The 70,459-nt window shown below is 49.6% G+C and overlaps 2 protein-coding genes across 4 annotated transcripts; one reads left to right on the top strand and one right to left on the bottom strand.

Moving 5' to 3' along the window:
- The first annotated feature begins 23,140 nt into the window (after positions 1-23,140).
- Positions 23,141-38,131, top strand: CYS1 (cystin 1). The gene is made up of 3 exons (XM_049818499.1): positions 23,141-23,492; positions 32,202-32,254; positions 37,642-38,131. Exons 1-3 carry the CDS (start codon positions 23,253-23,255, stop codon positions 37,748-37,750), a joined length of 402 nt encoding a protein of 133 aa, XP_049674456.1. The 5' UTR covers positions 23,141-23,252; the 3' UTR covers positions 37,751-38,131.
- An 86-nt stretch (positions 38,132-38,217) lies between these two features.
- KLF11 (KLF transcription factor 11) lies at positions 38,218-55,620 on the bottom strand. Of its 3 annotated transcripts, XR_007508296.1 has the most exons (6): positions 55,178-55,620; positions 52,614-52,868; positions 50,274-51,267; positions 47,917-48,256; positions 42,165-44,062; positions 38,218-38,963 (listed from the first exon to the last, which is right to left on the bottom strand). XR_007508296.1 is itself a non-coding variant. In XM_049818497.1 (5 exons), exons 1-4 carry the CDS (start codon positions 55,217-55,219, stop codon positions 47,952-47,954), a joined length of 1,596 nt encoding a protein of 531 aa, XP_049674454.1. In that variant the 5' UTR covers positions 55,220-55,620; the 3' UTR covers positions 38,218-44,062; positions 47,917-47,951. The 3 variants fall into 3 exon arrangements, 2 of the variants coding, with proteins under 2 accessions (XP_049674454.1, XP_049674453.1); XM_049818497.1 differs by having other exon boundaries at positions 38,218-44,062; XM_049818496.1 differs by lacking the exons at positions 38,218-38,963; positions 42,165-44,062 and having other exon boundaries at positions 45,202-48,256; positions 55,178-55,619.
- Between the last annotated feature and the right edge of the window lie 14,839 nt (positions 55,621-70,459).

The following is a 70,459-nucleotide window of genomic DNA, read 5'->3' as shown; positions in this document are numbered from 1 at the left end:
GTAGATTCCTCAATTCCAGGTCGTGATTTCAAGACTTCACAGGACAGTTTTATTCAGTCACATTATGATTTGCTCAGCAGTTACTGGCAAGTTTTGCTGGGAGTAAAAGGATTAGGATAGATTATTTTATTAGTCCTTTTGTCTGGCATCCATCAAGATGCTCTTTCACTGCACAGCAAGGTTAAGGGCACACCAGGAGCTTAGTTCCCGCAGCTGTGCCTGTTGGCACAGCCAACTGAAGAAAGGAGGGGTGGGGGTGGGGGGTGGAAATCTTCAAGATAAAGTTTTAACAATGAAAAGGTCAATAAATCAATCACTGACATTCAGCAGAACAAGCTGGTCTCATGTAACTTCATCAGAAAAAAATATAAAACAGGAGAAAACTCTTAGTCAACAGAGACCCACTGTACCTGCTCCACCACATATTGCCACATCTCCCCTTCAGGGGTTCAGTGACCTCTAGCATTTTCAGTGAAGCTTAGACACAAATAATTCCTTTAAAGGATACAGCATTTCCCGTACTCCTTTCCTTCTAAAACCCTTAAACAGACCCATGCTCTCCTCCTTTCCCACACCAGTCCTTGGGGAAGAAGAGGGTTTATTTTGTTTTGTTAACAGATATGTTTCTGGAGCTGAATTACTACCGCTGTTTCCTTCCTAGCAGGAGTCGGGAAAGCTTGTGCTATGTAAGCATCCTAGATCAATCACAGATGGATACAGCAAGGCTTTATATGACCATTCTTTGCCTACACTGCATTACAGAATTGCATCTCCACAGTTTTCTGCAATAGTTGCCTTCCCTCTGGCTGTCCCCATCTCTTCTCTATTTTTTCTGGTATTTTTCAGTGTTAGTTTTAAGTTCCCATCTGTTCCCATTTCTCCAGTGCTACCATGTGAATTCCTCATGACAAGACAATTTGCATCCTCTTTCCCCTGGGATCCTGCCCCCTCCCCACGTTGGCCCTGGGGCTCACGTCTGAGCTGGCCCCACTGCGCACCAGGCTCCCTCAGCTGCTTCCAGCCTCATTTTCCACAATTGCTCCAAATCCGGGGCCCAGTGCCTCAGCTCCCAATCCCATCCCAGACCCCAGCTCAAAAGCAGTTTTGAAAAGCAGGATGTACCCTATGCATGACACATCCCTTCCCCAGCCATAGATCTGACATCCCAGGTACACATCCCTTATCATAAGACCTGATGTCTCCAGCTCCATGCAGTGAGGACACAGGTACATGACAGCCTGGGCTTGAAGTGGTTTCCTAAGGTCAAAGTAAAAAAAAGGGATGAGACTGCTCCACGACTACTAGCCTGTCTATCATCTCTTCTCTGCAGAGCTCAGAAATGTTCAGCTGCAAAGCTAATGAGCACAGGCACAGACCTCAGCAGCAAGGAAGAGAGGAGAGAGGGTGCAGAGGATCTGCGCTGTTCGGACTCCGTAATCCAGTCTAATCAAGCCATAATCCTTCTTGGCAATCTCTGGGCACTGCCTGGAGGGGGAACAAGACTTCATGTGTGTTAGCAGACTAGACACATGAGGTGGGGAGTGGGAGTAGAAGACACCAGAGCACAGGCATCAGACACTTTGCCGGAGTGCAGCAAGGACAGGCAGCGGTCACAGCCCCAGGTCTCAGCTCAGGGGTCGAAGGAGTCCAGGGTAACATTCCAGGGGATGCACAGATGAAGTCATTTTTGTCTTCCAGGTTGCAGACACCACGTGCAGTAACTGCTCTTTTAGCAAGCAAAACAACACAGAGATGTTTCTCCTGGTTCAGATCATCCATTTTTAAAGTCAGCCACCTGGACACAGTATAAAGAAACAGAAATAAAAGAGCAGCAATAAGACAGAGGGCTGGAACACCTCTCCTATTTAGTCAGGCTGAGAGACTTGGGGTTGCTAAGCCTGGAGAAGAGAAGGCTCTGGGGAGACCTTATTGTGGCCTTTCAATAATTAAATGGGGCTTATAAGAAAGATGGGGACAAACTTTTTAGTAGGGCTTGTAGCGATAGGACAAGGGCTAATGGTTTTAAACTAAAAGAGGGTAGATTTAGACCAGATGTAAGGAAGGAATTTTTTTACAATGAGGGTGGTGAGACACTGGAAGAGGTTGTGGATGCCCCATCCCTGGCAGTGTTCAAGGCCAGGTTGGATGGGGCTTTGAGCAACCTGGTCTAGTGGAAGGCATCCCTGCCCATGGCTGGGGGTTTGGAACTAGATGATCTTTAAAGTCCCCTCCAACCCAAACCATTCAGTGATTTTACAACAGAGACAAGTGTTCCCCAGGAGGTTTCCAGCACTTCTGCAGGAATGCATGTGTAGGAAGAGCATTTTACCAGTGCCTGTCCCCAGAGCAGGCACCCTCCGGGCAGGACGAGAAAGAGAGGTCGCAGGCCTCCAACTGCCTCTGCCACGGGGAAGGTGCCAGGGGAGGCTGTCACCCCTTGTCCCTCCACGGCACCCCGGTGTCTGGGACAGGGCTGCCCACACAGGAGGGGTGGGTGGGTCATGTATGGCCCTGGGAGGAGACGGATAAACACTCCCTGCCAGGTCCCCTGTATCCTAGGGGAGGGTGCTGCAGACCCCTCGGAGTCCCTGCAAACATCAGCAGTGCCAGCATCAGCATCAGGCTTGAATATCTCTGCTGGAGCCCCACTGCTGGGGACACAGAATGTCAAGAACCAGAGATGGTATTTATGCTTAGCATTCCAAGCACCTTATAGGCAGCACTCAGCCCAGAAAGCTCTCCAGAACTCAGTGTCAGTGGCTTTGCAGGCTGCTTGCAGCTGCCTCGGACCATCACTGGTCCATGCACACCCACAGACACCTCCAATGAAGATTTACACAGCCTATGGCAGGGTTTGCAAAGGCTGTGTCCAGTTACATAGCACAGAGAGCAAGGAAAAACAAAAAATTAAAAATCCTTCATCCCCTAGAGACAAAAAAAAAAAAAAAAAAAAGGTATTTTGCCCAGGGTTATAAAAGCTTCTCTCCTTCTTTCTTCTGGTCTCCCTGAAATTCAGGCACCCTGGTGCCTTTTTTTAAAAATGACATTAAAATGGCCCAAGCTCCTGCCAGCAGCTGCCCTGGCCCTGAGCAGAACGCAGTCTCCCCATCTCGTGCTGGCAATTATCAAAACACTTTGCAAAGGAAACACTCCAGATGGAGGTAAGCACTGGGTTAAATTCACACACCCCTACACTCAGGTTTCTGTTCTCCATATCACCTCGTCCCCTTTCCCCCACTGATGGGCCAAAGAGGTGCAAGCTGCAGCCTTGCTAGCCAAGTTGAGTTGACTTCAGCTGCACAAGCTGCAAACAGGCACTACACGGCTGCTCCTGTCACAGCCCTTCCCTTCCCTCGGGAACATCAGAATACTAATATTTATTAAAACATGGTGGTTTGGAATTTCTCAGCTGGTTCCTTCACAGGTGACATCATTTGCAGCTACTGGGGGAGAAGGAAATATTTCAGATCACAGTAAGATATCAAACAGAAGTCTCTGCTGATAGCTCTGCCTTGTCCACCTTCTGCAAGACCAGCCTGTCTCCAGTACTTTCCTGCAGTCCTAAACCTTATTTTCCTCAAGCAAATCATGGCCTGCAATACTGCAGTCGGGTGCTTGTCAGGGCACCTAGGAGAGCATCTGCCAGTGGGTTCTGGGAGAGGCTACAGGACAGGGTGACATGAGGGAGCAAGGCTGGGGATCAGTAGCTTTGTTCCCAGTCAATCCCCTGTTATCGCACTTATTACTATGTAGGAGATAATAAGACGGTGCAAGAAAGCAAGAAACTGGTAATACAGCTAAAATATCCTGGGAGCCAGAGCTCAGCTAGTTCCCTTGTGGGGTTGAACCACCAGGGAGAAGGGTCCCACATCATCGTTGCCGAAGCAAGGGTGGGGATGCACACCCTTCACAGCTCCTGGAGGTCGGACATGGGCATGGGACTGCTGAGGGGGAGGGTCCCTCCATCCCACTCCTGCCCTGGGCCTGCCATGATGCTGTACCTCAGCACAAGCACTCGCCACCCACCCTGAGCCTGGTTATATCTTGTTTATTCAAAGCCACTCGCTTGGCACACGTGGTGAACAAGGCACTGGTCGTGGCCCATGTGTCCCATCACACTGATTCAACAAAACACCTCTCGATACCCTGTAAATAATGTATAGCAATAACTTTAAAGCCCAGAGACAGATGTGCCATGGGAAGAAAGCAGAAGGAATTAGGGCCATCACCAGTTTCCCAGGTCCCTGCCATCACAAGGAATTAGTTAACCACCAAACAAATGCATATTCACACAGGCGTTTAAATGGCAAGAGGAGTGGTCCTCACCAGATGACAGCAAAGAGCAGGCCCTTGTTGTCTCCCACAGTAGTGCTAGTGATCAGGGAAAATACACATTAACTTCTGGCCGAGCATTTCCTGCTCCCACCGCTGCTGGGAGGAGAACGTGCCTTTTCCTAATGTGCTCACGCTGCTTTCATATGGAAGCACTAATAAAAGCACAAAGTCAGTCCAGTGTGTCCTTTCTTGCAGCACTAGAGGGGAATCAGCTTTTCTTGTCCAGCCATTTGGCAACTCAGACATCTGCGCTCTGCTCCTGGAAGCAGAGCTTGGGGTTGTGCCGGTGGCAGCAGCTCTCTGACGATATACGTCTGCACTGCAGCATGCACCAGTGGGCTTTCGGAAGTGGCTCACGTCAGCTGGCAGGAGTCTGCTGCCGAGTCTCTTCTCAGCCTCTATTTATCAATTGGCTCAACATTAAAAAAAGACATCTTCGATTTGCATCACTCAAAATGCATCAAGCCAGCATCTTCTCCAGCGCATTACCTCCAGGAGAAGTCAGGGATCATGAGGAATGCAGTTCATAACGTTGGGGGGCCCACAACGGCTTAATTTTTCAAGTCAGTCCAACTGACTGCAGCCACAAATCATGCAAAGTTTTGTTAAATCGGGAAGAAAGCTGGATTGAGCTTGCCTGGCAAGCACAGGAAGAGCAACCACGGTTCAGAAGTTTATTACCTCTCTCAGTGGTGCTAAGCTGGCCCTGCTCCCATTTACTGCAGAGAGGTGAACAGCTATCATCTGCTCTGATGAGGCAAAACAGAAATATATCAAACCCAGACCTATTTAGCAGCTGGGCATTTATACAAGTACCTGACGATGTAAAGAGTAACCACCACCCTGCTGTCACACCAGAAAAAGCATGTGGCTGCCTGCCTTGACTGTGGTCGAGGCCTGGAGGAGCACAGCGCAGCCATTGACATCTCCCTCCACCAGCTGTTACTCAGCCTCCAGAGTCAGCTGGGGCTTTTGATCCTAATTTCATGGAGTGAGCCCAGATTTCAGCAGGCGACTTGCAGTCCCCCTGCAAGCTACAGCTCGGCGAGTCGAGGTGAGAGCTGGGAACAAAGCATCGCTAACTTCCAGAGGCAATGCGGTGAATGTGGTCGTCTCTAGAAAATGCTGCAAAGCGTTTTCAGGGCTCTTTGAAAAGCTTCCACAATAGCAGAACCTCAAACCAACGGGGGAAAAAAAACCCTTGGTAAAGCACAGTGTCCAAAGGCAGGAGAGCAAAGAAACCTCCCCCATCAGGTATCCCTGCTACGTGGGGGTATTACACCCAGCCCAGCGGGATTCTGGAGAACCAACTTTTCCTAGCAGGTATCTGAGTCCCTTATTCCTCATTAGACCTCCTGCAGGCTCATCTATGTGCTTGCAGAGACGTGTGCGACATCACGCCCCTGCAAAAGCCAGGCAGGACCGGTGCCAGCGCTCGGCCAAACGCTGGTCTCCCACCTCTGGTTTCATGGAGATGGCTTTATTTAAACAAAGACCGCAGGACTCAGCTACAGCCTGCTGGCAACCCCTGGAAAGCCTTTCGCAGCTGTCGTGAGATGTGGGTGCATCACCCCCCCAGCTATTAATTACTCTAAGCTGGCTAAATTTAGGGCAGGGGCTAAAACCAGCCCTGGCTGTTGCTGGTGAGGCAGGAGGAGGCACGTCCCCGCTGCGTCAGGCGTCTGGCGATGCTCTGCTTGCATGCAGCATGTGTGTGCACACATTAAAACCCATGCTGGGAGCAGCTGGCAGGCTGCAAACCTCTGAGCTACTTCTGAAGTCTCAGGCAATGGCAAGTCCCATGAGCAGGGGATTTTGTACCCCACGCAGAAGCAGCAGCCAGCCCCTTGTGGTGCTCTGGAGCAGCCCTCCAGTTGGCAGGGCCTGCGAGGGGCCTTGCAAGCTGCTAGGCTGATCCTCCACCTCCTGCTGCTTCCCAGGCTGCAGCCACAGCATCCTCGAGGGGTTACAAGCACAGGAGGGGATAGAAGAAGCACAGAGGGGGACAGCCTTGAAAACTGGGTGGCCACAGCCAAACCACCCAGCAAAAGCAGTCAGCAGTGGTGTTAACTCCCAGGCAACCAGGACCTGGCAGGAGGGCAGAGTGATGGAAAAGGAGGTGCTGCTGAGCTGGGCATCCCTCTCCATCCCTTCTTTTGAGTTCCTGGGTCTGATCCAGGCTCTGTGTCAGGGACAGGGCTGGGCAACAACCACCCTGGGTAACACTGGTGACATGTCCTCGTGGTAAATATGGGGTTTCCCAGACACGAGCCACTGTTACCATTAGGTTTTCACCCTCCCTCGGTGCCTGACATTGGCTGAAGCAGTAGCCAATTTCCATGTAGGTCTGTGTTTCGAACTGTGTAGTGTCAGAAGTGAAAGCACTGATGGCTGCAGCCCTGGGGTCTACTTTGGACACCAAAAGGTAACACACTCCAGATGTTCACTGTTTGAGAGATGCTCATAAAAATCACCATATGCTGAGGTAACTGAAAACAGTGACTTCTGTCACCAAATTGGACAAACGTTTCCCTGTTCTGTGTTATCTCCTTTTCACAGGCTTCCAGCAGTGACATTCTATGAGCATATTTTTAGATAGCTTCTTTTCACTGTTTGCTCAGGCTGGTTCAATCTGTTATAACATTGTACAGCTGGTTATGGTTCATTTACATTTAGCATTGTAAAAAAAAAAAAAAAAAAGACTCCTGACAGTTTGGGTTTAGAGAGAGAAAAAACATGGTGAAGTTGGGGGTTTCTGTTGGGGTTTTTTGGACCTGAAGACAAATTAGCCTCTAGGCAGTGAGCTAGAAAAAACAAGTTTCTAATCCAGAAAAGCTCACTGTTCTCTATTAAGCATTAAATGGCTGTTTTATTCACCAGGGGGAGGGCGGAGGGTCTTCCACTCACAGTCCTTTCAAGATGATTATTATTCTACTTAAAATGCCTTCAAAAGTTTGCTTTTGAGTCTAATCCATGTTAAACAAGAGCTGGGGGAAAGCGTTGTCTGGTGAGCTAACAGAAGCCTCATTTCAAACTTAAATAACTTCTTTATGGGAAGTTCTTCTGGAAGCAGTGTAAAAACAAACTTTGGGGGGAAAAAAAAAAGAGAAGAAGAAATCATATCCTCCTCCTTCCCAAAGCAGACCTCTGCTGCTACGCTTACCCTCTGTGTTGTGAAGAGTCCTTCTTTGTACTCCCCCTTAGCTCGGGCCACGTGCAAATCCCAAGCCTACATGCATTTATTAGCAGACTCAGGTCTTTAAGGGTTAAAAGGCTCTTTTATGATAAAAGGAACGTTAAGTAAATTGAGACTCCAAGAGCAACAACTTTCTTAAAGATGCCTGTACCCAATATTCAAAACTAACAGGAGGAAGCCATCATACAACTATTTTAAAAGAACAGACTTTTCCTTTTGTTTTCCCATTTTTTTAATAAAGCTAGATGAAGAGCAGTAGAAATCCTCAGTAAGATGCCTGTTGATACCAGCTTGTGTTTGTAGCACGATATAGATTCCTCTGATTTTGTTTCAGTATGTTTAAAAGTGTTTAAAATAAAGCCTATGAAATAGCCATGTCTGACATTCATATAGAAATCTGAATACTACAAAAAAGCTAAAGAAAGCAATGTAGTTAAGTAACAAATCAAAGCACTGAGAAGTTCTCACGTCTCTCCAGATGACATACATTTATTTCTCCTTTATAAAAAGTTATTGAAACCAACTTTTAAACAGGCTTTGTTCCCCTGATGTCTTATAATGACAATTTAAGGATACAAATGTAACAGCAGTCATTGCATCATTCTTATAGCTAATAAAATCAAGTAACTTTGGTGCAATATTAAAGCAGTCAGTGTTAATGGATTACAGGATTTGTAAGCAATCCTGCTGCAGAGGCATCCAAAGCACTGCAGGAATGCGGTGGTGTTCCCCAGTGTGGACCTGCAGTCTTGGTCTAGGGCTTCTCCATCTCAGGAGGTGGTAGATTATTCAGATTATGGCCTCATTTGGTTTGCTCTTGCAATGAAGAGCTAGAAACACTGCAAAAAAGCAGGCAGAGACAGCGGCTGAGGCTGTAAGCATACGACTTAGCCCAAGCGTCCAGCTGCCGTGCTGGGGTAGGGCACTCCACACCAGTCACACCCCATAGTAACCCAGGGATGAGAAAGTTACTCTCAGGCGGGTAGACCACTTGGGCATGCAGGGATGGACGAGCACGCAGCAGGGTCCCTTGCTTGGCATAGTCTGCTTGTGCTTTGGGCAGCGTGGTCTAGCACATGTGCGTCCCCCAGGCATCAACATCAGGGTGTGGATGTTTCTCGGATCCCTGCGTGACCAAGAGCTGCACAGCTCAAACCGCATCTTCAGTGGGCACAGCAGGACCCACTCTGCCTGGTGCTGTACACGGAGCATGTAGCTGAAAGAAAGAAAGATAAATTGGCTTACAGAGGAGGTCAACAGCAGAATGAAGAATAAAACTCAATCTTCTCGCCCCAAGGCCAGAGACCCACCACCGGTACCTTCCACTGCATGTGTTCCATAGACCCCAAGAGTCTTTGTACTCTTTCAATAGGTTTTCAAAAGTCAACTAAATCTACTGCCACAACAGGCTGAGGCTCAAACCTCTAAGATAAACATCCTCCTCTGGGGACCCCTCAGATCAAAAGGGAGCATGAAGATATGCTGCATCCAACCAAACAGCTTCTGAATCGCTGCCAGCTGTTGAGCAAAGGCTTTTGCCAGTGCCATGGACTGACTCAGCTAAAAGCAGCATGGCATTAGACTGCCTTATGGGAAATGTGCCACTGTCAGCACAAAGTGAGTCCACACACAAGGTTTTATACAATTTATTATTTCCATCCTTATTACACTAAGGTGTCAAATGAGATCCTGAAGATGAAACAGCAACAGTTAGCATGCTAATAGCTGTACTCATTTTCAGCCCCGCACCCTGCACCACAGCATACAAACCACTCGGACTTGGAAAACAATTGCAGCCTGCCTCGGTGTTAGAACTTTGCAATTAAATCTTCACCTTTCCATCTCTTGCTTGGAGCACTGTGTTGCTAGAAATAGCGCAGCCCTGCCCTGGCTTCCCACTCTTCTCACATTTTTACTCTTCCAGCAGACTGAGACCACTTGGTTTGCAAGGGCCAGTGGTTAACAAATCCTTGCCTTGCTCTATGGGAAGCCATATCATGATAGCACAAAAACCACATTGACATTGCTCTGTTATACACAGGCTTTGAAAGCTTTTCAGTTAAATCCATTAACCATGTGCATTTAGAAGAGACACAATTACTCTGCCTGTAACTACACCTAAGTGAGGATACTGCAGAAATGTTATGGACATTCACTAACAACCACTGCTCCAGACCTCCATAAAGCAAGAACTTGCTGTCTAGTTGTTAAGTTGTACAGCACATTGCTAGCTAAGGGCAGTGAGGGCAGCCTCTTCTATGGCCTTTGTAACTGCAGTTTTAAAGGAAAAAACCACAAAACTTTAATTAAATAAGTCTATGCTTACTTCAAAACCAAAACCTACCCACATTATCAGGAGATTTAGCATTAAGTTCATCTGGGGATGTGGGAAGCATTTATAGCAGCCAATGAACCAGCTCTGCGCTCTCTGTTTTGCCCTTTGCAGAGCGGAGGTGACCACATCCACCCCAACATGGGCAGGGAAGCTTAATTAACTGACAGTTACACAACGCTTTCGCAGGGAAACCACGTGTTTACAGTTTCATTTTGTAATAAATAGCGTCGCATACTACAGCAGTGTCTCCAGGACTTTAATACCTAGTCTGTGTAAGGGGCACTTCACAAATCTCAGCAAAAAAATCTGTGTTATTAAGCAACCTATTATTCCCAATTAAGTATGCTCTGCTTTTATAGATGCCCTGACATGTCTCAGAAGAAACAGGTAGTAGGCAAAAGTTTGATTCACTCATGACTCAGTGACATTAAATCAACTTACTTTAACTGTCTCTGATGCAGTGAGCACTATTTACCCCACTATTAAAAAAAAGAAAAGAAAAAAGAAAAAAAAATACGTTCTACCTTCATTGAAAACAAGCCTGGTTCAGATGGCTATCTGAACACAGGAGTGGAGGAAAGACAAATTATTTGGTGCCTTCTGGGCTAAAACCAATACATTTTTCAGGACTGGTCAACAGAGAAGTCCAAAGCTGTGTTGTTCATTGTGAGACCTGAGTTATAACTGCAATTCTCTTTCATTGCAATGCTTCACTGACCCCAGGCATTGGTGTCTCTTGGGCTCAGGGCAACTGATCAAAAGAGCAGATGTGACAACAATCTGCCATATGGTCTGCTAATGAAGACCACTAAAGGTCTTCAGCAGATACAACTTTTGATATCTCCTGGGCAAAACCGTGTTTCCTTTTGATCACTGCCAGATGTCATTTGAGTACTAATTCCTAGAAATACCTGAGGCACTTGACGTCCTTCTACTGGGAACCTCTCCTCGTGTTTTGGAAACACAGACTTGACTGCCAGCACTGCTGAATTGTTGCTGACATTTCATACCATCCGGGAGCTGGCTAAACAGGGACCAAAAGCCCTAGAGCAAGAAAAGGAAGGATTTTTGCAGAGATGATGTCCAGGTGGTATTGTACACAGATTTTTAAAATCAAGGGCATAAAGGGTCATTTAAGGGGGTCATGCCTGGCATCATGGTAATAAACAGTTTGGGCCTATAGAAAAGCAGAGTAATGGCAGAAGAAAATCACATGAGTAAAGGTAATGAGTACATCATGTGACAGAACCCACAGTTTTGTCTGAAATTACTTTTCTATGCAGAGCATTTTTGCTCCCTGGGGTCTGCCCCCGTACAGTACCCCCATCTCCCCGATTCTTCTGCTCAGGTTTTCAATCTTCAGCCACACATAGGTGACAAATCCACTAAGATTATAATTTACACACATCTACATCTACCTCCAGCTTTCCATCGGCTCCAGAGAAGACTCAGAGAGTCCATCTGTGCTGGTAAATAAAGCTAGATGGGGCTTGTCCCTGACCAGAGGCCACTTGACACAGCCCGGCCACCTCTCTACAGCTCCAGTCTCTTCACGCTAGTCTCCAGGCGGAGAGGTGTGGGTGCAAAACTGATCTTCCCAGCACTGGTGGAGGCCAGGGGAAGGATGGAGCTGCAGGGAGTGTGGGTATGGGGCTGGCCTGAGCCGAGCAGTGGGGAAGGCGCAGATGGGAGGAAAGAGGGTGACCTGTATGGATGAATTCAGAGGAAACATTTCCCAGATTTTTCCCAAGTCCCAAGACCCATCCCAGAGTACACAGCAGCCTCCACAGCCCAACACCAGGGACACAAGCTTTGCCCAGACTCGGCAGGCACTGGTGGAGGGGACAGACAGGGATGACATTCAGACTCGCCCCCATGTGCTGAGACAGGCACAGGCTCCCAAAAACCAGCAGGGCTGTGGCAGAGTCATCTAAAGGACCCCTTCCCCAAAACCTCCTGGACCCTTTTCCCGGGCTGATGGACCTGCGTGGGGCTGGTCCAGGCCATGGGTGGGCACTCTGGGGGCCAGGGATGCACAGCAGTTGCCTCCTCTTCCTCCTCCCAGCAGGAAGATTTTTGCCACTAAGACCCAGCAGCTTTGTGTCCTACGGTTGATACAACACCCTGGCAAACCCAGTACCTGGTCACAGGAAAATTTAGGTGGAAAGAGCCTTGTGGTGTTTGCCTGCTCCAGGCCCACGGTTACCACTATGCAGGAAATCAGGCTTTGGTACTCTCCTCCAATTGCCCTTGCACTCCCACTCCAGCCAGTGGTTATTTGCCACCCTGATTTACTTGCCCAGTCTTAGATGCAGCTCAGACATCCCAGTGGGCAGCCTGGGAGCAGGGTCCTGTGCTCCTCAGGTACACACTGACCCAGCTGGCTTCAGGACTGGCGGTCACAACCTGCCCCTTGCCCTTCTTCAGCAACACTGCTAGATCATGGCTTCAGCGTGTCCATCAACATGTCACATGGACATTTTGAGAGAACTAATAACTGGTGGTCATGCCAGTGAGTGTTGGGAATAATCCTGAGCAAAGGACCTGAGAGTTTCAGTAGCCCACTTGTGGGAAAAGCAAAAAAGCAAGCATTATGTGGTGGGTTGACCCTGGCTGGATGCCAGGTGCCCACCAAAGCCGCTCTATCACTCCCCCTCCTCAGCTGGAACGGGGGAGAGAAAAATATAACGAAAGGCTCGTGGGTCAAGATAAGGGCAGTTTAATAAAATGATAGCAAAGGTTGCGCGCGAAAGCAAAGAAAAAACAAATGATGTTACTCTCTACTTCCCATCAGCAGGCGATGTCTGGCCACTTCCTGGGAAGCAGGGCTTCAGTACGCGTAGTGCTTGCTCCGGAAGACAAAAATGCCCCCCCCTCCGTCTCCCTTCACTTAGCTTTTATATCTGAGCTGACGTCATATGGTATGGAATATCTGTTTGGTTAGTTTAGGTCAGCTGTCCTGGTTATGTCCCGTCCCAAGATCTTGCCCTGCCCCAGCCTGCCATTGAGGGGAGAGCAAAAATGTTGGAGAGACAGCCTTGATGCTGTGCCAGCACTGCTCAGCAGTAGCCAAAACACTGGTGTGTTATCAACACCTTTCTAGCTACAGAGCTGCAGAGCACAGTGCTATGAGGGCTGCTATAGGGAGTACTAACTCCATCTCAGCCAGACCCAATACACCCTGGCAGGAGCAACACCCTGAGAGGGTCACAGCACCAGTATTTGGGAGGGGGTGTTGTGCCCGGTCTGTGTTGCTGTTCACCCCGGCGAGGCATGACAGGCAGCTGTGACACTACCAGTAGTTACTATGAGAGCATCAGAGAGCAAACGTATGAGGAGTTTCCTTGCTGGGTAAAATAACAGGCTCCCTCCAATACCATAATCAAAACAGAACCTGTGGAGCTCTGTTTTTTCAGGTTTTTGTTCCCACCAGAAATTTTCTAGGCTATTTGCAGTTAGTTCACTGAAGGAACTGATCTTGTAACAATAAATACCACACCACATGTGTTTAGGTTTTGTCTTCTTTCCTAATACTTGCTGTATTTTCAGCAAGTCTTCAACAGAGGTAGATATGGTCCCTCGGCGTAAGAGCTCTGGAAAGTGGTGAGGCTTTTTGTGGTCTTCTATACTAACCACAAAAAGGATTACAATTCAAAGTTAAAATCAATCATGTCAGAATGAATCTCTCCCTCTTGCTCACTGACTAAAAGGGTGGTTTCTCCTCTGCTGTCCAGACATCCCAAGGTCTCCCTGCAGGGCACCTGCTTCCCTGGGATGCCGCACGAAGAGATGCTGCGTCTTCCCGGCTGTCCCCTACCGCGGCACGGACGCTGGCCGACCACTGCCAGGACCTGGACTCTCCTGCCTTGCACCATGAGGACCCGCTGGCAAGTTTGGAGTGAGCCTGGAGATCTTGGTACAGATTTTTACTGTGGATTTATTAGAAGCAGCCCTGTGAATGTCCATTAGAAGTTGTTTAGATTTCAAACTAGCTTAGTCAGCTTTTGCTGTGCTCTAAGAAGAAAATAATAAGATTTGGTCTCCAAGGAGCAAGTGGGAAAACCTTCGTCTTTCCCAATGCAAACTGCTAGACTGGTGTTACCCTTCAGTGAACAGGTTTATTTATTAATCTGCCTTTCTAGCATTAATGTGTGTGTAGCAAAGGCAATGTGTACATTGCTCAAAGCAGAGCCAGCCTCTATCACCTGGCTTTCCAAACCTTTTCCCAGATAGCATCTTCACTTGTGTTTTTCTACAGTTCTGACCCAAAACCTCCTGCAAAAATTTATTTCTAATTTTGAGAGTTCTTCAGGCCTTTGCTTTGATGCAGAGACCTCACATCCTGTGAGTCTGAGCCACGTCCTGACCTGATGTGCTGTGAAATACAGCACGTGGAAAAAGCTGGGCTTGAGAACAGAGCACAGAGCCAGTGTTGTCTGCTTGGGGACCCAAAGGGGAGCAGGAGGAGGGAGTTGGCTTTGCTGCCACAAGCTGTCCAGAGAAAAATAACTGCAAGAGAGAGGCCAGTGAGACACAGAGAGGAAAAGTCCAAGAGGCTGAGTTGGAAGGTGATGGTTAGGAGTTAACGTTCCCGAGCCTGCTCCATCTCCATTGCTGCTCAAGGTGCTGCCGCATGCTGAGCGTCCCTTTCAGCGGCTGAGATGAGCTGGGAAGGTGGGTCCTCTGCAGCAGGGGAGACCGATTCCCTTGCTGAAGAGCCGTCCTACAGCAGAACAGGGCCAGGACACAGCGGGGAAACTGCAGCTAGAGGAGGGATGGAGGTTGCCCCTATGTAATTAATGGAGCTGGGCTTTGGCCCAGGGCTGGAGTTTGACTCATCTAATTTGCAAAAGAACTGCTGAGAACAGATGTTTAAATATAAAAGCATCTTTTTTAGGAGTGTCCTTTTAACACATCTTGGATTTTACAGCACCCTAAGCATTGTCAGTAGACACTTTTTTTCTCCCTGCTCCCCACATTTTAAGGAGAGGGCTCTGCTTTGTTCAAAAAAATGAGAACAAAGACCTGGCCCAGGGAAGAGCTACATTTCGTGTATCTCACCACTCTGTCTTCCTGTGGTCTTTCCATTGGGAGCGCAGAGGGCTCGCGCCGTGGGAGCGCTTCCGCCAGCAGCAGCTGCAGCTGGCTTCTACCCCAGCATCGCTGCGCGCCGGAGAGGCAGCTGTGACACAGCTGGAGTGTGACGGTATGTCCCGTACGAGCGGCTTGCGTGCTGACAAGACAAGCCCTTTCTGTCGAGTCCCTGTGTGAGGCTCAAACTACGGCCAGATGAGGAAAAAGGCCAAAATTCCACTGTCACCTGCGGTAGGGGAGGGATGCTCTCAGGTGTCCTGCAGGTGAGGCGCAGCACTGTGCGGATGAGTTAGTGTCCGCCTGGTAGTGCTGCGTTCCCTGCAGTGACTTACAACTCAAACTGTGACTTCAAGTCGGTGACCACAGTACGGATGTTGTTACCAAGGTGGGGGGATGGTTCAAGCTCTCTGTGTGGTGTTTGCACCTCATTGGTACCATAAATGCCCCCCACTCCAGCTCCACTCAGCTCCTTCAAGTTTGGTCCAGCTTCCTTGTTTCAAGCCTGGCTTCCTCCGGCCCTTCCCAGTGTGACTACCGACCTTGCCGTCTCTCCGAACAGGGATGCCCTGTGGACGTCACACCCCTGCCCCATCCCGGGTGGGCTGCTCTTCTGCAGAGCCTTGCTGGGCTTCCTGCTGCAGCTTCCCATCCGCGTCCATCTCCTCTCCTTGTCCTGGTACTCGAGGTAGGACTTTGTGGGTGACCTTTAGAGACAGCTGCTTCTAACTCTGTTGGATAAACACAAGGGTGCAGGGAAGCAGAAGAGCTCTGCAGAGACCTTGTGGGTGTATGAAGCTAATCGGCAAGAGGTGAACCTCCCCTTCCCAGCAGAAACTTTGTTCTTGTTCCAGTTTTGTGAGCTCGTTTCTCGTCCTCAGTGTGGACAAGGTCTGCGAAGTCTATGAAGACCAGATGACCTCAGAAAGCCTAACGTCCCCAGCGTCTGGCAGGCTACAGGATTTCAGCTAAGCAAGGCGCTATGTCCCAACTTCAGCAGGGTCAAATGTGCTGTAGGGTTGCTGGCTTGGACCTCGGCAGGCTTGCACAAGCCTGGGGTGACACCAGGCAGGGTGTAGGTGAGCAGGCAGGTGCCACCCAGCCTAGCTTCCTATGGCAGAAGCCGCTTTGCTGCCTGGGCAGCACCCAATTCTCCTGCGGCTTTTGCCCTGTGCCAGCCTGGGAGAAGGCAACCAACCGGCTGCAGGAGTGCTTCCCCGGCTGCCCGCTCAGCACAAACGGGCTGCAGCCTGGCGATGCTTTGTCCGGAGAGCAAAAGGCAGCGGTGACATCAGGGAGTCCTGTTGGTCCCCTTCACCAAGCTGAGCTATTGCAAATGTCTCTGACCAGGCACGTCTCTCCTCTCATACCTTCACCTCTGCTTTCTGTTCCAGCCTTATAGCCGGCAGCCCTGCAAATGAGGCGATGGGGGATCAAGGGCAAAGGTAAACTACTGCGACTTGAGAAACTGTTAGGTTTGTTGGCCTCCAGCCCTGCACCCTTTATCCCTCCAGCCCTGCACCCTTTATCACCACCAAACTGGGAGTCCTGTTATTGAATAAATATTCTGCTGTTCAGTTCTACGGAGCCAGGGCCAAACCCTGTTTGTGCAGGGAAGTCTGACAGAGGGAGACCACCAAATATAGATGCAATTGAATTGTTTTAACTTGCACGAAGGAAGAAAATGGCCGAGGTAAGTGCCTTACCATCAAGCAATAAAACTGACCTGGTATTCAGACATACATCTGAGTTATGGGAGCTGCCAGGGTTATCCCCTGGCAGCAGGGCCGTGCTAACTGTCCCTCTGTGCCCTTAGCCCACTTCAGGCTTGAGCTAAGCCCATGTCTGACAGATGAGCTGGGTTAAAAGCATGCACTTGGGTAATATCAGGTTTTATGGCTCAGGCCATGGAATAACTTGATGAGTGGCTGTAACGAGATCTTGCCTGGTCCCTTCATGGTATGCATGACCTATCCTGGTGCTAGCAAACCTGCGTCTCCTAATGAGCCCCAGAGAGGAGGTGGGTTTGTAACAAAGATCTCTGAAGCTGGCCTGTGATAGAGCATATCCATCTCCTGGGTGGGGTGGAGGGGGGACCACGAGCTCGGTGGCCTGAGGGAGAGGCAGGGTAGGACTTTCCAGGGCTTTATCTGCAAAGGGCAGTGTGAACGGGATCGGATCCCTTGTGTTGGCAGTAACAGTTGTGAAGAGACCTTCCTTTCATCTACCCTGGCTTTAGTGTGCAAAATCATGTGCTTTTACCTCGAGAGGAAGCCTTTGCATTCCTCTAGTTGAAAGAACTCGTACAATTTTTGGTATTTCACATGTGAAGAGACTAATGGCAGGGAAGTTTTTAAAAGCATTTCCCTTATAAAAAAGTCGACCCGTACAGCATGTAGCTAATGTACAATATACCTTTCAAAGTGTAGTTAATGATGTCAAGCTGTGCTATTCCAGAAGGCAGGTCTGAGGTTTGGGAGCACAGGGATTGGCGTTGCCTTCACCTCTGTGCTGCTGGGAAGTTACAAAAGCGAAGGAGGAGAGCCAGGATTGCTCCCTTGATCTCCCCCAAAATATGGGTCACATATCCAAGGGTTTGGCTCTTATAAACTCAGTGACTGCATCTTCTCTGAGAGGCAAATCTGGAAACACAGAGTAGTCTGACTGGGAACGGAGATGGGCAAATCAGTACTGCTGGCAAGGAAGATTTTTGCTTTTCCAGCTCACGGAGGAGCAGAGACTCCAGCAAACTATGGTTCAACTGAATCTCCACATGGGAACATAGAACCATTTTAGATGCCCTAGAGATGTCCCACCTGGAAGGGTCTCTAGTCCAACTCTCTGCTCAGTGCAGGGCCAGCTAGATCAGGCTGCTTGGGGTCTCGTCCAGTTTTGACTATCTCCAAAGATGGAGACCACATCTTCTTTGGGAAACTTGCTCCAGTGCTTGGCCACCTTCATGGTAAAAACTCATTTCCCTTGTTCCAATGTGAGGCTGTTGCTTCTTGTTCTGTTGGTGAGCTCCTCTGAGAACTCTCATGGATGTTATGACTGAGTAAAGCACCAATAGCAGCCTATGTTTGGGCAATCAAATTCTACCTCGGGAGGGATGGTGTATTTTTGCTAATGTGCATGCAGCCTGTCTACATGGCAAGGAAGAACAACACATGGCCCAGCTTCCGACCTGTGGAAACAACTGAACTAAATGATAATGTGTGATGGGTTAACCCTGGCTGAACACCAGGTGCCCACCAAAGCCGTTCTATCACTCCCCCATCCTCAGCTGGATAGGGGAGAGAAAATATAACAAAAGGCTTGCGGATCGAGATAAGGACAGGAGAGATCATTCACTATTACCGTCACGGGCAAAACAGACTCAATTTTGCAAAATTAACTCAATTTATTACAAATCAACCAGAGCAAGGTAATGAGAAGTAAAATGAAATCTCAGAACACCTTCCCACCACCCCTCCCTTCTTCCCGGGCACAAACTACCCTCCCGGATTTCACCACCAAGCCCCCCCAGCGGCACAGGGGGACAGGGATGGGGTTTATGGTCATCACACGTTATTTTCTGCCGCTTCACCTCCTCAGGACGAGGGCTGATCACACTCTTCCCCTGCTCCAGCGTGGGGTCCCACCCACGGGAGACAGTCCTCCACGAACTCCTCCAACGTGGGCCATTCCCACGGGCTGCAGTTCTTCACGAACTGCTCCAGCATGGGTCCATTCCACGGTGTGCAGTCCTTCAGGAGCACACTGCTCCAGCGCGGGTCCCCCACGGGGTCACAAGTCCTGCCAGAAAACCTGCTCCGTGGGCTCCTCTCTCCACAGATCCGCAGGTCCTGCCAGGAGCCTGCTCCAGCGCGGGGTTCCCATGGGGTCACAGCCTCCTTCGGGAACCCACCTGCTCCGGCATGGGGTCCTCCACGGGCTACAGGTGGAGATCTGCTCCCCCGTGGAGCTCCCTGGACTGCAGGGGGACAGCCTGCCTCACCGTGGTCTTCCCCACGGGCTGCAGGGGAATCTCTGCTCCGGTGCCTGGAGCATCTCCTCCCCTCCTTCTGCACTGACCTTGGTGTCCGCAGGCTTGTTTCTCTTACATGTTCTCACTCCTCACTCCGGCGGCAGTTTCTCCCCGTCCCAACTTTTTTTTCCTTCTTAAAAATGTTATCTCAGAGGCGTTACCACTATCACTGATTGCCTCGGCCTTGGCCGGCGGCGGGTCCGTCTCAGAGCCGGCTAATATGGGCTTGCTCTCTCTCGAACACAGGGGAAGCTTCCAGCAGTTTCTTACAGAAGCCACCCCTGTAACCCCCCCCCGCTACCAAAACCTTGCCAAACAAAACCAATACATAGGGGAACCTGTCTGTGGTGCATAGGGTGTGTTGGCACCTGTCTTTCTTCTATCCTCTCCATCCCCTCCTCACACTAATGCTGCCAAGCACGAGGGATGGGCTGTGCTGGTCCTTGCACTGGCTAAAGCCATGAAGATCTGTCCTGTGGCCAGGGGTTTCCTTCAGGGGTTGGAGCCAGAGAGCAAAGGCCTGAGGAAGCAAAAAGCTCAGGCTCTGGATCGCAGAGGAACAACAAGCCCTTGGCTTCAACAGAGAGAAAGCCTGGGACTATGGAGTCTACTCTGAGGTTGAGATGAGGTGTGGGATAGGTCTGAGACCACCCCACAGCGACCAGGGGCTGGGGACAAGGCAGGGAACAACCAGCTTGGCTGGAGCTGCCTGCAATTTTTCACATGCGCTGTTCCTTCACAGACGAAAGACTGTCAGGAGAGACAAGAGTGACAGTCCTACCTGTAGTCTGGGGATAAGATGAGATTCGGGATGAGACAGAGTCAGTCTGGTTTATTCTCATACTTGGGGAATGAGCAATCTGAAAATAAGATCTGAAAGTCACATTTTGTCCTGGCAATTGCATGTCTCAACTCCACTTTGGCCTTTGCTCTTGCAAGTCCAGTCAAATACTACAGCAGGACAGATCAGTGATAGTGGCTTCAATGGATAATAGCAATCTTAAAATAAACCCATGTTCCTCAAATAAACCTGATGGTTTGGGCAAGACTTGGGTGTTAATATGGGTAAGTATAGAGGTGTGTGTCTATGCATGCATATATACATATCTCCATAATTAATTCCTTTATTGGAAGAAATATTGCCAGGTTTGAAGAGTGCTAACAGAGGTAGGCAACCTTTCACATACAGCATACATCCTTTTCTTTCCCAGAGCAGAGGCTGAGGGTGCCAGCACAGCAGGAGTCAGAAGAGGCCACCTACCATCGAACTCCAGCATCATCCTTCAGAAGAGCTCCTGGGCTCCCACAGGACTCAGGAGGAGCCGGGAGCCAGTGCCGTTGGCTCTCTCAACACTGTGCTTCAGATACAAAGGCTCCTGGCTCCTTGCCGGCCTGGCTGGGTGCCATCCAAAATTGATTCACATGCCATACTTGGCACTTGCACTGCACACTTCCAACCCTTGTTCTTGAAGATGAGCCAAGACATTATCCACTGGCCCTTCTGGGAAATGGTGTTAAAAGCTACTGGTCCATCATAAAGAGGAATTTGATAGCCAATTTTCATTGATTTTCCTGAGAATTCATGGGCTTATCGGGCCTTTAGCTTTTGGAAAATCTTCTCTTTAATTCTCAGCAGTCTTCGCAGGATGGAAATATCATTGAAATGCCTCAGAGTCCTTCAGTGTCACTGCTAAACCATAGCAGTATTTGGGGTCACCACTGCTCAGACGCTTTCCTGGCTCCAGCAGCGAGCTGCTTCAAAACGCAAGGCATTTGGCTTGTTTTGACAGCAAGTTTATGGAGCCAGCAAGTCTTCCAAGTGAATCTGAGGACTGCCCTGGAATGAACTGTTTCCATGGGGGCAGCCATGAAACTTTCCAGGAGGCTCCAGTCCTTCAGAGACAGCCCACAGGGATGGAGGAGGAGGAATTTGCTCACTTCTTGTTGAGAATGCTCTTGCCTCTGATGCCTGCAGAGCCTTTCCCCTTGGGGAGGGATGTGCCACACACAGTGAATCTCAACCCACAGCCCCCCAGGAGCCCACGCTGGGAAGAGCTCAGAAACACTGCCTCTCGCCGACCGAGTAAACAGGCCAGGAAAAGGTGGCGGAGCCCCATGTCTCGATGAGCCCCAAGGAAGAGCCCTGCCACAGCCCATGGGAGCTAACAGCACCTCTGCTCCCCCCCAGCCCAAAGCCCCAGCTGCCTCCTCTGCTTTCAGAGATGCTTACACCTTATCCAAAAAGCAATATGACTACAGCAATGAAATGATGTAGGTTGGGTTAATTCAAGGAAGCAGCTTGAGTTAAAGATTGGGCCTGAACTGCCTCAGTGCAGCTAGCACGGCCAACGTCAAAAGTCCTCTCCTGTCCCTCCCTCTCCTCCAGCTGGAACAGCCCATCACACTAATGCATGTGAGATGTTCCAGCGCCTGCAGCCACGCGGTGCATGGGGAGAGACGGGGCTGCCTTTAACCGCTCAGTAAATACGACCACGTTGCTACTGAGAGTGCCTCAGCCTCCCTGCCAAGAGGAAGGTCTTCATAAAGTGTGTGCTGCCAGGTCAGAGCAGAAAGACGGCAGTTCCTCGCCTTGCATCCTTCAGCCATTTCATATGTTGAGCATTTTGTTTGGGGCTATTTAATTCAGCTCTGCCATCTCCTCCTCAACAAGCAGGCCCCATCGCTTCTCCTTTCCCCAACACCTGCCTCAGATCCAATGCATCTTATCTGTCACCTCCCCTGCCCCGGAGCCAGGCCCTGCATGTGATACCACATCCCCAGACTTCCCGCTGATCATCTTCGTGCAGAACATGCTTCATAGAATCATAGAATAGTTTGGGTTGGAAGGGACCTTTAAAGGTCATCTACTCCAACCCCCCCTGCAGTGAGCAGGGACAGGTTGCTCAGAGCCCTGTCCAGCCTGAGCTTGAATGTTTCCAGGGATGGGGCATTGACCACCTCTCTAGGCAACCTGTTCCAATGTTTCACCACCCTCATCATAAAAAATTACTTCCTCATATCTAGTCTGAATCTACTCTCCTTTAGTTTAAAACCATTACCCCTTGTCCTATCGCTCCGGGCCCTGCTAAAAAGTCTGTCCTCATCTTTCTTACAAGCCCCCCATTCTTATAAGCTCTTCCTCCTGGAAATGATCTGACTGCTCATTGCCTTCCCTCCTCTAGGCCTTCCATTACAAACTCCTGGGCTTTAGCTCGGTGGTTTAGGAAGAACTGGAAGAATGAATGACTGGTAGATGCAATCATTGCATTCGATGATGAGGAGCAGCAAAAGGAGTCACACCTCTGCCCCTCCTGCTTTTATCAGCCTCTAGTTTGGAAGGAGGGGAGCAGCAGCCCTGCGGGACCTGCACACTGCAGATAGGGGCTGGAAACCAAACAGCCACTTTACCCCCCTGCTCTCCCCCACAGGGAGCCTTGCCTTTAACAGGTGCTTTCTAATTTGAGCGATACCTTCCAGAGTGTCCAACAATTGGGCAAATGTTTTATTGATGAAAGGAGAGACAGAAAGAAGTAGTTGAGGATGGCTAGGGGATCTGCTCCACAGGCTTGACAAGCTGCTGGGAAGCAGAGAGCGATTCCATCCGTGGGGACGGGCTGAGGCGGTGCCCAGCTATCCCATCCTTTGCACGGGGGCTTCCCTGAAACTTGTCTCCTTTCACTAGTTAGTCCAAGGGCAGAAAATTTCCCGGGCCCAGCAACACTGCCCGAACTGCCACTCAGTGCCCAAAACCTGCCCCAAATGGCATCCTCCGGGCTACGTTATTCTCCAAAGGCCTGCAAGACCCGCCTGAGTGCGGTGTGCTTGAACTGAGCCCAGGCTTGCTGTTCCTGCTGCTCGGTGCCTTAAGGTGACAACGTTCCCCCCTCCGGCTCTAGGAGATGCGTGTAAGGAACGGGAGGCTTGAGATAACGGGCTGGTTTGGAAGGTTTTGGAAGGATTAAGTGGGGCGAGGCAGCGGGCCCACGCTCTGGGCTCAAAAAGGTCGTTAGGAACGTCCGTGCACCCCTCCCCTGCGTCACCAGTTCCTTCCCTTGGCCTTTGGGGCGCTTCTGGGTGGGATTCTCCTCTCCCCCCCCCCCCCCCCCCAAAAAAAAAAAAGACTCATAAAAGGTTTTGGGACACCCAGGCTCCGGGGGGAGCGGCCAAGAACCGCGTCCGCCTCGGCCGGGAGAGGCGGCGGGGCCCGGCAGCTCTCCCCGCCGCCCCCCCGCCGGCACAGCCCCTTGGCTCCGGGACCGGCGGCAGCCATGGGCAGCGGCAGCAGCCGGCGGCGGGCGGCGGCGGGGAGCGCGGCGGTGCCCGCGGGCAGAGCGGTGGCGGCGGAGAACCGGGAGCTGCTGGAGACGGTGCTGGCCGAGTGCGAGGAGGCGGTGGCGGCGGCTCTGCCCGCCCCCGGTCGCCGAGCCCCCGCCGCCGGCGGCATCCCCCCGCCCCGGGTCGCCGAGCGCTGCGGCGGGGGCGGCGGCGACGCCTCGCCCGAGCAGGCGGTAAGTGCGCGCCCCGGTCCCGGCCGGGACCCCGCGACCGGCCGGACCCTCCCCGGGACCCCCCATCTCCCCCTGCGGGCGGCCGGGGAGCGGGGGGGGGGGGGGGTGTCCCCCCGCCGGGCTGGGGAGCCCTGCCACAGCCGCCGGTGGCTGCTGCAGCCGTAGCTTCCTCAAAATACGAACGGCCCGAAACGGTTTTTCTCTTTGCTGGCAAACCGGGCTGGACGCCGTTTGTTGCGTTCGTCGCGTTTTCCGTCTCTGGTGCGAGGGAGACGTCGTCCCGGGAAGGGCCGGGAGTCCCGTCCTCCCGCTGCCCCTGGCGACGGGAAAGTTCCTTCTCCTGCCTTGTGGAAACAGCTCGACCCGATCGAGCGCGGCTCCTGCTTTTCCCTGGATCGGGCTTGTAAACAGGCGTTCACAAACGTGAACACAAAGTGCCGGTTTAGTGTTTGCCAATCCGCTGCAATTTGCAGTCTGGCTCTTTCCTGAAGAAGCGTTTCAGTCTCTTTCTCTTTAACAAATAATGGATTTGCCTCTGAGGAAGTTGAGATTTTTCTCTTCCCCCCACCCCCTACCCCCCCCCCCCCCCCATCCGAAAATCACAGCAGCATCTATATCATCTGGTGATGAGGTCAAAAATCACTGGCTTCTTTCATCTTAGCTTGGCTTTGGAAGATGTGTGTCGTTTGTTAGATAAACGCTGCTCTCTGCAGATGCACTAAAGTCGTCAGACTAAAGTACTAAATTTAAAAATAGAAACGAATCTTTAGGACTCAGGAACTTTCTGCCTTGCATGCCTCAGTTTTGCTCTTTAGAAGTGTATCGTTTCCATTGCTGAACTGCATGTCCATGGGGTAAGGATGACTTTAATACAAAATAATTTTGCCATTAGGAAACTTGGCAGCGTTCAGTATGAGAACCCTTTTCTTAAGACAAGTTTTAAAGAAAAACCTCAAAGAAAGTAAGATTTGGAAATGGAAAAAAACAGACGTTGTGTATTGTGGTATTTTTTCCTTGCTGTTTTAACTCCCAGCCCTCCTGCAGTATGAACTGGAGCTCAGTCCAGCACCGCTTTCTCCTCTGGGGGACTGTCATTTATGAGCAGTCCTCCTGACTTTTCCCCTTTATCTTTAATTATGGGAATAGAGGCTGCTGGTGTCCATTTCCCCTCTGTTTCCACACGTGAATATCATGGCTGGATCTTTAAAAGTAATAATTATATCAGTTGTGAATTGTCCTGTGCATAAAGACCTATTTTAGCTCTATTCTGAAGTGATGTATATTCTGGGTAATTACATATCAGAAAGGCAACAGAACTGCCCCCATCTTTCTTTACAAAAATCAGCAGAGAGACAGTATACCATGGCAGTAGATACTAGTGAACTAATGACAAGGAGCAAACCAGAAAGGCTGAAGAATTTAAGACGTGGCCCCTGGGGTGGTGTTGGGGTGTCACCGTGCCGAGGTCCCTGCTGCAGACCTCCTCCTTTGGCAGAAAGAATGGTGAGGAACCCACAGCATCACCTTGGCTGCTCCGGGTTGCAGTCACACCCGGTGCAACTGCAGGGCAGGGTGGAGACACCGCCAAGCCTTGCAGCACAGAGATGTCTGTGAGGCCCCTCAAAATTCAGCCTGAAGAAAGCACGCGGGGCTTCGGTCACCCAGTGTGTCCAAGTGGGTGCAGCACGCAGCTATGCCACCCGTGAGGCAATGGTGATGCCGAGCATCTTGTGTGTCTCCTCGTCCAGCTGCTGCTGCTGCCTCTTGTTTGGGAAGGAAGTTCACATCTCTGATTGCACCCAGACAGGTTGTTTGAAAGACAGGAAGGAATTACCAGTATTTTTCAAAGATAGAAGAGACATACAAGAGAAATCTTAGATACTTTCAGGGCAAACTTGAAGCTCTTCTTGGTAGCACTTTCTTTACCTGAACCCGAGGTGGCCATGGCACAGACAGCAATCATGGGCTTACCGTTCTGATTCCTCAAGGCCTAAAAAGTCACTAGCCTGAGAGAAGGAGGGAGGAAACTGTTTGAAGCACTAAGTTTTGGTTGTTTACTGGATGCAATTTAGCCTTTTAGGTCATTGTGCAAACTGCAGTCCCACCCTTCCCAAGAGGCTGGTGGAGGAGGTTTCTGGAAAGAGATACCAGCTTCATTGTGTCACTAGTTCCTTGCTAGGAATTTTGAGGGCAATTTCTCTTGGTCTTGCCAGCTTCTCAACCAGTCATTTGTAATGTCTGTCTTGTGGTGGGAACTTGCTTGCTTTGCTCTGTTCAGCTGTGCAAACTGGAGGGTAAGCAAAGAAATTTCAGAGAAGAAAGGATGAGTTGATTCAACAGAGCTAATGGGGAAAAGATGGAGGGGGGAGGAAAGGCAGCGAGGAGTTATTACAGTAGAAAACCCTGATGGGAAATAGCTGGTGGAGGAGCAGCAGGTTCTGGCCAGTGGGAGAAGTTTGCCACTGGCCAGAAGAGAGCAGTTGCCTGCAAGCAGGACCCAGGTCTCTGCTGTCATGGTTGGGTTTCTCCTGGGCATGATGTGCATCAATGTTGTGCTTCACACCTGAACCCTGATGGACTTGGTCATCCAGCAGCAAGCTGGCAGCGCCGACGGGCGGTCGTGCCAGGCGGCAAGGGATGGTGGAGAGGGATGTGGCTGCATTTAAAGGCTTGAGCCACCTCTATTGCATTCAAATAGTGCTTGGGAGTGAGAAGGGTGAAAGCATATCGCAGCAGTGGGCTGGGAACCAAATCCTGATGGGGAACCTGAACCCAGCTTGGAGCAGACCCCAATATCTCCTTAACAGCATCAAACGTCCATTTTCAGGTTTGGCCTCAATTCCAGATGGTTGTACGTGTTTTTTCCTTGTTTCTTTGTTCAAGACAGAAAAAATATTTGTGGTTTTGCAGGTGCTGCCACAGCACAGAGCAGGGTGGTAGCTCTTGGTGGAAACCAGGGGAGAGGCCACAGCCTCAGGCATTTCCCCACTGGTTTCCTGAAAGGGAAGAATCACGCAGACACGTTAGGGTCTTGCTTTTAACAGCTTTTTCCATGGTGCCATCACTCTTCCTGACTGGAGACGGGATGTGATTACAGTAAGCCGATCACCCCAGCCGCAGCGTGGGAATAACACAGGTAGCCGGTATATTAACCGACTTCTAGAGGGACTATCATATACTTTAAAAACACCCAGGTCTTCAAAGCTTTGCCTGATTTTTTTCAGCCAGATAAATGTTCTTTCTGCAGATTGATGTGGTGCAGCGTCACCTCATGGCTGGCTGGTGCCAGCTGCAAACACGTAGGGTCCTGTGGGGACATTTAATGTCATGCCCCATTAGTTTCTTACTCAGCTAGGTTTATTTTTCTCCTCTTGTTAAAATGTGCTTCTCCCAAACAGAAATTTGATCTTTCTAATTCAGTGCTGTTAGAAATTTATTTCAGCATTTTCTTCCTGGTTGTATTAATGGTCAAAAATGCCCTTGAGTCAAGATGTTCTCCTACAGTTGTGTAGGGAGCCATGCTCTGGCCAGGGTGCTTCAGAAAAGGTCTTTTCCAGCTGAATATCTGGGACTCCTTGAACTCAAAACTAGGGAAGAAACTAGGTGAAGAGTCCAAAGTCAGATTATTTTCAGATTCTGCAGTTAATGTCCAGGTATGGATCTGGTGGTTGCTGAGCAAAAGGTCTCCCTCTCTCTCACGTTATGTTCCTTGTCTTTTAAAAAGCACCTGAAACTTCACCATAGTCCAGCAAGCAGTGAGCTGTGCTGTCCCCTCAGCCAGTGTCACCCTCCCGGCACAGCTGTGTTGCAGCTGGACTCGGAAAACTGCTGACTATTTTTTTTTCCCCCCATATCACTTGGCAGAGCATGGGTCGCTTTTGCCCTGAAACCATTCCTGATCTAAAAACTAAGCACAGGGCGTGCGCAGAATAGCTGGGAGCTGGTGTTTTAGTTGGCAGGAGAAGAGAAGCGTGGGAACTCCCCGCATCCCTGCCCACTTCCCATCCACCGCCTGTTCCTAATTCCTTCGCTGGCCAGAGGATGTTGCTGCAGACTGCAGCAAGGCTGGGAGTGCTTGGCCTGGGATGCAGCTGGGGCTATACATCCTGTTTGGTACCTACTGACAGGTTAGGTAAGCTAGGGGGTTTTTTGCCAGCGATAACTCCAGCTGTGGGTTTGTGAGAGGCTATTTTTGCCAGTGATGACCGGCTCAGCCACCGACATCATTTGCTGGCGTCGCTGGAGGGTGCTGCCCTTCTGCTGTACCAGTTCAGCCATCTGCAGCTCTGCTGCAAACTGCATCTGCGATGTTCTCTGGCTGACATCACCTCCCTCCTCTCCAAGGGTGGGGGGATTTTAATTTCAGCTCACACCGGTCCCCTGGTCCGCTTCACAGGGTGTTTGTGAAGAGGGATTTGAGAGGAGCAGAGGCAGGGAAGGAGGTACTAGCTTATATCCTGCAGAAAAGCCACGCTATGAAACCGTAGCCCAGCGGATGAGCACTGGCAGGGGACCACACTGCTCCCCTGTAGAAGTTTTAGGTGGCTCAGCCACTCTTGAGGTTCCCCTGTATATGATGGGACCACTCAGGGTCTATACCTCTACTCCACGATATCTCAAGACTGTATCTGTACTGGTAAACTCTACCGTAGGAGCTGCCTGGCATTGGACCATGCTGGTCTGCCCGCTGAGCTGGCATGGTTTTGCCAGGACCAACTTGCAGCCTCCCAAATAATGCTTGGGCATAGTTCGGGGGCCAGCACAGGGACCGTCCCTAAAAGGCAGCTTGAATTGGGCCACCCAGTTGTGGAGACGAAGTGATTTTAATAGTCAAGACTGTAGCTGACTGGTTTCAACACAGCTCGGGGGCATCTCAGAGCCTCTGAAGGTGCATGGCTCCAGATTGCCCTGCAGGTCCCAGGGGATGGTGTTCTCACCCAACTCACCCGCAGCCACTAGAGCTGACGGTGGGAGAAGGGAGGGAGCAGGGTGGGTAAGGGCTGGCAGGACCGTGAGGAGCACCAGCCACAGCTTGCAGCGGGTTGGGGGTAGTGGGAAGCTGCACCCCAGGAGCGCTGGTTCATGCACATGGTAGAGAGAAATAGCTCCTGCTTCCAGCTCTCCGCTCTGCCTTGCTCCCAGGAGCCGCTGCCCTAACGCAAAGGATGGCTGAACTGTGTATGCAACAGCTGTCAAACCACTCTGCCTCACATCTCATTACATTAAATTAAACCCAAGCACATGCCGGGTAAAGCTTTATATCCACGCCTTTATGCTTGGACGAGGGGGCGATGTGGGGCTTTGCGGCACAACAGACCCCAGCATGAGATGCCTACGCTGGGAACAGGGTAGAAAACAAGGAGGCACACTGCGGTCTGGATAAGTAATAAAAAGGTGACTGCAAGCTGCAGAAAGGAGAAGCTGACTTCATTTATCTCTTAACAGGGCATAGGCCAACCAGGCCAGCAATTTCTTATTTAGCTGTAGGATAGGAACCCATAACATTAAAGTGTCGTGACGTACGCATCATCTTAACCCACATAAAGGGCTAATGCTAATTATCTGCTGAACTTGCAACATACGCATCAGAGCGATCCTGAGGGGTCTGGGTGGGGTCAGGTTTTGTTATGTCTCACTGCCTGTGACAGCCTGTGCTCCGTATCAGGCGCATGGTGTCACTCCGGCATCGTGGAGCCAGGCATCGTTTGCCCGGATGAATGAGAAGCAGCTCCCGAAGCACAGAGGCTTTGACGGCAGTGGAAAGGCAGAGGCTGGAGGTGCCTTTTGTTTTTACTTGCCACCGTTTTTATCTCACGTGCCGGATTAAATGTCGGCAGAGATCTACCTGTGCCAATGCTGAATTCTCTTGGGAAATAAGCGTTGCTGCTGACAGATCCCTTGGAGAAGGTGGGAGCTGATTTTGCACAGAGAAGCAGATTTTGCTAACCCGAGCTGCTCCGTCCTGATGACTAATTAATTCTGTCTTCCACCCACACAACACGTACAGCTCGTAATATGGAGGAGTCAGCCACAAGGGAAGAAAAAAAAGACAACCTACTGTACAATTCAAACCGCTCCCTACAATGATCCAAACCCATCCTTTGCCCAGAAGTGTTGGGAGCTGGGTTCTCGCTGTGGGAAGAGCAGCATCAAAGCACTCCTGGAGAACTGTGTTCTCCTTGGTGCTGAGGATGAATAAAGTTCTTCACCTGGTGGAATGAAACCAGGGTGGCAGCAGTAGCTCGGTGGGTGATGGTGATGATGAGGATGAGAGGCTGCGTTGTGGGATGCACTCCCGGGAGAAGTCAGCCTCGGAGCTCAGCACAGCATCCTCCTGGCACTGCCGCTTGCTCTTGTCGCTTGTGAGAGATTGCCAAGAAACAATGCAAAAAACCCAGGAGGGGACTCTCTTCCCTTACTGTCAGCTTTCTCACATAGCCTCATCTCCGCTTGGACCCAGAAGCTGTTTCTAGAACAGTTCAAGCTCTTCCAGAGAAAACAAAGTGTTGCCAAAGAGCGAGGGCTCTCCTGAAAGGAAGTGGAGTGCCTTTTGACAGGTATCAAAAGATGTTACAAGTCTTTCACAGAGGTTTAGTTTGTAATTTTCAGCAAGCAGCTAGGAGGTGAAAGGCTGTGGATAGCAGACACCTTTCCCAGCCCCAGAAATGGAATATGCTTAGGGCTTGCCTAAGGACAAGGTGTTGACCTAGTGCCATGAGAGTTGTCTTTGCTGCAGCCCCGTCTCACTTGCTCAAGCATGGAAGCCAAAGGTGACCACGGCAGCACAAAGCCCACCCAAGAAGCAGGGAAGAGCCGAACAGTTTGCTGCTGAGCACCTACCTGCCTAGCAGTGTCTGAGACGGCTGTGTTTAAACCTCAACTCCTGTCCGTCCGCATGTGAAGCAGCTAAGGAAGGAGTGCAGTGAAAACATCTCTGAAATGAAAATCATGTGCCATGCAATAACAGCAGTTAGACACCCAGGTGGACATTTCTATCCAGTGGACGGCACGATACCAACCTATTTAAATCAGTGCAAACCTGCATGAAGCCATCATTCCTTTACTGGCACTGCCTATAGAGGGGTATCTCCCCTCCATAGCTCCCACACTTACCAGCACCAGTCCCGTGCACTGCTGGACTTCGAGGCAGTGCAAGTTTCAGATATTTCAAGAGCAGATACATGATCTTACTGAGGGATTGCTTGATCCCATCCAGCCCTGTAAAAACACCACACAGCAGATGTATAGGCAATGGCTCTGAACTGCAAGCTTTTCCACGCAACTCCCTGGTTCCTTCACTTCCTTTTTTTCTTGTACAGAAAAATATTTTCCTTTTTTCCACGCTGATGGAACAACTTTTCATTTCTGTTTTCTGGAAGCCAAGTCCTCGCTTTTGTTCTGTGTGCTACCTGTTTAACATCTGTTAGTGTCATCATAAGATTCAGCATAACTTGCATGGAGGACGCCCACCAGCTTTAGGACTGCAGCTCAGAAAAAATAATGGCAAGCCAAAATGGGTCTAGTTTTGTGCAAATCCACAGCCCTTGTCCCTTTCCCCCTCCCTTTCCCTGTGAGAGTACAGTGAAGAAGTAGAAAAAGATGAAAGTCATATTCTTCACAGTAGCATGTGGCTGCAGAGGCGTCATTTTATTACTGGTCCAGCTGGGGGCTCAGACAAACACAGGGTCCCATCATCTTCCCATGTTAAATGCAGTTAGGTTTGGCTTTGGTTGCGCCCCTGGTGCCCCATTGGAAACCTGTGGGCTTCCAGCATAGGGAGGGTGGATGTTTCACTCCGGATGGATCAATTCAGGGAAACGGCTTTGTCAGGTGGAAAGAATTGGGTCCATGTTGCTGTAACTTCCTTCCTTAGCAGGTATGTTCATACTGCTACCTGTCAGCTGGCAGGGCAGTGCATATTCGTGGGAAAACTGGGAGGTTTAATGAGTTAATGTTCAGTGATTTTGATTTTGTAGCCTGCAGCCACCCAGCTGCCCTGAACAATGAAACAAAGCAAGCAGAATGGTGGTTAGTAAAGGGGATTCTCTTTTACCTGTATTGTCTCCACAGAGGTTTTTTGGGGGCTTAAACCAGCCCGCTGTAGACAGAGGTAGGTTTCATAGAAATAAATAATGGTTTGGGTTGGAAAAGACCTTAAAAATCATCTAGTTCCAACCCTCCTGCCATGGACAGGGACCCCTTCCACTAGACCAGGTTGCTCAAAGCCCCATCCAACCTGGCCTTGAACACTGCCAGGGATAGGGCGTCCACAGCATCTCTGGGCAACCTGTTCCAGTGCCTCACCACTATCATCATAAAGAATTTCTTCCTCACATCTAATCTGAACCTACGCTCTTTCAGTCTAAAACCATTGCCTTTTGTCCTGTCCTGGTAAAAAGTCTCTCTCCATCTTTTTATAAGCCCCCTTTGGGTACTGGAAGGCTGCAGTAAGGTCTCCCTGGAGCCTTCTCTTCTCCAGGCTGAACAACCCCAACTCTCCCAGCCTGTCTTCACAGGAGAGGCGTTCCATCCCTCTGATCATTTTGTGGCCCTCCTCTGGACCCACTCCAACAGGTCCCTGGCCTTCCTGTGCTGAGGACCCCAGAGCTGGATGCAGGACTCCAGGTGGGATCTCACCAGAGGGGGAGAATCACCTCCCTTGACTTTAAAGTGTTGTAACTGAAATACGTGACTTTTTTTCTTTCCCAGGCTTTTTCAACCAGAAGCCCACTAGGCCCAGAGAACAACAACGCTGACCATCAGTAAGTACCCTGTGCTTTCATTATGTCTTCAGGGGTAGAAAGCAGCTGGAACAAAGGGAGTATAAAGGGGAAAGTTATTCCTGCATGCTTCCTGCTCTGCCAAAGAGAGGTGGAAATTACGTGAAATGGTTTATAGCCCTAAATATTCTGTCCTTTACCTGCTTGCCAATTAAAAAAAAATCCAGGACCTGTGCTGCCTGAAAAGATTCACGCTCCAGCTCAAGTACAGTATAGACATTCATTCCTGGTCATGAGCAATGCAGAATTTAGGATGTCCACATGTCAGAGAGGCATCTTGAAGGAGCTTGTGAAAAGCTGGGGAAGATTGCTCCAATGAGTAGCTCAGGCCCTGGTTCACCCACAGGTCATCTGTGGGCTCTGCAGCATGTAGAAAAGGAGAATAGCATCTCTTTGCTCCCCAGGAATCATGAGAGAAATCCCAGGAGACACTCCCATGCTACACCAGTTAGAGACATGAGTGTCCCTCAGGGACAGGGGAATGGTGGGGACCTACTGTACTGCGTGCCAAACAGAAGAAATCTGAAATCTTCCACAAGAAAAAGCTACTGAGCAGTCTGCACCTCCCAGTCTGCCTGCACCAAGAGCAATGGGAACAGTTTGACACATGTGTTAAAAAAATACAGATGAAACAACAAGGCTTGAAAAACCATCTTAAAATATCATCTCCTTGCACTAAAGAGCGACCGTCTTCAACATTATGCTCTGACTGTCATCCAGCCCCTCTGCTCCTGCAGCACTCAAGAGCAGACCAATCTGCAGATCCTGGCCGTCAGACTGTGTGACCTCCTAATGCTGAGCAATGCTGATGGATGTGACAGTAGAGCCCAGGCGCCAGCCGCTGTTCTCCCTCCTCCTCTCCCTCCTAGCTGGCAGGGAGCTCACCTGGCGAGGCTGCTGGTTTGGGGAGTGCTCGGAAAACACAGCTGCCCTTGGCTTTCCCAACAGCGAGGCTCATACAGGTGGTCTCATGGGGACCTTAACCTCTCGTGGGCTCTCCAGCATCCTCGATGGGCTTTGGGCTACGATGGCAACTGAGCAATCTCCTCTGGGGTTGCCCAGCTGCAGTCCCCCACCGAGCTCCCCAGCCCCAGGCTCCAGCTGGCCCCTCACCCCCTGCCAAGGCTTTCCTTCTCCCTCCCTCTTTGACACACAAAGGGAAGACTTGAGACAGCAGAAACTGGTTTCTGATCTGGGATGATAGAGCAGGAGCTTATTTTCATTTAGATAACATTTACTTTATACCCACTGCAGAGCGCCATAGTGCGGCTCACATGTGAAATGCCTGAGCTGCCTGTGATAAGCAGGGCTGCAATTTCTGCTGGCAAGAATTGCATGCAAACATATTTTTTTTTAAATGGTCCAGCACACAGCAAAACTGCATTTTGAAGAAAACGGATCAAATCAAGCCCCAGAAACAGCAGTTATGTGTGTAGGTGTCTCATCCTTCACATTTCTGCAACTAGAATTATTCTAGATAAACCCTCACGTTACAAGCAGCAAAAATCAGCCCTGTCTTGATAGAGTTGCTGACTGAAGGAATTCCCATAAAGCTAATTAAAGAAGAAAGAAATGTCAAGCAAGGAGAATTAAAACTAGATATGGAGACTTAATACTATCTGCCAAGAGAGCGGTCACGCGAGATGGATGTTGTAGGTGTACACCTCCTGTACTGCAAACATGCCGGCGTGACACCACATAAGCATCTAAACCAGACCTAATAAATACCTTCAATGCGCATGGGAACACAGCTGGATGTGTTCCTGATTGTGCTGTGTTACCTCTCTTTCCCCCTACAATTCTTTTGGGAACTGCTCTCTAGCATCTGGTAGTCCATGGCTGAGATGACACAGCCCGGGAACGCTGTAATGATCTTATAATTACTGTCAAGGCTCATGTCACTGGCAGAGTTACTGGGGCGTTGTTTTGACCCATTTTTCAGCTGCAAGGTCTTGCAGAAGGCATCATAATGATTAACCCTGGACTTTCCCATCTTCAGCAAACGATAAAAAAACACTGGCCTAGATTCACCCCAGCCTAATTTTCAGTCACTTAACTCAGGTTTGTACCTCAGAGCTTGTCACCCTAGCCACTCACCAGGGACATTGTCACCAGAGCCCATGGGCAGCTCTTCCCCACACCAGGCAGCTGCCTGACACTGGGGACGCGGCGCCACCAGCCATCCCCGATGCTGCGGAGGTTGGCACACTGTGCCCGATGTCTTGCTCAAAGGTGGTTTTTTTGCTCACTTTCGGTCTAATTTTGCCCTTCGCATTTCCTTCTCCTCATTACATAGTTCATTGTCTTTCCATTAAAAAAAAAATAAAAAATTCCTCCTTCCCTCAATAATCTTTAAACACAGAGAGGCCTTTAGCTGAAAAGCAGCCCATTTCTTGCTTTCCTTGTTCCTAAATTGCTTCACTCTAGCCCCTTAATTCACTTTTACTGCTGCTTTCTAAACTCTCTCCAAGCTGTTAATAACTTTTTAGTAATGACATACCCCGAAGTCTGCAAAGTAATCTTGGCGGAGTTGCACTGGCCTTTCTTTCTTTGCTGTCCTGCTGTGCTGCAAATTCCCCTCTTGTACGCTTTTCAGCTAGCTCTTTCCCTCTCAGCATTGCTCCTTTCCAGGTTTCTCTCTTCCCCCAGAACATCTAGGTTTTGAGAAATTATTTTCCGAATCAGAAAGCCTAACAGCCCTCAGCTGGATTCAGCCTGACTGCCAGCCCTGACCTGCAGCCCTGGCTGCGTGTTGACGTGAGCAGTGAGAGGCTCCCTCTCCTTCTGGAGCAGCTGGAGGAGAGCAGGAGCAGGCTTGTGGTCCACCAGCTCCCGTCCTGCCCACATCCCATGCTCGGGATTTCTCTGCTAAAGCCTCTCACTTAATTCCAGGGCCAGCAGAAACAGCTGGCAGCGGAGCTGCAGCCACGTGCCTTTGGGATGAAGGTTCAGGTTGGGAGGGCCTCAGGAGGTCTCTAGTCCAGTCTCCTGCTCCAAGATGGATGAGGCCAGACTTCTCAGTGCTTTGTCCCATCAGGTCTTGAAGGCCTCCAAGGATGGAGCCTGTGCAGCCACAGCCTGTTCCTCTGCCTGCTGTTCTCAGGGTAGAGAAGTTTCTCTTTTTATCCAGATTGAACAGTTCATTTTTTAATTTATTTCAGTTTTTCCATATTAAATGATACAGAACTTTGCAATAACAATAGAGACAGAAAATGAGCAGCAACTCAGTTTTACTTTCCTCCTGGAATAAACACAGCCCTCTCTCTTCTTCTCAGCTCTGGGCTGTGCATGGCAGGGGCGCTTGCTTTTGTTTTTATAAAAGCACATTTATGTTTCAATGAGTTTGAATTTTACCTGGAGATTTTCTCCCATGTTGGAGGTCACCGTGCAAGCCAAAGAATCAAGAATAATTAACAGTGGGAAATTGTGTAACCGCTAAGAGAAACAATGACTCTTCTGTGGGCCTGCAAGCAAGCTGCCAGGAGCTCTGCTTCTAATTAATCACGTCATATAAAATTAGTTCAAGGATTGTCACAGTGCAGAGTTTAAATCAATAAATCATGCATTTAAGCCAGATTTCTACATGTCCTTTTCCCCATTCTTACAAAGAATTTACTTTATAGCTACTGGTGTATGGTTCAAACTCTTGGACTTCTAGCTTTTTTCCCAGCTCTTGTTTACTGTGGTGGAAACTGGATTGCTCACAGTCCATCAGAAGAAGAATGAACAAAAGGACTAAGCAGAAGAGTCCACTTGCTAAATCCAACTTGCTGCCAGGAGAACTTGCCATCAGGGGCACGGTGCAGCATAAAGAAGTGTAGGACACCCGCATGACCCAGCTGCCATGCCAGCCGGTCATCAGGTGGCTCCAGGAAAAACACCAAACTATTTCTGACACACAGGGAGTGCGGCGTTAATGCAGCTAGGTCAGAGCAGCTGGACGGGGCAGAAGCCTTTCTGACCTGGATGGATAAGAACAGAGGAGAGGTTGCATTGTTGCCGTTTACTCCCTGGTGACAGCAGCAGGACACTGGATGCTGCCTGTTTGAGGAACATGGCAGATGCTCCCTCACCCAAGGAGAGCAGTTCTTGGCTGTCAAAGACAGCTGGGGGTTTATGAAAGCACCTCCTCTATATGACAAAGTTTCATTAGAAAAGCATTCCAGGGCTCTTTTCTTTGATTCTGATTCTACATTTACTTACCTGCTTTGGGGCAGCTCCTGTGATTTCATCTAATAAAGAAGACCTCAGCTTTTTCACTAAAGGATGCTAATGACCAAATTCATCCCAGCTGCAAGACCAAGGATGAAAGAGATCTCATCCTTAGAGAAGTGGTAGGTCAACAGATGCTACATAACAAGTCTGGGACAGAGTTAGAGCCATGCTATTGAATATGAAAATCTCTCCTCTTTGGCAACCAACCAACCGCCATAAAAAAAGTTTCTTTCTTGCTTACTTGTGTTCCACCAGTGGATGGCCACAGGGTAAGTCCCCTGATAGCAGTTGACATAGCATGACAGAGAACTTTACAGTTTGGATTTACCAACTTAACTCTCCACTTAGCTCTGTACCCCACTGTTACCTCCATTTCATGGAGCCATGTGCCCCAGCTTCCAGAGAAGACTAGCATGATGGCCTGGGTTGCTCACCTCCCGGTTCTGTACAAGGTCAAGGAGGAGCACTCACTTGTTAGCCGCTGTCTCCTCTCTTGAGTCCTGGGGGGCAAGATCAAGTAGACCTATTTGGTAGTGCGAGCTATGGTGGTCAAAGCTTGCAGAAAACTTTTCACTGTCCTCCATCAGGCAGCTAGGAACAGATTTCCCTCATGCCCAAATAAACCACCTCTGATAATACTGATAAAACCCATGCCAGTTCCCTTTGTCCCTTGAGTTGTACGTCAGTTCCCACTCATGGGAGGGTTGTGCTGATGTGAAAATAAATAAAAACCATAAGAGAGTTTGAGGTAGCCAAGTTCATATTTTGGTTGCAACTCCAATTCCTTACAGATACAAACAAAAAAATCCCTTTCTGCATAAAAGCTTAGAACTAGTAACTAGAGTAAAGGTTAGGTGGTGCTTTAACTGGGCCTTGAACCTACACTCACTGAAAAGTTCTGGGAATTTGATCTGGAGCGTTGTAAGGACTGTACTGTAATGAACTCACAGACTAAAATAGATGCCAAGTGACAGCAAATGTCAGCAAGTGATGTGCCTGTGGGGTATGGGAACTAGACGTGACAGAGTATCTGTGTCTCAGCAAGCCACACGCAGCTTGATCTTTCCATTCACAAAAAAATGAAGTAAGGGTTACCTTGTGTCTTCAGAGCTTGATTCTCTCTCATGACACCAATAACTCATTCCCTTCCCCAGCAGATGCCCACAGAGGAACAGCAAGAAGCCATCGGGAAAGTCCACAATATCGTACGATTACTCAGAGGAGGAGCTTATGGCGAGCATCGAGCGGGAGTACTGCCGCTGATCCCAACCCCACGTCACAAGAACGTCAAGCACATTCCTGGAGGCCCAGCTGGAGCAAAACTTCTGCTGAAAAAATAACCCCTCACACAGTGAGATGGCATGGGAGAGGTGGGTGGTGAAGGGAGGTGAAGCGTGAGAGGCAGTGTGGCTGCTTGGGCAGCACAGAAGAGAAAACCCCTCCTGACCATCTCCTAGTGAGAGCGTGAAGATCCTCACCAACTGCTGATTTCTGATCGGTGCCACTGGAAGAGGGACCCATTCGTCCTGCGTATCAATATTTAGAAGCTCATTTCTAAATGGTATTTACAAATTAAGACATATTAGAATTGAAGTGTCATACTAGACGTGTTGAGACATAGTGCTTTGAAGGAAGATCTTGTTTGCAGGGGAAAAAAAGTGCAGTAAAATCATTTGACTCAGATCTCAAGGGGTAGCTGCATGAAATTCATGTTCCTGCCACTTAAAACAGGTCAAATTCACTCCTTGCGCTGTGCAAGCCTCTGGTCCAGATCTGAATTTGGCACTGTCTCTTTGAACATGGTCCTCTCCCCAGCATGGGATACAAGATGAAAAGGGGAGTGAGCCCACCATCCAGTACGTATGCAGTGTCATCCCAGAGTTGAAATCCCACCACTTAGGCACACAAGGCTCCTGGGAGCCATCAGGGAGCGTAGGATTTGTACAATCCCTTTGAGGTGGGATCTCAGCATTGGTGTGGTACCCAGGGCTCCTTGACATGGATCCTCCAGCAAAAGCAGGAGTCATGTCCCTGGTGCTGCCTCGCTGCGGGCAGCGATCATCCATCTTGAGAGGGACTTGTACGCAGAGCAGCTGTTTGTGATCGGTTTTCAGAATTATCTGTCCTGGCCTTCCCATTTATTTCTTGTAGGTAACCTAGAAGAAAAATCACTACATTTTACCACTAGCTGACTGGAAAGTAAAACAGAAAGTTGGGTCTCCAAAGAAAATGGTTTATTTTCAGTGCTTCCTGACAGGGAAGCCTGGTATTTTAGGGTTTCTGCCTTTATTTTACCTGCATCTTAACGTATTATGAGTAGCTGCTTATTATCAGAAGTAGAAAAATACCTTATTTCTGTCTTCAGCTGAAGCATAAAAGAGATCAGATGAAATCTTCACATAGACTGGGTAAATGCAAGAGGGAATAGCAGGACACGTCTTAAGATGCTGCATTTTAACTTTGTAATTCCCAGTATCTGTGAAACAGACATAAATGCATCAGTATTCTATGTAACCCTCAGTAAAGGCATAACATGTTGTTGTGAAAAAGGTTCTCCATCTTACATGATGAATTGTCTCACCGTACCTGCAGAGACCAAGCAAAACACATCCTTGGAGGATGGCAGGAGGGATGCCATGAGGCAGACCCTAGATTACACCCCTGGCACAAATACTCACGCTCCAGTTGTCTTTCCTGCAGCAGCCTTCAGCAAGGCTGGCCACTGTGCTCTGCCCAAGGGTTCAGGAGGTGCCAGGCCACCCACAGAGGTGGACAGCAGAAAGGGAGCCAGCCTCCTGCAAACCTGCACAAGCTTGGAGGCAAGAGCTCCCAGCACGGCGGCCTGGGCGCTTAGTTAGCACAAGGGGTAGTGGTTTTAAACTGAAAGAGGGTAGATTCAGACTAGATATAAGGAAGAAAATTTTTACAATGAGGGTGGTGAGGCACTGCAACAGGTTGCCCAGAAAGACTGTGGATGCCCCATCCCTGGCAGTGTTCAAGGCCAGGTTGGATGGGGCTTTGAGCAACCTGGTCTAGCGGAAAGTGTCCCTGCCCATGGCAGGGGGGTTGGAACTAGATGATCTTTAAGGTCCCTTCCAACCCAAACCATTCTATGGTTCTGTAATACTTCAGTGGCCCAGAAGTAGCCAGAGTAGAGAGCAGATGCCTTTGCGTAGCTTGGGGGAAGTCGAGCGGGCCCTCCAGAGCAAGGGATTTCCAACCGTCTTGAAAAAAATCCAATTTTGAATGATAGCGGTTTAATTTTTGGCAGGAACAGTCATTGTTAGACCTCCTAATGCTGCTGAGCTGTGGCAGGAACACAGTTTCTCTGCAGCATGTCAAGTGTCAGCAGCCACATCGCCCAGAGCTTGTATTAGTTTTCAGCAGCTCTCAAAGACCTACTGGGGTGAACAGAATGTGCCTGTGGAGAGCAGGAAAAACATGGGAGACCTGCTGACTCCAGTACCATAGGTGACTATGGTACTCCATACCCTGTCTTGCTTTAATCACCACACTGTTTTAGATTTCCCTTCAATTTGGATTTCATGCTTTTGGCCAGGACCTTCCTTGTGCCGAGGTCCCCAGTGTCTCAGGCACGTGCAGGGAGATGCTTCAAGGAGCACGGCTGCAGCTCCCCCATCACATATTGCCATCCTTTTGGGTGGCCTCAAGCAGCACAGCAAAGCAGAAGGAAAGCCACACTGCTGTCAGACCTTGCTGCAACGCCAGCAGGCAGGGCACCACGGCAGCTGCCCCCACGCCAGGCAGAGTGGGCAGCTCAGACAGGGACCGGGGCTCTGCCTGCCCCTGGGGTCCCTCTGCCCGCGCCCTGCCTCCCCTCCCAGAGTTTCTCCCTCTGAGGCTGCATTTGGTGACTGGCCCGGATGACAGCTCTACAACACGTTTCAGGTTCTCCTAAAGGAAAGCCTAAGTATTAACAGTTTTGCAGAAACTGATTATCCAAAAAAATTCTAAACTGAACATATTTTTGCTGGGCTGCAACAAATCTCTTTTGACTGAACACAGCAAACCACTAAGCCTCATTACAGAATTAGCTTACCGAATAGCCAAAGGACAAGCACATTTCTGCACCTGAAAGTAAGGTGCAGTGGGTTTCACAGGTAACCTCTTCAGCATCACCAAGAGAAAAGGAGAAGCCACAGGAACACGGGAAGGCCCAGAAGGGACTGATACAGCTGGGACAGTCACTGCACCAGGGAAAAGGTGGGAGAAAGAAGTTTTGGGATTCAAAGAGGTGCCTCAAACTGTGCTACGGTCTCGCAGGCTTTTTCTGTGCTGTGAAATGATGCACACTCAGTGCTGTGCTCTGACTGTAGAGCCAGCCAGCAGAGAACCACTCACAACCAGCCATCTTATTCTCCTACCATGCAGAATGGGGATGGTGGTATGAAACCAGGTCCCCAGTCTGCCCAGGAATTGTCAGGAACTGTGCTCCTCCACCTGTGTCAAACCCATGCCAAACAGTGCACCAAAACCAGGAGGGTGGCAGTGGGGTTGGTACCTAGGAAGGCACGACTGCACAGCTTAACTATCTGGTCTTAGTGTAACCCTTCTTCAGGGAAAATAGGACACTAGATCATTTGCAGGTAAATAATCATATTGAAGAAATATCTGAGCCCACTGCTAATTTCAAGAGAAACTTCTTGAACTAATTGCTCTTTAACAAAAAAGGACAATGGCACTACAAAGATCATTTTGTCACATCTCAGGCAGTGAATACTGACATCCCAATAGCTGAATTATCAGAAAGTTTATTTTCTTTTCCTTGTTTTCCTCTATAACCATTATCAAATCACAACCGCTTGTAAGACAAAAGATGGTTTGGCTTGCCAGTACTTCTTCCTCTCCCCAAAACAGTTCTGCTGAATATAAATACAGTTCTGGAGAGCCTCTGGTTCATCATTTTAGAAACTACCCTCCTGTCTGATACAGGCAGCATAAGATAGGGTAGCTGAGCACAGGTTTTGAGCTGACACTATTAATCCCCACTAATAAAACAGCAAGATGCCATGCATATTAACCAAATTACTGCATTATTCAGCTAATGAAGACAAACACTACACACTGTGTTTTGCACCAGTCCAAAAGGAGTAAGAGAGCCTCGCTGGCCAGCTGGCTGTCTATATATACCTCCGATTACTACTATTTTTTAAGTGAGGCCAAACCACAGTTGCTAAGAAGACTGAAGAGGGTCATTTTTTCAGCTAATCATGAAAAATTAATCTTTAGTGCATGAACAGATATTGCCACTTCTGAACTTAGTGACTTCCACAAGTTCTGGAGGTTTCTTACCTGGCTGTGCAACAAGATTCCAGTTAAAAGGTTCTGATGGTGAAAGCATTAAAGCCATATTTTTTAAATTACTCAACCCAAGATCTTAAAAAACAAAACCAATGAACCTGAAACTACAGAACCGATTTGCACACTTACTTAGACTCTTGGTTTCCCTCAAATCTGGGTTTTTCATGTGCAAACAAATACTTTGAATCCTTTTTTCCCCTTTCTTTGTAGATGCCTTTTCTTTCTGGCAGCACTGCAATGGGTGGAGAGCTCTACCTTTTCAGTAGCCCAGAAAATGGGCAGAACTCTTTCCCAAAGAGCAACTAAGAAAACAGATCAGTGATGGAGCAGTTTTAGGAAGCGAGTTGTCTTTTACCTGGTATGTAACCATGTAAAATCTCCCACAAGCTTCAGGAATTCAGTTGGGACCTGTAGGTATACTTGAGTGGGGAAAACAAAGCTGTGACTTGATCCATGCTTGGGTGAGATGCCTGGAAAGAACAATGAAGAACAGCAAAGAACAGCTGGTCACCATAACCATAGCTCCTTAGGATAGGAGGTCTTCACAGTCCATCTCTGGCTCTGGGACCCCAAATGCCAGTCCTTTTGCCCAGTGTATACAAGGATGGCCCCCGTACCTGCGTATCTGCCAGCATCCCATTGCCAAGACCTCCGAGAGCAGAGCAACTAATAGTTCCCTGATGCATCATGTCCAGTGCCCTGCTGTCAGCTACTTGCCTTCACATTAGAAGAGGAAGGAAGGTGGCACCCTCACCCCCCCCCCCCCCCCCAGGGATGCTCTTCCCCAACCTCCTTCCTCTGAGGATCGAACTCCAACAAGCTTTCAGCCAAACTATTCACACACTCCCCCCCCAGAGCTGAAATGGAGCAGCTGCCCTGGATGAGGTGCAGCCCTGGAGCTGTGCCACACAAGAGTGGCAGAGCTCCCCACCACTTGACAGGGCAGGTGGAGCACCGGCTGCCTGGCACAGGCTGCATCCAAAAGAGGCTTTGGGCTTTTTCCCCCGCTCTGGACACAGGACACGGCAATTATTTGCACAGGGTGAAGTGGGTTTATCTGGACAATGATAACCAACAGAAAAGAAATTGCTCTGAACTCAAGAGACACTACAAGGGAGGCAAGTTAAACCTAAGGTATTCTTCCCATCTAGGAAAAACTCTCCCAGAAAAGAGTATGCTCCAGCTTCCCCAAGTTTTCTGCATGTGTACAATGTGCCCACGGCCTTCTGCACACATCAGGATGTAAAAGTCACCCGATTTCCTCCTCCAGCACTCGAGGACTGAAGCAGAAAATGAGGAAGGCTCCATTTGACAGAGGCTGAAAGCAATCTGGAAAGAAAATGCCTCAGTGCTAACACACTCGCTGCAGGGAAGGAAATCCCACAGACCGCGTGGACTGCGAGCAGACATGGCTGAGGCTTTCCGGCTTCCTCCTGAACCATCTCACCATTTCCTTAGCCTGTAGGTTGCTGGGTTTTGAGTCATGATTTACTCTTTCCGCATGCATGGAAGAAGTTTGCCTTCTCACGGCCATAGCCTGCCTGCCTCAAGCTGCCTTGCCAGACACCAAAGGCAGGCAAACAGGCAGATAGGCTCACAGATTAAACTTCAAAACTGGTTAGAAGATTTATCCCAGCAGACGAATTCAAGCCAGATGCAGCCCTGAGGCAGGACTCCATCTGTCATCTCTTGTGAGCGAAGTGCCACCTTCATCATTCACAGGATGTCGAGCACAGCTTTCACAGCTGGAAATGGAGAGTTAGCCAGAGCTGTAGCCTCAGCCAGAGGAGCACACCAAGTGTGCAACCACCCGGCAGCATAGGCCACCTCTGCCCACCCAGCACTGCAACTTCAGGATGGATTCACACTTCCAGTATCCTAACCACAAGCAGATCGGTGCTCATCGGTTTGCAAGCAAGATGAGGCAAGCTGATGCTAAGCTGAAGGTTTGGCAGTGTAATCACACGTAGGAAAGCAATGCTGGTTTAACCGCAAAATGTAGCATTAAACCAATGGACAAGTTTGAGTGCACATGCATTTTTCTTTAGAAAATTATTAGTTTTCATGGATTTAGAATGGTTACAAGATAGAAGGACTTTTGCCCGCACAATGCCTGTGTTAGCACAGGGGTAGCTGGGAAGGCTTTCTCACGTGCAAACTGTTTTCCCTCAGAATGAAGCTGTTGCAGACTCTCCAGCCCCCTCAGGATGTGTACCAACTGCACCTCCTGGCTGCTCAGACCACAGGTTGGTTCTAAGAAAAAGCAGAAGGATGAGCACAGAACTGTAAAATCCATTGTCATGTTTCACATAAGCAAAGTGAGGGAGACTATACAAAAATCAGCAAAAAAAAATTACAGGTATTGTTTAGGATATGACTTGATGCTCAGAAAAATCTTCCTTGAAAAATAGTAGTTAGAACAGACAGGTTCTTCCCCTGGGAGACAAAAGCATTATGGAGACCTGCAGAGCCCAGGGGCTGAAGAGTTTGTGTTGCTCTGCCAGAGCACTGATCCCACAGTAAAGCCTTCCCTTCCAGTTGCTCTGCAGAGTGGGGAGCAGGACCATTCATGGGATCTTCCCATCTTCCACACACTTGCAAGAACAATGTGCTTTTCTGTGGACAAAGCCTTGAGTCACTGCTCCCAGTTTGCTCTCTGAGGTCTCTGACTGCAGAGACTGTCACCTTTTAGTGAAAGGCTGTGACAGAAAGCTGGTGTCATTACACCCTCTCCTCCCCTTCTCTTCCATTAAAATGTGACCCTGCTAGAAATAAACATTGCTGCAGTTTGGGAACTGGTTAGAGGGAAAGAAACAGCAGAGATGCTTAAAAACTTAAAGTAGTTGCTGCTGCTGCTGCTGTCACCACCGCTGGACACCTCTTTCCCAGCCGAGACCTGGAGGTGACACCTAGCCTGCCAGAGCCACTTCCTCGCCAGAGCACAGGTACGCGGGAATGGGAAGAACCAGGGCTAATGCAGCCATCTTTTGAGTCAAATCCGCATCTCTATGCCCAGTGTTCACGCCACGCACGGCTTGCAACACTAACAGAGCAGCACTCAGACCACCACCTTTTGTTGATAGCTTCTGGAGGCCATGCTAGAAGAACAGAGTTTTAAATCCCGAGACTCATGTTTTCCGACCGCATGCAAAAAACCCTAAACAGTGGCAGTCGTGTATGCATTCTAGCAAATACACAAGAAGCATTGTGTAAAATTGTAAACGGACAAGCACCAGTCAATTTACAACATGACCCAAAAAGTCCTGCCTTTACAGGTTAAATGAACTAGCAAGTCCCAAAGTCTCCCACTGGCCTAGATGGATTTACATAGTTCTGAAATGGACGTGTATGAAACCTGAAAATTGACAATTTTTTGATGATTTAAAACCACATTAAATACTTTTTATTTAATAAAAGTTAAAAACAGGTACAAAAATGTGATTCCATTTCTTTAAAATATAGGCTCAAAATAAGATGACTGAACAAGAGTTCAGGCAGTAAAGTGCAAAGAGAGCAGCTATCCCAGTCATGCTTAATCCATAAATACCGCTTACACAGCAGAAAGGAACAGAAAGAGCAAAGAGAGCAGCCACGGTGCAGCTCAGCTATTCATGCACATCCGCAAAGGAAAGAGCTGCATGTCCCAGACACGGGTGGCAGGAGGCAGCGCACACCTCACAGGAGCAGGCTGTGAGGAATCACAGGCTAGGTAAACCTAACAAAGAGGGAGACGTTGCTTTTCCGCATCACGACACGCATAAGCAATACACGCTTTTTGCAATTCCATATTCTCCAGCTCATCATTTCCCTGCCACGATGCAACAACTAACATGACAATTTACTAAATTATGGCACAGGTTTCCAAATTGTTTTGCTCAAGTGAACACCATAAAGGGGTGGTCTGTAAAAAAATGAAGTCCTACATTGGCTACTAGACTGAGACAGGATGCTCTTCCCCCAGTTAAAAGCATGCTGAAATGGCATCCAAAAGTCAAACTTCTTGTTCTAAGGGATTTCTGAGGAGAGAAAGGAAAAAAAAAAAAAAAAAGAGGAAAAAAAAAGAGCAGCAATGTCTGTTTCTTCACCACATGAATTTGGAAAACTGGGTATCGGCAGAGAACAGCAACACTACAAGCATCCACTTTACCAGGAAGAGGGGTTTTGACCGAGCCTGTTGGAGAGCACAAAGTGAGGTTTGCATACACACAGACACTCACCAGCACGTACGCTGCTGTCAGTGGGATTACAGCGTGTGTTGAGTGAACAGGGTGTGGACATTTTAAAGGTCAGGCACAAAAACTTCAGTACATTTAGCACAATACTCCAATTTAGTGCAGTTTGAAAACTTACTACTGTTAATCATCATTACAGACTTAAGTGTAAAAGTAATGACATATTCTGCTTTCAACTGAAACAGGTCTCTTGCCAATTTCAGGGCAGTGCTAGCTGAGATGAGCAAGTCTGCACTTACGTAGATGAGAACCATGCTTTGCCCACACCTGGAAGCAAGACCAGGATTTTAGAACAACAAAGCAGTGCAAGAGAGAATGCATTCCTAGTTATCAACATTTCACACAGCCAGGAAGAATAGTCCTCCTCAGTGCTCAGCTAAGCTTCAGTGCAGGAGTGGCTGAAGGGAGAAGAATCCAGAAGGAATAAATGCTACAGAAATATTTCATACAGCAGGTGAGCTGTCTCCCAGCAAAACGACACCCAGTCGTTCACAGCACAACAGCTCTACTGTCGACTGCTACAATACGCGTGGACATCATTCCATACCACAGAAACCGAGCAGTCCAACTGTGCTACAGGCACTTCAGTTTATTACTCATACCATACCATGCCATTACAAGACAGCACTCCTGCAGCCAGCAATTCCACTTCTTAGCCATATTTATACTTGGTGTAAAAGAAAATCCATTCAACAGGGAGAGTATCTCATTTAATAGAAAAGGGTGATTTTATACAAAGTACTGCGGAGAAGTATAAGGCCACATGAAGAGCATCATCAAGTTGACATGGTGGCTATTTCTTAAGTCAAGACACAATTAGTACTTCTTCTGGTGCTTTGATACAGGTAAATGAAAGCCTTGAACAATTTCCTATAAGGTGCACAAGCATCCACGATACATAAAAAAACCTTAATTTTCTATTTCTTCTGTACTCAAAAAAAATATAAACAGAGACCCAGCTAATTATTCATGGGTTATCTTTCCATTTTTGCATTTTTCAGAAGATTTTGATATGCTGGTTTAGTAGGACCGAAAGTAAAGTGTAATTTTTAGTGTCAAAATTTCTAAATGGTGTTTGTGCTTCTACCTCCATCAGAGCAGTCTGGCTCCTCCAAACGTTGCTCCAGTGGAGTGTGGACTCAGGAATGCCCAGTATGTCAAAATTCTACCAAAAGTCACAACGGCTTCCACTTGCAAAGGGTATGAATTTATAAAATGTTGAGAATTTCAACACTTGTTTTCTGAAAATCATTCTGGTTTGCTTTGTTTCAAAAATGATGACACATTTCAATCTCAAACCTCCAACATCACCTGTGTAAGGAAGGTGTAACAGCACCAGCCCATTGCAGAATCAGGATCTGCAAGTGTGAAAATCTCAACCACTATGAGTTATCAAATATTACGTGTTTACAAAATGCTCTGAATGCAATTCTTTAGGTTTACTGAAAAGGAGTTTCCAAAACTCTGGGTCTCATCCTGCACACCCCTACTAATGCAGGTCAAGTAATCTGCCTGCATATCAAGACCCAAATGAATAAATACAAAATATATTTGGTATAGAAAATACTCGTATAAAAATTAAAAATCATCCTGTTTTACTGTCCATCAAAATATTAACAGCAAGCATTGCAAGTGACTTTTTTTAACCTATTGCCAAAATCATTTCCAAAAAGTTCTGCTTTCCTGAAGTGCTGGTGATTGCATTTGCCCAAGTATTGAAAAAAACAAATAGGGAAGGGATGAGGAAAGATACAATAAGATTTCTCACACAGGATTATTAACAGAGGACCTAAACTGAAGGAAACTTAAGTATACAGAAACATGGGGGAAAAAACCATTGTCAGTTCTGTTGCAACCATCAGAGCTCTTCCTGACCTTCAGGAAGTTTGTAGAGAAGGAGCTTTCTCTCACTAGCCCTGACAGACAGACGATGGCACAGGGATGAGCATACTCAGAGCACTGCCGCTTTTTGGTTTCTCTGCTGTGGCAATTCTGTTGAGTTTGCCAACCTCTGTCTGCCAGCTGGGGATCTTCTTTGTGGTCATATGGCGGCGGGTATGCTTTGTCAAGTGATCGCTGCGCATGAAGCGACGCTCACACACCGGACAAGCAAACTTCTTCTCTCCTGTGTGAGTTCTACGGTGGCGTGACAGTTCATCTGAGCGGGCAAACTTCTTGTCACAGCCGTCCCAGTTGCAGCTGAAAGGCTTTTCTCCTGCAGGACATGAAAGAAGCATAACTTACTTTTGAGAAGCTGTGTTATAGTTTTATCAAAGAACTAACTCAAATCTTGCCTTGCAAAAACTGGTGAATTCCACAGAACTGCTCATGTGTGCAGTTAAGATTAGCTTAAGCTCAAGTTGTGTTTCAGAGAAAAATCATAGGTATTGTTTCTACTTATTCCCTCATCTCTCCTTAAATATTCTTTAATCAAGCCTATTTTTTCAATTGTCCAAAAACCCCAGTTTAAAGATTCTTCATAAAGCTACCTTAACCGCTGACTGAACTAGAAGCAATCCCTGCCCCCATCCCTGTGTGACTGCAGTTCTACAGCTGCTGCATGTTGTCAGCAAATACTGTGGGCAAACAGGAAGCCTGGAACCGAGGCTCGGAGTCCTGCCGCTCCAGTGATCCAGTCCTACACACAAACACACTGCCCCAGCGCGTACTGCCAAGGAATAGCCTGTCCTGCCATGCCCACGCAGCTCGAGATCCACCAGACAGCTAGGGGGGTGCTGCACGCCCGGGAATGACAGCAGTCAGGAAGGCTGTCCACATCAGCTTCTGCTCATCCTGGGCAACTGCTTAATATCAGATGTATCCTGAACAACGTGATCTACTGCCTGCAACCCCTGTAAAGCTCAAGATAAACATCTACTACATGACCCAAATTTATGGTGACGCTTTGGAGCAGAACAAAAGTGTCCAGCAGAAAGGAAGCCCCACAGAAGCGCTGTTCTTATTTCACATACTGAGAGTAAAGTTCTACATTTGGCGTATGTGATATTGCCTAGCTACTGCCTGTGCAGGTAAAAGGTAGGAAAAGAAAGCTGAACTACTCTGCCTCCTGATCCTGTAATGTGGACCGGCTAGCAAGGGGTCAGTGTGCTTCACCTCCCATAGATGTCCTAGTCTTAATCATGATACAGGGACACACAGCTTCCCTGTGGATCAGCAGCAGCACATGCTCAAAGCGAGACACTTCTTGCTAGTCCATGTTTATCCTGTAGTGCCAGGTTAATTCAGCTGCCTGCAGCACTTACTCTCAAGCCAGAAGCAGAAGCATCATTCTACCTCTGAGCTCTGGTTTACAAGGATTATCAGTTTCCTACAGGGTTAAGCTCTTTCCCCAAAGGAAAACATAAAGACAAGCTGGCAAACTGATGCAAATCCTGCCATGGAAGCTGACATCCAATAAATCACAGCATCTGTGGGGCAGGGGAGGGTGGGGCAAAAAACCCAAGGAAAAACAAAATTAGACTTTTGAATGAGCTACTCTGTACCAATCTCCCACTATGCCTACCCCTCGACATCAAAAATACTCAAGAACCCAAAGTTAGTTTTAACTTAACAGGATCTTAGAGCTAGAAAAAGGTTAAGTAAAACACATGTATACCATCTCCACAGTGACCAGATTTTATGGAGCAAATCAGCTCACATTAATTACAATTAATTTTCATCTACCTTTAAAATTCCCTTTCTGTAACTGAATAAACTGCTACATTCCTGTAGCAGCTCTACCTCCTAACACAGTAGCCCAAAATCTCAGTGCATTCCCATTTAGCCTAAATAAAACTCTGGAGAGTTTCTGACTTTCTCTCTTTTCTTTTACTTGTGTAACAATTAAGACCAACTACCTGTATTATGGTTTGCTTACACCAGACCTCTCCATGCCCCAAAAAAGGGACTTGCACAGTTCATTTCAATCTAGTCCAAATGGCAGGACTCCACTCAAATCTAAACACACACACACAGAGACGGCAAAGCTTCGCTCCAACTAAAGCATGTGAAATTCAGCTAACACTATGGGGTCAGCTGAGGTCTCAGAACAAAGTATGTCTTGTTTTGCTTGCCCACAGAGAATGAACATTCCTCCCTTCTCTGAGATGAGCAGAAGTTGCCTGATCACCTGCCTCTTCCCTTTCCCACCCTCTCCCCCCCAAACCTGTGCATTTCAGCACCCTAACACAAGCCAGTGCCAGAGCAACAAAGGACTCGCCCTTTGTACACACCAGTATGGGTGCGAAGGTGGGCTTTGAGGTGGGAACTTTTGAAATAGGTTTTCTTGCACCCAGGAAAGTTGCAAACATAATTCCTCCGTCTAGAAAAGTCCATCTGGGGGGTGCAGCTTTGACCAGAAGCAATGAACACAGGAGCAGGGGCAAGGGGCAGCAACTTGGTGTTTCCAACAGTCATTACTGTTTGTGGGCACTGCGGTGTCTGTGTGACAGCAGTCTGTGGAAGAACCAACATGACGGTCCCCTGAGGCACAGAAGGTCCCATGAGTACAGGCTGAGAGAGCGGGGCTGTCTGCGGTAAAATAGGTTTCATGGGAGTTGAGACTGTTGGAGTTGAAGGCTTGACATAGGCATTGATCATACTGCTTTGTCCGTTTAAAGGGATCATTTGACAGAGAACTTGGGGGCTTGAAACGGGGGCAGGTGTCACAGGGGTAGCTCTTTTTTGCAAGTCATTCTCACAATTCTTTGGTACGTGGGTCTGTGGCGAAATGGGCTGGACTGGTAGTTGCCCTTTGTTGGTCACAACATCACTGGAGTCATGTGCATAAGGCTGATGTACTGGAGAGGTTTTGTTAATTAAATCATCCGCTGCACATGTGTCCTGTGGCAGTCCGGAATGTCTTCGGTCATCCACTCCACACCAGTCTCTGGAAGTGCCGTAGCCTGAAGTTACCTTTGTTTTCTCTTGCACAGCAGGAATGTGATGGTAAGCAGAACTATCACCTGTGTGACGTATGACGCTTGTTGCCATGGCTCTGCAAGGCTGAGGGGCAAAGGATTCAGACATCACTGGCTTCAGACTGCACTGTCGCTCCATGTTGATAACAGATGACTTGGTTACGGGAGAGGCACCGGTTGCCGATGTGACTGAGCAGGCAGCTGTATTTGCCATGACAGTCCTTGGTTTGGAATAAGTGACTTGTGAGGAGAGGAGCATAGCAGCTGATATCTCAACAAAGTCAGGGCTGTGCGGAGGGGTCATGCACTGCAAAAAAGAAAACACCGTCATACAGCACTATAATTTCATAGCACAATTTTTCACTGTCTTTACTGTGAAAAATAAAATTACATCCCCTCCCCAGAATCTCAGAACCTGCCTCTAAGGACAAAGTGATTAAAGCATACATTGCCTCACATGATGGCCATTCTGAATATGCTCAAAAGCATATTAATAAAAGGAAGGCAACGAGGCAGCTGTAAACCTGCATAAACCATTGCATGTCTACTCGCTGCACTACAAAAAAACCTCTCTCATTCCTTTCTCCTCAGCAATGGGTGCAGCTGCAAGAGGCTACGAGCGCTCTGCTGTTCACAGAAAACAGACTAGCAACAGATAGCGATACTGTACCCTTTCAATTTCAAGCTTCCAGCAAGCCCTAGATCTTTTATCAACGATTACCCCATCAGCTGGTGGCTACTTCTGGGATAAAGACAAATGGAACTGCTCTCTCCCTTCTTATTCATCCATTTCTCTCTGTGCTCTCTTGCCACCACCTCTCCTTCCTCCTTTACCACTGAAAACTCATGCTTATCTCCCATGCTGCTGAAGAGACAGCGCCAGCACTGAGCAGAAGTATGAGAGAAGTCCGTCAAACAGCTGCCATACTGTCTCAGCCTCTTTATTATTCCCCTTTTTCCTGACATAAGTGCATACTAGAAGCCTACTGGTTGAAATGGGCCTTAACCATCTGAAACCTGAACAGCAGAAGCCCTTTTTAATACCTACTTTTGTTACAACATAAATTGAAACAACACCACAAAAAAAACTGTGATTCAACTGGCATTAGTCAGCCAGAGTAGACCAATGCTCTGGAGAAATAACAGACTACATGTACAAACATATAGCATAGAAACTAATTAAATTGTCTATTTCATAATGGTAACCTGTACTTTCTCTTATAACAACCAGAGCGAAGCCAAATGTCATCAAGAGCCTTTTTCATACAGTGCTTGCAGATAAGTTGGTGCTGAATCACTGAGGCTCACTCTGCCACTTTTACTCAAGAGTGCTCCAAGAAACCTACAACAGCCATCCTGAGAGCATCCTCAGTGCTCCTGTCACATTAAATAACCTGTCAGGAAGGGCTTTCACATCTAGATTTAACAAGGGATCAAACACCTACATTTGCCATTCCAGAGACAGCAGAAAAACCCAAAATCAACACGCCCACCTCGCTATTCTATGTGTACACACACAGAGCACTGGCTATACTCTAACTATTCTACATGGGGACACATGAGCAAGGTATCTTTTCCAGCCCAGTTAAAACATTGCAGCGATGTAACATCCAGATGTCAGGCATATTTATTTTGCATTCATGTTTTTCTTACCAGTGTAGATAAATAGTCCTTTGGTAATTCAGACGTAGCCTCAGCATGCATTGTGAAATCACCAGAATCCGAGAAGGGCGTAAGTGGCCTTATCTTTAATATGTCACCTTTCTGCGATCTTTGACCCCAGGAGCTCATACAAACAAGCGCTTCAACAGCTTCAATGTCATTCTGCTCCAAGGTGCTGCAGGTGGACCTTTCGCTGTCATGACGCTGCCTTTCACGGATAGACTCATAGATGTCCACAATGTCAACCTAAATGTAATTGGATTACTGGCTATTAGGACAAGTCAGAATACAAAGCCAACACCACCCACATACTGTCTGCTCACAATGAAGGTCATCTGAAACAGATCCCATGCCCGCAGCAAGACTTTTGCCAACCAGCTCAACTCTCACCCTCCCCCCACCAGCTCATCTCCCTACCCTTGTTACTCTTAAAAAAAAAAAAAAAAAAGTGTGGAAGCCTGATTTGCAGGGAAGTAACAGTTATGTGTGTGGCTCATGTTTCCAGAGTTAACTTCCTGGATTACACTGCTCTGAATAAAGACATCCCATGCTTGCATACAAGCAAAAAGCGGAAAAAATCCTGACTTCCAACCTTGTTTAGACAAGGCTATTTCCTGGACCCAAAATACGAGTGCTCTTCAGCACTAATCTCATTCTGGTAACATTTAGAAGATAAATTTCAGCTGACAGTAAGATGCTTTAAGGTATGATCACTGACTCAGAGTACCACACCTTGCAGAAGCATTTTAATATTTTTACCAATAGGGAAGCTGGGGAGGGAAGGAAGGAAGGAAAATAGTTTTCAAAGTGCAGTGGGAATTGTTTGTATTGTACTCTAGAAAGGCATGATAGGTGCTGGATATCTCAGAACACACTAGGAGTAACATGAAGACAAATGTAAACATATGGATTTGTTTCCAGTTGCAAGCACCACAGAATATTTGTGTGTGTGTGTGTGCGTGTATGCAAAACGCTTTACTTCTCTGCAAAAGGATACCCAAACTTCATAAAGCTCTCACAGCACTTGGCAGTGACTCCAAAAGCTACGTTGTGCTGCTGGTTTACCGCTCACGTCCCAGCTCAAGTCTTAACTAGGCATCTAAACTCTTCTAGTCTTTAGGCACACCCACTAACTGTGAAGGCTGGGATTTGGAAGCGTGGACCTAGATTCTTGAGCCTACTGCTGTTATATGGAGTGCTTATATACTGCAGCAAAAGGGTTTTAACTAAAAAAGCACCATCACACCGTTAGCATGGCCTAAAGCCCTGGAGGGAACTATACTTGTCGGGTGACATCACTTACACACCTAAGTCAATGAGTTTTGCTACTAAGCAAGGTGGAATGATCCAGGCCTAACAGTGTCACAAAGATGCAAAGCCTTGTGACTTGTCTCCACTATAGGGATGTGCATGGCAAACAGGTTAAACGTAATGGATCTGAAATGCCGGTACTGCACTTATAGAGGACTTTCACCTAAACATGAGGTACCAGGCATGGAGATGTCAAGATTGAGGGGGGTCAGGAGGGGTTAAAGCACTCTAAAGGGAGAGACACTTCCAAGAATTTCCACTGAAAACAGTGAGAACAGGAACGAGGGCAAAAAAACGATGTCACCTGCAAGCCCAGACCTAGACGGCCTGTCAAACAGGAGCCACACCAGGCCAGGCTCTGCACTGAGCAGCCAAAAAGCCTGCGAGTGTTCCTCAAAGTGTGACTGCAGGCAACCCAGCCCCAGATTTATTTTTTCCAACCCTACGTTTCAGGAGAGCAGTTTTCGCTAAAGGAACATGAAAAAAATACGCCCCACTTCAAGAAAAAAAAACACAACCCACCAAACTAAAAAAGCCCTTTCTCAAGGCGAGCGCCACAGCCCAGGCTCTCCCGCTGCCAGGGAAATAGCTAACCGCGCCTGTCCTCACATCACCCCGCCGGCTGCCGGGGCCCTACGTGCGCGGGCAGGGCGGGCAGGGCCGGTGCGGGCAGCGCGGGCCCCCCCACCGCCGGGCAGCGCCTCAGCCCGCCCGCAGGGGCCGCGCCACCCCCGCCCGCTCCTCGCCTGGCGGCGGGTGCCCCGGCCGGGCGGCGCCGCTGAGGAACGGATGGCGGGAAGGGAAAGAGGAGGAAGAGAGGAGGAAGAGGAGGAGGAAGAGGGGGGGGGGGGGGGGGCGGGCAGCTGCCGCCGGCTTCACACGGCCGCTGCAGGAGTGCCCCACCCCCGCGCGCCACCCCGCAGGTGACCGGGACAACACCCGCCCCCGAGGGCTCTGCCCGGGCACGACCGCCCCGCCTCCCCCCACCCCGGCGCAACGGCACCGACCGACCACCCCCCGCGGCGGGTAACGGTCCCGACCGACCACCCCTTCCCTGGGGGGAGTAACGGTCCCGAGGGGCCACCGCCCCCGCTGAGGCGGTAACGGTCCCCGCGACCCTGCCCGCCGCGCAGCACGTGCCCGGCCCGGCCCCGGCTGCCCCCGCCTCGGGGGGCGCCAGCCGCCGCCGCCGCCGCCGCACACACCCTCCCTCCCCCGCCTCCCTCGGCCCGCCCGATGCTCACCGCGGACGCAACTCCCATTTCCGAGCAGGGCGAGCCGTGCATGGCGCGGCTCCGGCGGGCGGCGGCGGCGGTGCGACCGGACAGGGGCAGGGGCAGGGGCAGGGGCAGCAGCAGCAGCAGCGGCGGCGGCGGCGCGCGCGCGCACGCACGCACGCACGCACAGACCAGCTGCAGCAGCAGCAGCAGCAGCCGCACGCACAGACAGACAGAGCAGCAGCAGCAGCAGCAGCTGGCGGCGCCGGCGCCGCCTACCTCCTTTCTCTCCCCTTCCCCCGCCCGCCGGCAGCCAAGCAGCCCGCGCGCCGGGGGAAGCGCTCCCAGCACCAGACAGCGCCGGCAGGGCGGGGCGGCAGGGAACGAGGTGGGAGGGGGGGAGGAATGGGGGTGGCGGCTCCTGGCCAATCGCCGCCCGCCTCGGCCAGAGCCCGACCAATGAGCTGCGGCGGCCGGCGTGATCGCGGCGTGCCGCGGGGCTGCCGGCAGGAAGGGCGGCGCGTGGGCACGTCCCGGCCGGCGGCGGGCGGGAAGGCGGGCAGGCGGGGAGGGGGCGGGGCCAAGGCAGGGGAGGGGGGAGCGCGCGCTGGAAACTGGGGGAAAGGTCGGGCGGGGGCGGGGCGGCGGCCGGGAATACCCGTGCGCGCGGGGGTGTGGCGGGGCGCGGCGCGGGGGCGCGGCTCCCCCTCCCCCTTCCCTCCCCCGCGGTGCGTGCGGGGCGGCACGCAGGCAGCCCTCCCACGACCACCACCCCCCCCCGCCCTCGGCGCTGGGTCGGGATTTTGGGGGAAACACCCGTCTTCCAAAAAGTCTTCAAGGGGCAACATAGGTTTTACAAAAAAACCCGCGAGTTCCTGTCCCCAAAGGCGGCCGCTGGCCACGCCAGCGCTTGCCCAGGCCGGCCCTGGCCGGGTGCCTTGCTGCGGGCTGAAGTGAAACGCGGGCAGTGAGAAGCATCTCCTTTTTCCCTGCTGGATTCCCTCCGCTTGTGCCTTCCTCACTTCTCAGGGCGGGACATCCTCCTCGCCCGTGGGGAGGCCGTGGGACGGGATGGTCGCGCTCGCTGTTCGCTTCGCTTGACCGCTGGGGCTCGATTTTTCCATTACGGCTCTTCTGCACCCTGGTCCTTCCCCGCTGTCACGTCACCGCGCTGTGCTCGTCTCCGCTCTCCATTGCCGCACGTTTCGTGTCCTTCAAGCTTCCCCAGCCCGTCAAACACCAAATCAAAATGATTCCCCTGGCTCGTCCATCCGGGCATTCCCCTTGCCTCTTTGCATCCCTCCCCGGTGCCTCCCGTATTTAACCTCAACCCTCTTCGGGTCTCCCGTTGCCGGGTCTCCCGTTGCCGTCCACCCCCGCGCAGGGGGTCCTGCGGGGACGGCGGCAGCCGGCGCAGCTACGATCCCTTCAGCCCTGAAGGCCCCACGAGGTTTTTTTCTGCACGCCGTTGTTCCTGCCCGCAGCTTGCAACCTGCAGGCTCGTGTCTCTGCCCGGCGTCTGGTGCCGTACCCGGGTTGCGGGCAGCTTTCCGTCTGTGTCTGCCTGGTACCTACCGCGCTGGAGCCGTAGCCTGTGATAGCGAGAAAAACGCTGATCGTTCAAACTGCAAATCCAGCTCTAACATTAAAGGCTTGGGTTCGCAAAAGGAAATCGGTTGTGTGACAGGGAATGAAACAAATTCGGGGAAAATGCTGTTGGCGACTAAAAAGCACGATGGGGGGTGGCACAGTGGGGGCACAGGGTATGTGCCTCTTCTATAAATCACGAGCTGTTCCTCATAAGACCAGAGCCACACGCATCATCCCATTTCGAGGGAAACCTGTAGGGAATTGTAAAACTAGGAAAATACTGAGCCGTTCTATTTTGCGTTTTCTCCAGTTCTGCTGCAGTTGAGAAGCAATTGCATTTGTCTCTGCTGCTTGTTGAAACACATGCAGTTTCTGCTTAAAACGCTTACATGCACAGCCTTAGTCATTTACAGCGCAGATTTTTAATTGAGCAACAGCATCTGAAGGCAGCACAGCAACCTCGTCAGTGGAGAAGTGGTTGCAGGGAAGCAGAGTGGATCACTTGTCCCGACTCCCAGTGGGATGTTTTCCCGTGTCATGTACCACAGACTCTGCCTGCATGTTCTTAGTCCCCAGGCGGAAATTGCTGGACCGCGGGTCCTCGCTACAGCACACGGATGCAAGGCCAGTTAAAAGAAGTGACATTACATGTTCATACCCCAACTTGCGCCATAGGGAAAACGTGTTTGATTGCGTTCCCTCTGCTGAACTAAAAATGGCAACTAAGGTTTTTAATATAAATCCTTGAAGCTGTTGTCAAAATCACCTGGACTGCCTTGTTCTGCTGCTGCCAGCTGAGGCAGTGTTAGAGGAGGAAGGAACACCTTCTTCATCCTTGCATGGGGATGTCAGCGGCAGAGCATGGGTCTGAACCCTGCGGGGCCCGAGCCCCCAGCCCTAACAGCCTAGAGCTTCTCCGCTCTCCCCTCTCTTCCTTCTCCCCCCTTTACTGAGGCTGCAGTAAGGTGCCTGTTAATGCAGTTAACGTTACCTTCCTCCTCTGCACGCCAGCCTGCACCCACCGCCTTCCCCCCGGGTCTCAACCAGCAGCGCAGCTGCCTGAGCGACCTATGAGCACACTCGTCAGGATGATCCGCGCTGGCTGTGGTTTCCCTCCTGCAGCTAGGAACCTGGAACAGGGCCCAAACAGCCCCCAGACTCCTTTCTGAAGAGCTGGGGGGGTCGGTGGCCACAGGATGCCCGTGCCCCGGCCTGACCTGGCTGCGGCCATGTGGCCCCCAGGCCTGCCGAGCTGTCCTCCGGCAGTCTGACCCTGCGGTGGGTGCTGCTGCTCTGGCATCCTCTGGATCTGGCTCACCGAGTACGATTTGGCTTTATAAAGGCCTATTTAACTCAGACTGCTGGCAAACACTTCAGAGAAAAGCTTTCTTTGTCCGAGATAGACAATGTCTTTGTTCCGATGTAGGAACGAGCAGATGTAAGTTGCTTCGGCGGAGGGTTCAGAAGGCTCCGCTCGGGTTATCTTATCCTTTCGGCTGGGAAGACGAGAAAAGAATCAAATATTGCATGTGAGTAGCAGGGAAAATAATACTGTAGACTGAAAACAACAAAAGGGCACACAGGCAGCTCTCCCCCATTCCCTTTTTGCAGATAATTATGCAATAAACAATTCAAAAGAGACTAGAGGAAGAATATTACAGGCTCAGACAGTTTTCCTAATGTTTACCAGCAGTTAAAAATAGACCAAAGCAGTTGTCTGGGGTGCAGCTTTAGAGTTAGTGCAATTTGGCAGTGGTATCTGGTCTGGCTGAATACAGCAGCAGGCTACTGTAGCGAACACATATAGCCTAGCAAATGGGGCGGGATTAAATAAATATAGATAATGACAATCCGAGCTCCCGTACAGGAGACACGAGAAGATACATCGGAAGAAATGAAAGACTGCGATGCATGTGCAGGATGCGTCTCTCCATCCCCTCTCCCTCCACCCTTGAAGGATGGAGCAGTCAGAGCCACTGCAGGCCTGAACTGCCCCAAAACACACTTGCTGGGCCGACAGCAGCAGCAGCCAGAGGAGAAACTGCCCACCACGGAGCAAATGAAGCGGCTCTGCCAGGTGGTGCCTGTCACCAGCTGATGGAAAGGGCTGCAGCAGCCCCTGGCTGAGGGCAGGAGCAGGACTGGAGGGATTCACCCAGGGGATGAAGGCACTGACCTCCGTGGGAATAGCGGAGTTACAGAAGGGATTTATGGTCAGAGAGTTATAGACAGTGAAGAACTGAGGGGGGGGAAAGGGTATAAGGGATAACCATGAAGAATAGAGGAGGGGAAAGGAAGAGAAAGAGAAGAAAGAAAAAAAAGGCAGACAGACCAACAAGGAATATTTCTCGCTAGAGTAATCCCTGAATGCAAAAGCGATAATAAATCCAGGGGCTTTTGGCCCCAGCTGACAGCGAGGGTCCGTGTGAGTGATGTTTTGATGGATTGTCTCTTCCCTATGGAGTGAGCAGTGTGGCCGTACCTGCCGGCCGGCCTTCGGCTGCTGTCACGCCTGTCGCTGTGCCCGGCAGCATCGCGGAGCTGAAGGGCCACGCTCCCAACGACGTGCCGGCAGTGGCAAGCGAGCGCGGTGCTCGACAACACATTGGAGGGAAGGGGAGTGCAAACGTGCAGTCACTCTGCGCTGCTGTGCTGCGTGTGGGCCAGCTGCCTGGGGGAGATCTCATTTATCGCTGCGGGCCATCGAATAGCACAGCAAGTCCCCCCCCCGGCGCTGGGCAAGGAGCCCCAGCCCTCCCCAGCAAACTGCATACGTGTCTGCTAGCAGGGACGGGCTGTGACACAGCAGCCTTTGCCCAAAGGAAGGATAAAAAACACGGTCCTTGTGTGCCATCCCCAACCAGTGTGAGTCGAAAGTCGACTTCTTCGTCACCTGCATCTTTTGTGTTCGCTTTCAGAAACAGATTGAGCTTTCAGTATGTGGATACGTGGCCAAGGAGCGGGTGAGCAGCCAGCACAGCACAAGGAAACATAGCCAGGTTATGGCAAAAGTGAAGGGTTTAAGAGAAGAGCCACGCGGACTGTTTCCCACTTTATTTTGGACCCTGGGTCCTTATAGAATAAACGCATGCTGCCAATTATTTTTTTTTTCTCCACTCCCCAAAACACGTTTCTCTCTGAAGAAATTCTGACTGCATCAAACGCTTCTTGAGACTTGGCAGTACTACAGAGGGAAATCACCACTCGACCAGATTTTTTCTGAGTATGTGAAACATATTGTTTACTGAATTAAAAAACCCAATCCACAAATACTGATTACAGGTGAGGACCATCCTGAGATCCACCATAATAGAAATAATAAGGTAAGTGACAGTAATAAGTATGACACAGTAGTGCACCATCTGCTCCCTCAAGTGCACCATCTGGTTTTTCTACTGCTGCTATTCGTGCCCTGATCTTATTTTAGTGGCACCAGAAGATGGATTCAAATACCAGCAAAAATAAAAATGACATGTTATTTATTGTTCTGCTTAAGTGGATGTCTTCATCGGATTCACCATTGTCTTGACCTCAATATTACCGCTAGGTAAACCCACATGTATTTTCTGACACACAGTATATTAAAGCATTAGCAGTGCTGACAGATATTCCCCTTTTTCGGTCATCTCGCGACTTGCTTGGGCAGGTATCAAGCCTGTGTGCAAACATGTTTCATCCTGAGTCATCTTTCACATTTTATTAAGTCTGAAGTGTTTCCATGCAGCACCCAGATGCTGGGAAGACATCCTGTGTGACCAGAGACCAACTTCTGGACCATCGGACATCGTTCACACGCTCACAGCTGGGGGTGACTGGTACCACAGGCTTCCACTGGGCAGGAGCGGCCTCACATGCAGAGTCAGTGATGGTCTCCTTGCAGTCAGAGAGAAGGTCCTCCAGCACCAACACTGCCATCTCCTCTAGGACGTTGCCCATGCGCACCTGAGGACTGGTGCAGCACCGAGCACAGCACGGTGCCAAGCCCAAGGAAGGTCTGTGGGTGGGGGGATTTGACTGATCGCTGGCATCCAGCTGTGTCATCATAGGTGTTTAGTTATCTCTTTGCTGGCTCTCAGCCAAGGTCCATGTGTGGTCAGAAGAGATGGTTGATGGGGTCTTTCCGTTTGGCCGCTGCAGGCAACTGACTAAGGGCCATCTGTTTTGACACCAAATGGGGTTTGTTAAAAATTTGGGCATTTTTTCCCATCCTTCACAACACTTCTGGATTACCCAGCTGGTATCAGAGGGGCTTTCTGCATGGCTCAGATGTACAACTTCTGTCCCCTGTCATGTCTGATAACCTGAGACACTACTGAGCATCTCCAAAGGCTTCCCCCAACACCCCTTTCTGGGAACGGGCCCTTCTTATGGGCCTGGGAAGGGCCATGACATCCCAGGCCTGGTTGCTGCCTCTTGGGTCACGTTTCTAAGCAGACCTTAAAATAAGTGTCCATTTTACTTCTGGGCTAGTGCCTTATCTGTATTTTTTCTCCCTCTGCCCCATGGTGACTCCTGACCCTGCGCTTCCCAGGGAATTAATCGCTTGCATGTCCCTAGTCCACATCACCCAGCCTGCAGCCTCTCCTGCTCCTCCCTGTAGCTGCGTCTCCCACCCTTCCCTTCTTCCCGTCCCCAGCCCTGCAGAGCCTCTCCCTCTACCTTCTTGGCCCTTTCCTGGCAAGATGTTAAGAATAAGGAACATCCATGTAAAAAAATAACTATCTTGGGTTGGAGTTAATGACCATCACTGAAAACGAGACAGATGAGGGGGGTCGGGAGGGGCAGGAGACCAGCCAGGGCATCCTTGGGCAGAAGTAAGCACAAGAGCTTGTGTGGAGGAGAAGAGGACAGATGAGATGACCACCTTCAAGCGACTGACCTTGGCACCAAGCGCCTTCACTGCTGCCCTCCTGCACGTGGATGTGCGCACAGACACCAAGGCTCAGCCCTGGTTGCCTCCGGCCAGGGCTGAGGAACCTGGCCGTGGGGCCACCAGCGCAGCAGGAGCATGGTCCTCCCCACCTTGATGCTCGCAGGTGCACGGGGTCTGCAGCAGCAGAACAGCAGGAGACAAAAGCTGAGTTACCCCTGCTCTGCACCCTCAGCTTCGCTTGCTGCCTCCTTCCACAACATAAATGCCTGAAATAACATCTGAGTGAGTGCCACTGTGAACTTTGCTGTATAAAATCCTCCCCACGACAGCTAGCTGTCACATACACCGACATCCAAACCGAGATGCAGCCACTAACCCATTATATTTGTAAATAAACTCCTCACCAGCCAGTGTGGTTTCTGGCTGTGGCACCACCTTCTTCCAGTTTCCTTGGACCGCGCTGTGCCCGCTCCTGTCTCTGCTCCTCGCCGTGGGGTCTCCGTCCGCGCTCATCTCACACCTCCCTTTGCCTACCCAAATGCTGCTTGGTGGCCAAAACAGTAGTGCTCTTAAAAACATGTCGTTTCCAGCTGAGTCAGCCCACACTCCTACCCGGGTGACAGGGTTTCTGTGTCTGTCCCTCTCCAGTGCCACCTTCCTGCTGGGGGCCCAAGCAGAGCTGCACGCCGCAGGATGGATGGCAAACCCAGGGACAAGGACATGTCCCTGTTGAACAGCACCAAAGCAGAGGAAGGCTGGAGCTGGGGAGGGGATTGCTTGCAAGGGTAATATCCCCCCGCAATGCTAGCCCTCAAACTATACAACTAATAATTATATGTTCTGCGCCCTCCATACCTATAATGCTGAATTAACATTGTGCTTTACAACTAAGTGTATATATTACACAGACACAATCAAGTATGGGATTTTACTGCTGACAAATACATTTTCCATTAAGAGCTGAATAAATAAAAGCCACCTATGTTCTTCTGAGCCTTTGGGGAAAAAAGTCAGTAGCAATTGAATTGCTAAACGGTTTAAACCCCTGTCCTAGTGTCTAAGGGGGGTGCCTCACCCCAGTGATGTCCACATCCCACCCCTGCCCCAGCTAAGGAGCTGAAAAACTGAAATTCCTGCTCATGTAGTACTCCCCCAACAGTATTGCTGGTCACAGATGACTTGATCTCCTCCACCCACTTGCTCAGAAGCAGAACATGCTCTGCTTGCTGCTTGGATAAAGTATCCCACCAGGCTGGGCTGCTGAATGTGACTTGATGCTTTTTCTTGTTAACAAGTGCTTCCTTGGACTCACTTGCTGTTACTCCCATTGCACAGTGGAGATCCTAATGTCCCCTTCAAAGGCACTTTCCCACTCAGTTTTACACTGTTTACATAAAAAGCGCAAGGAGTCCCCATTTTTTTCACAGCGTTGGTAAAGTCTTACGTCAGCCTCGGGTGTGCACTTCCCCTCTGCTACTGCAGTGCTTCAGGATGTTAAGATGCAATGAGACAACGAATGTGAAATAAACTCAGGCTCTAGTTCTGGGCTGCGTCTCTTCTGGTTTGTAGCTGTGCTATTTCTCCTTCCCGAGTGTGGGTGACACTGTTTACACTGAATTTCTTTCCCCTCGAGCATCCTTCTGTGGTGCCAACTGAGCAGAGAAATGAGTGTCACGGCTTTCAAGCTGAAGGAGCTTCAGCCACCTTCCAGTGGGAAGCCCACTACAGGTTTTCTGTTTCCTCAGCTTTCACATAGTGTCTGTCCTTCCCTGTAAAATTTGATTGCGCTATGCGTTAGAAATAACCTACTGCTCCCGGGCACAGCAAGACCTCCTCACTGCTCAGTGGGCATCCCATGCTGCTGGGATGCTGCCCAGGAGGAAGCGCACTGGCTTTGATTGAGTTCCCGGTAACAAAATATGCCATTTAACATCAGATGGTTTACTCCACTCCAAACAATTGCTTGGGCTGTTCCAGCTCCAGGATTGCTTTTTTCCTCTCCCAGCTTTCTTAGTTTTAATTCAGTTTGTGAGTAAACCCCATTTATATCGTATTCGATACCAAGCTCTTCCCTCAGCACCCAGTGTTTTAGCCTAGGAAATGGAAAGCTGGAAAGGGGAAAGTAGCATAAGAGACTTGCCCAGAGCAAAGCCCCGAGATCCAGGATCTTCCCACCTCCAGGACAACTTGATCTTGTGATCTCTGTGATACCTGTAACATGGACCCCATCTCTGGCTAAAATCCACTGCAGCTGGAGCAGGAAAATGATGGTTATACTGGGAGATAGCTAAGCTCCAGGGCGTCAGCAAGGGGTTGCCCGGCACTTGGCTGTGGCTCAGTAAAGATGTACCGACGGGCTGCGCAGGACTTGAGCCTCTGAGGCTGCTGGATGCACGTGGAATGATGCTGCAGGGCTCACAGCACGCTGTCTGGGCATGGAGCTCTAACACCAGTACCTAGCATCACCATCCAGCTGCTGGTCCTCTCCTTGCATCCCACGTTCAAGCCTCCCGTCTCACCCACAAAGAAGGGTGCTCCCCTTCCTCGTCTCACCTCCCACTCAGGCTCAAGCCTCAGTCCTAGCTGCTCTCACCACCCCATTCTCTGAGTCTTCACTGTCCTCTGTGAGACACCCTGGTACCAGTAGGTACCATTTTATTTTCATATATAACAAAATCACCACTTCATCTCTCTGGTCTCTTGGTACTGTTTCCTCCAGGAGACCCACCACATACCTTTACAAGACAGGAGGCACAAGCCAAAACACAGGAGGTGCCGTCGGAACATCAGGAAACAGGTTGTTACTGTGAAGGCGACCCAGTGCTGGCACAGATTGCCCAGGGAGGTTATGGAGTCTCCATCCTTTCAGAAGCTGTCTGGGTGCGGTCCTGGGCAAATGGCTCTGGGTGGCCCTGCCTGAGCAGGGGGGTTGGACCAGATGACCTCCCAAGGTCCCTTCCAACCTCAACCATGCAGTGACCCTGTGAAGAGCAGCCTGAGGATGAACATTCACAGTTCTGCTGGGTGGGAAAGGCCACATACTGGGGAGAAACACTGCTTTCACCCCCAAGCCTTCCCCACACGCAGTAATTCCCAACCTCATGGTCAAACTGAGCCCTGGCCACAGCTCCTTCTGCTCCACAAGCACCATCCCTCCTTTTCTCCCAAGCCAAGTGATTGACCAAAACAAGCTGAGCTGTGAATACCCTGCCTGAATACCTTAACCTGAAGGTTTGTGCTTCCATTTCAGTGGCAGACAGACTTCACTGGCTGAGACTTATTTTTTTCCCAGCTCTACCAGTCTCAGGCCAGGTTCTCCTTCTCCCTTCACCTGGGCATGAAATGCCAGTCACTGCAGCCAGTCAGGCCCGCACTGGCCAGATCTCCACCTACTATCTCTGCACTTTATGGCATTCACATGGTCTGTCACACTGTATTACATCCACCTGAGTGCTGTTGTCAGGGTGCTTGAATATGCTTCATAAAAGCCTCGAAATATACCTTTGGAGCAAAATAACAGCGGGGTAATGGATAGATGTAATGCAGCATGAAGAAAACCTTGAGGATCAGCGGGAGAGAAAGAGCTGTCAAAGTAAGGCAATGGGGGGAAATTCTGCCAAGAAATTAAATATTGCAAAATCTGATGGTGTTGAAGAGCATCATTAACCTCAAGCATTTAGGAATTGGAAGATGGACCTGAAGGAAAAAGTAAAAAGCGAAGGAGAGTGATTTAGGGTCATAACAATCTTCGTCATTTACCTTCCTCTTGAGGCATTGTGCTGCTTTTGGCTGGGATAGTTAATTTTCCTCACAGTAGCTCGTATGGGGCTATGTTTTGAATTTGTGCTGAAGACAGCGTTGACAATGCTGAGATGTTTTAGTTATTGCTGAGCAGTGCTCGCACAGAGCCAAGGCCTTTTCTGCTTCTCCCCGCAACCCACCAGAGAGGAGGCTGGAGGGGGCACAAGGAGTTGCAGGGGGACACAGCCAGACAGCTGACCCCGACTGACCCAAGGGGTATTCCAGACCATAGGACGTCATGCTCAGCATATAAAGCTCGGGGAAGACGAAGGAAAGGGAGGACTTTCAGACTGATGGCGTTTGTCTTCCCAAGTCACTGTTACGTGTGATGGAGCCCTGCTTTCCTGGAGATGGCTGAACACCTGCCTGCCCATGGCAAGTGGTGAATGAATTCCTTGTTTTGCTTTGCTTGTACGCGTGGCTTTTGCTTTACCTATTAAACTGTTTTTATCTCAACCCATTAGTTGTTTTCTCACTTTTACTCTTCGGATTCTCTCCCCCATCCTACCGCGGGGGGGATCAAGCGAGCAGCTGTGTGGTGCTTAGCTGCTGGTTGGGGCTAAACCATGACCGTCCTTTTCCACATTCCCTCTACAGTCCTGAAGAAGAGGTCAAAATTTTCCTTGGAAAAAACCAACAAAAGTCAGCACAGGCTCCTGAGGGTGCTGCTGGCCACGGATGGGGCAATGCCATGGTCCCCAGCCCTGCAGCACAAATGGGTGAGTGAGGACAAGCTGTGCCTCTGCAGAGATCAGGTGGATTTGGGCCCCTCTCTTGCCAACACCAGCGCCCCTGCTGAAGGGGAAGCCCACCGGCATGCAGCATCCCCACGGGCCAGGCTGGGGGTCGCTTGCAGGCGAAGCTCCACCCAGGACTGCTGTGAGGTGCCAGCTCATTTAGGAACAGCCACGTGGCATGGCAAGGCGTGATTGAAGCAGCAACAGATTGTTTTTTTAGCTTGCCATCACTGATTTTATAACTGTCTCCTTTTGTCTCATGCATTATCCTGATCTGGGGCTTTGTACACAGCAAGTCTTGACCAGCCCCTTGCCTGCAGCCTAGGCTCTTTTTTAAGCACGCAGAGCAGAAGCAAGTGGGAGAGCAAGGGCTGGTGTGGGGCCCCAACTCCCACAAGATGGGGGACCTAGCACTGCTGCTCCCCTCGGCCAGCACTGGCTGACATGCTCAAAGCAAAAGTACTTCAAGCAAGAAGAGTCACGGAGCAGAGACTGTGGAGACATGACCTGCAGAGCTGACCACCAAGTGATTTTTACTTTATTTACTTCATCAATGTTTGCAAAGCTCATGTAATTATTTACTTTAAGAAAAAAAACCAAACCACAAAGCAAACCAAAAAACCAAAACCCAAGCAAACCTTATCATGACAGAATTAAAAGTGGCACCAAACCAAGCGCTGGCAAGAACCCCAGTGCCGCCAGCACAGCTGCCTGGCAGAGCTGATGCCAATCCCTGCGCTCTTGTCTCGGGGCACCTGTCACCCCTCCAAGCAGGGCTGAGCATCGCCCCACAGAGCAGTCTCCATGACAGCAGCCCCCCCAGCCAACGTACCTCTCCAGGCAGGGGACCGGCTCTGCCTGGGCACACGCTGACAGCCGGAGTGGGCAAGTTGTTTCAAGCCAGGGTGCCTGGCAGTGGCGGCAGTATTGCACCCTCTCCACCCCAAGCCATCGAGCCCTGAAAGGGCAGGTGCAGGCTTGACAGGTTGGCAGGGCCAGCGCTACCCAGCCAGGACTCCATCCAGCTCCCCTCATCCGCCAGGCATTGAGGAACCATGGGACACGATTTCCCTGATGCTGGGGAACCACAGGACTCGATTCGCCTGCCTTTCCCCACATCGCTTCACCCCCGCTCCAGATTTCACTCCAGTTTACACCATCTTTTCCAGCCTGGTGGTAGCAACCACCCACACGCCATGCTCCATCATCCCTCCCTGCCATCGATCCCTGAGCCCGGGGCTGTCCCCACCTCCAGGCATCAAACCCCCAAGAGGCACAAACACTTTTCCACCATGTTCCCACTCTCCAGAGCTGCCGCCAGCCTCAGCCACACACCTTTCCTCTGCCCAGCGCGTGCTTCCCACCCATCAAACTGCGGAGGAGGCGACAGACCCGCGGGCCAGCACCAGGCTCAGGATGCTGCCCAAGACAACCAGCACGGCAGCGGGAACACCCAAGTTCAACCCCATTGACACTGGTCACCAGCTAGTATTTGCACACATGTATGCAGCCTGCAGGATGTCTGCACTGGAGGGATGGCAAAATAAATAATGCTTAAGCCAGCAGGCATGCCGTCTATCCGCAAGCTGTGTGCGCAGGCAAACAGATCGATGGTGTAACGGAGCATTGCCCTGCGCAAACAAGAAACTGCAAGATGTACCAAAACCCCCACAACCACCCCAGCGACAGGAGCTACTGAAACTAGCCAAGAAGAAAAGAAAAGCCAAAATATCCCTTCTGCAGTATTGTGAACTATGCAAATGTAGCCAGCACTGGTTGTATGGTAGGGTAGTCCAAGATCAAAGAGCAAAACAAGTTATAAAAGCTCATATTTTTTTCATTAGACCAATTCATCTAGTTGAGGTGTCATCTAAATATTATCTAATATTAAATAATTTAATCTTAATAATAAATCAAATCATCTAAAATACCAAACAAATCAGAGGAGCATGTAAGCTCTATGCTCTTGCAAAGCCTTGAGAAAAAGCTCTTGCAATTAACAGACAAAAGATCCATCAAGAAGCTGCAGAATTCAGCTTTCCCATAGGAAAAGAGATCGGATCTTAAAAGCTTAACTAAATGTTTGTGATATTAGAGCCCCGAGCCACTCCCCAGGGAAGTAGCACGGATCTCCCTGTAAGGCTGCCTGGCTTGGGAGTTCAAAGCTTCATCTTTGGGAGTTCACCTTTCATCCACTGATGCTCTGCTGCAGATAAGACCTGCTTAAAAACACACTTTAAATTCACTTGAATAGAAAAGAGCCAACAGGGTGGCAGGAGGTGGTGGGAGGGCTGGCGCAGGCGCACACAGGCACACACCGCATAAAGGCTTAGGAAGACGAAGGTATCGCGTGCCCAGAGGAGAGGGGGTAACAGCCATTTCGCAGCTGGCCCAACAGCAGATCCACCCTCATGCCGAGGTTTGCTGGGAGATGGCCACCACACTGCAAACCGACTGTACGGGGGCTAAACCCTGCTCAAAATTTCAGCGGGCACTGACTCAGGTGGAGATGATACTCAGCATCCCCCAGCACTTTTTCATCACCCAGTGCACTCCAGGACTTGCTGGGTGACATCCTGCAGCATCTTCCTACATCCGAGACACAAACTCTGCAAGCGCAGCCCATATAAGAACTAGAAATAAGTAAAAAGCATTACTGGCCACCTTCTAGCCCAGAAATCTTCTGCCACCCGTGCTGCTCCTCACTGAGCCCTGGGCATGCCGACACACACCCAGCAGTTGGGAAGGTGCAGGCACAGAAGCTGCCCCATAGCAGCACCCTGCAGCCACTGCAAGGACTGGGGAGCCAGCTAAAGCAAAAGCTTGTCGAGGCATTTTTCTGACAGTGAAAAAGAGGTGAACACCTCTCCAGATGCTAAAGCAACAGAAGCGTTAAGATTCTTCTGGAGATCTAGCATGGACTATATCTGAGTGTTTTCATCTCAGGAAAGTCAATGCTTGCAGCTTCACCGGTGGTCCCCTGCACCTCCTGGGAAGTGCCAGTTATGACCAGCTCCTCCTGGAAAGACACCTGCTGCAATCACGGGCTGGTGATTACACAAAGCACCTTGGACCTGGCAGCCAGGGATGAGCCCACAGCTCCCCCCTCCAGGCACGGGAGACCCCATCCACCCCTGCACGGGGCATAGAAGGCAGCAATGCCCCTGATGCTTTTGTTCAACCTCCAGCAAAGACCATCAGGCATCACCAACCCACCACACATCTGAGCTTACCAATGGTTGTTTGGTTTTGGTTTACTGCCAAAGGAAAGGGTCCCACGGAAACAAAATGCTACACAGCTTCCCCGCACCAAAAGTGAATGAAGTCAGTTGAAATCAAGGAGGGAATGAGAACGGAACTAAGCATTTCTTATGTGGAATAACAGCAAGGCTGGCATTGGGATTATTTTCTTCTGCAAAGAAGAAAAGAGAAACTAGAAAATGATCACTGGGGTTTTGTTTTATAGATTCCCTGTCAATGGAAAAATAAAGGGGTAAGAGCAGATGCTTTTACTATAGAAAAAACTCATCATTAGAAATGAACATATAAAATTTAATAGCTTGGTTTAAAATACATTTTCAATTAAAAAACAGCAGGCAAACAAAAAAATGGTTTCATAAAACATACAAGACATTGCTGCTACTGTTAAAAGACCCGTGTCCCAGTATATGTTATAGTGGAAAACAATCGTCAGATTTAGTTCACATACTTCATTAAGCAGTAAAAAGAAATAACATTCATGTCAATCTTACCTCTATGGAGACTCTAAATCTACTTCCCTGACCCTAGACTGAGTTTCTGTAATAAAACTTCAATTTTCAATAAAAATGTGTAAATATATATACGTATTCTATATATCAGGTTTTAAAAAAATTCCCTTGCCATAGTAACATTATTCCCGTGACTGATGAAGGGAAGCCCAAGCAGCAGGTTGGTGTTGGCTGGGTATGAGTCCCGTGGCTGCTCTGCAGGCGGTGGATTCCTGTACGGGGTGGCATGTGTCGGCCAAGTCTCTTCAGTGCCATACTGCACTCTGGCTTCAAGCCCACGGGCTCCATCCACACACCCACAGTCGTGGATGCATCCATGCGGAGTTTGCTCGACCCTGGCCACAGAGCAAAGAGGGGAGCACGCAGCACCCAGAGCATTGGCAATACTCCGTGGGGCCCGTCAATGGAGGAAGAGGAGGGAGGGGGTAATGGAGCAGTCTATGAACCAGCTCAAGATTGGTCCAAACACAAATCCCAAAATACTGCATTTCATATAAATCATTAAAAAAATATGGTGGGGAGGGACTTCAAGCGGTCA

The sequence above is a fragment of the Accipiter gentilis genome, chromosome 16, assembly GCF_929443795.1.
Source record: "Accipiter gentilis chromosome 16, bAccGen1.1, whole genome shotgun sequence".
NCBI classification, from domain to species: domain Eukaryota; kingdom Metazoa; phylum Chordata; class Aves; order Accipitriformes; family Accipitridae; genus Astur; species Astur gentilis.
Note: the sequence above shows the minus strand (reverse complement) of the source record. Positions and strands in the feature narration are given on the sequence as shown.

Excerpts from the sequence above, each read along its gene's own strand:
- CYS1 (XM_049818499.1), top strand. The coding sequence starts at position 23,253 with ATGGGCAGCGGCAGCAGCCGGCGGCGGGCGGCGGCGGGGAGCGCGGCG. Across the intron at positions 23,493-32,201 it reads ACGCCTCGCCCGAGCAGGCG|GCTTTTTCAACCAGAAGCCC; the intron begins GTAAGTGCGCGC and ends TTTCTTTCCCAG. Across the intron at positions 32,255-37,641 it reads AACAACAACGCTGACCATCA|CAGATGCCCACAGAGGAACA; the intron begins GTAAGTACCCTG and ends TCCCTTCCCCAG.
- KLF11 (XM_049818497.1), bottom strand. The coding sequence starts at position 55,219 with ATGCACGGCTCGCCCTGCTCGGAAATGGGAGTTGCGTCCGCG. Across the intron at positions 52,869-55,177 it reads AAATGGGAGTTGCGTCCGCG|GTTGACATTGTGGACATCTA; the intron begins GTGAGCATCGGG and ends AATTACATTTAG. Across the intron at positions 48,257-50,273 it reads CCACCTTCGCACCCATACTG|GAGAAAAGCCTTTCAGCTGC; the intron begins GTGTGTACAAAG and ends CATGTCCTGCAG.